We start from the raw sequence: 66,890 nt of genomic DNA, 5'->3' as shown, positions 1-66,890 counted from the left end.
GTTCAAGCCCAGGTGCCGGGCGCGGCTTCTCTCAATCAGGATCAGCCGTCACCGTACTTTCGGTGGATAACACCGGTTGTACCGTAATGCTGTTCGGCGCCAAAAGGCACGATGATGGTCGAGTAGCAGCACATTCCCAGGTGGCAATTTGCCTTCGACTGCTGCCGCTGCTGCTGCTACTACTACGGTTAACCATTGCGGCATTTTGGTTCGACGAGCCCCCAAAAAAGGAAGATTTTGATTCAATAACGATTTGGCGAATCGAAATGTTGGCTGTGAAATCACTGCGTTGACAATTGGTTCCCGGTTTGGCGGGCGCTCGTACAGACAGAATGACTGCACAAATGACGAGAGGATCACTTCGAGTCACCCGACGGGTTGGGCAGGAAAACTAAACACCCGGGAAAACTGGAAAATCGGCTGTTCGAACGGCAGCCGATTGGAGCTATTCGAAGGTTTCGGGATGTTTCGAGTGGGAAGCTCGAACGCTTCTTCTCCGACACCATCGAGTGGTTCAATTATTGCGGCCTGCGGAGGACTAGTTTCATGTTGTAGCCCGTCCGCCAAGCCGAGCTTAAGTGCCGTTTCAAGCGTTGCTTAAACCGGAAGTGGTATACCGTCTGAATTAAGGTCCAAACGGATGTTCCGTCCGGAGTGAGTGGCCGTGTGCTGTACGTGCAAATGGCGAAGGTGTCAGATTGGAAAAGCTGATCCTCTGTCCTGGCGCACAAGGCGTGCAGCTCACTGCGGATGACTTCACCATCGATAGCGTTGACGGTGAAGCTTTGACCAAATGGTGGCCGTTGTTTCATCCGGCTCGACGCCAGGCTGGGAAACATCCCAAAGGATGTGGTTCGAACGTGAAAAGTTTGATAAGTGCTGTTTGGGCGAGATTAGCCATAAAGCGGAGCAGCATGGCTGTGAGCGCTTTTATGGTAGTTTCACCACCACCAAGCTGCCGTCTGAGCGGTTTTCGTACATTATTTTATTTATCGTTTGCAGTTTAGCCAACTATCGGTGAGAGTCTGTTTGAAAACGATTTCCTGGAACGCTTACATACTCGCATTATTTACGATTATTGATTGGATTGAAATAATAATTTAGAATTAAAATTTAGCATTGAGTGTGTCTCCTAAAATTTCTTTCAGCCCACGTGGTCAGTTGCAGTTACTGTGAAATGGCAGCAATCATTAGCGACTAATCAAACGGCGATCCAGGGCACCACAACCGGACACGCTAATGAGACCCGCACCATCACCACAACTGGCGTATGCTGGTGAACGAATTTTCAAATTGTTTCATATTCAAATTACGTTCATTCCATTAACGTGCGCTAGACGTGTGATGTTTGATTTCGGAATCTAAGCTCCCGGGAAGCCCCGGCAGGCAAGGACCCCTAGCCCGAGGCCCCGGAAAGCGGTGATTGCAATTTTATGCGACACGATTGCAGCGTTACGCCATCGCCGGTTTCGAGGGCGACCGGCGACGGCAGTTGACAAACTCGATTTGCCCCATGAATGCATACGCAAATTTACCGAGCCTCACCGAGGATCTGTAGGAAACCAGCCCCGGACCCCAGATCATCCTGCCCGGGTGGGTTGGTTTCGCTTAGCCAAAATCAATATCAAATCCAAAATGCCAATCAGCAGACGGCACCAGGCGCCTCCATCGCCTGCCCCGGGCATCGAGAACCACACACAGGTGCCGGGCGTTTATCTGCCGGTCGATTTGCTGAAATTTGACGCTCTTGGAACTTGGACGCACCCCAAATGTTTGTTCACTACGTCGAACGGGCCACCACCAGGACCGGTGCACCGGTAGTCATAATGTGGGTTTCCGGCTCGAATGCCACCAACGGAACGCTTTTAATTAAACTGCCAAATTAAATATTAAAATCGAGCAACATAATTAACTTATGTCGGCAATTGCTGGGCCGATTGACAAGCACGTTCGAGGATGCGCATCTCGCTTGGCCGCATCCAGGACCAACCATCAAACCAATCTTCGACATGACACATCAGCTGCATCGGATGTTGGTTCACACGGATCGGTAGGGGCTTTGATGCTGCTGCTGTTGTTGCTTTATATGCGACACCTATTCTCTTCTCGGTCTCCCTATCTCTCTCTGGGGAGATTCGGTGGGCTATACCTCGGGGAGGTTGTAACGGATGACATTCGGGGCCCGATTCGAGCCAACTTTGCGATGAAGTTTTACGAGAGCTTTAAAATTTTATGAAACTTTAATCTTCATAAAAGCATCCCACCGCAAGGCGCCCGAAGTTGCACCGGGGAAGGTCGAGTGCCACGTTACTTGCCAACGAGGGCGAGCACGTGTGCCGATGTCAAGTTCCCACACTGCACGGAACCTGACACAGAAGGTACATCACACGCGGAGCCGAACTTTGGCCTAATCTTTGGCAAGACGAACTGAGCCGGTAATTGTTTTGAAACCGCAACTATTTCCAAGCGTGTGCCTACGGAACGAAAGAATGTGTGGTGCTCTGCGGCGATGAATATTTGAACGCTGTTCAATAATTTATACGCATCAATCGGCCGGCAGCATGGCGGGCGAGGGAATTTGGCTCCATCAGTTTGTGTCTGTGCTTTTAACGTAAAACTTTTAACGAATCCCATCACTTAATTTGGGATTGTGAAGAAGTCTCATTCATCTCCCTAGAGGTGAGTGCGACCGTGTTTTTTTCTTCTGTAAGGAGGATAAGGTAGATGAAATTTTAGTGAATTATATAGCTAAATTAATTAATGATCTCTCCTTTGTGAAGATGCCAAATAACAACGCATAACAACTTAACCTTTAAATTAAAAAACTGAATGCTTTTTAAAATCCCCTAAATATGAAAACAAATCTTTGATGCCACTAAGTCATAGATTATCGATTTACGTTTTGAAGTATAACGTGTTAGTTCTGAGGCCAGTTCACATCGCATCGATAAACATAACGTCTGACTTTAGCTGCGACGGTAAGCCGCTAGCCGGTATGTTTTTTATCACGAAATTCCCCATTCTCTTTCTCTGTTGGCCAATGATCACTTTTGAACCCTTTTCATTGGTTTAAATTGGGCTTCGTTTTGATGAATTTTTTTTCCCATTCGGCACCGTGTTTGCTATTTCAGATGCTGGATTCGAAGGTTCCGATGCGGAAGGTGATACGAGACTCAGTTTCATGCGGTTTCAGGGTTGGGAAAAAGCCGAGAACCAAAACCACAGCCGCGCGATTCCACAACTTACCGATGCAGATGCAGATCCTATCAGGCGAGCATTCGACCACACGGCCAATACTCATCGGAAGGAAGTTCTTTGTGTTCTATTTTAGGGCAAATCGACACAACGCAGAGCACAAACTTTCCTATTTCCCACTGCGCACCAGGAATACGGAGTATGGAGCAAGCACATGATGCGAACAATGTTTCTCTGCGGGGACCACAAGCCCCGGGTAGTGATATGCAAATAACCCACCGCGACACTGCTGATTCAGGATTATCTGGATCCGAGCTAAGCGAAACACTATGATCGAAAGCCAGAAATAGAATAACCCGAACGGATGCTACTTCCGGACGCTCCGACGAATAAGTTAACCCAATTCTGCAATGTTTCTCGTTGCACAAATTCCAAATTTGTTATGACAGCCGTGCTGTTCGCCGGCTGATTCCTGAAGGTGTTGCTCGCTTTTGCTCGACTCCATACCGAGAACTTGCTTACCGAGAGCATGCAAATGCACTCGTTTCGCGGGCCACTGAATTATTGACTTAATTATTCATCGGCAGCGCATTAAAACGTAATCGGAAGGGGGGACATTCCAGCCCCCGCAGGCCCGACGACGAAAAGCTACAAAAGCTCCTAAAAAGCTCCTACCGTCCCACCAATTGTCACGTTCCTTGCACTGATCCGCTGTGTGTCGCTTTTGAATCGCAATGAATAATGGAACCGTTGCGATACGGAGACAACGCCAGTTTCCCGGCCACCACGGGACACAATTGGGGCCATTTGCCGACCGAGCATTAAAAAGGTCCACCCCGGTCCGGCGGCACAAAATAGTATCGGCAACATTTCGATACGCGCACCGCGCCACATATCCTTGGAGCGACTAACGGGGTATGCGCAACGGAAGGGCCAATTTTGCGGTAAGCTGCATCGGCTGCGCTGCATCCGCATGTACATGGTTTCTAATTGAGTTAGCCCGTGGCCAGTGGCACGGGCTGCCGATGAGGACGAAAATGGAGTAATAAATAATTCAATATATTAATTGATTTTTTTGCCACGGACCGTTGTTGACCGCAAACGGCTTCGTTAGTGGGGCACAAAAAGCCGAAACACGGGATTAAGTATGCTTAACGAACCGTGGCTAAATCAATTTTACTTTTTGATTGAGAACCCACTTTGCGCTGAGTAATGAAAGGATGTTAAGTGAGGGTTTTTTATTTGGTTGCATTTTGGTTGAATTTTCTACATAAAAATAATGAAAAGCTTTTCAAGAAACAGTACAACAAATAAACATGCTTCAGTAATCTACATTGAAAGTCGCAATGTTTTTTTGTTATCAAAAAAGGCAAAACGAAGTGCGTAATTTTTCCCACAACCTTACTGAGGCTTACGGCGAAACGAAATTGTTCGATAATATCTTAACACTTCGTTTCCCACGTTGTGTGCGATTGTTCCGATCCCATTTTCCGGTGGGAAATTTTCGGCTCCACCGGGCCCTTTATTTTGCAACCTTCGTTTGGCATGTTTGTTGCTTCGAGAGCCCCGCCATAACCTTGGGCACCGAAATAAACACGTGTACTATCGTCATTACAACTTATTTCTAGTTTGCGCTCAGCAAACTCACCCCCAGCAGCAGCCAGTCCTTCTCGAGGGACACCTTTTTCTCACTGCGGCCGTGTGTTTATTCTGCTCGCACTCTCGGCGCATAAACAGGATAACGTATTGCCACATAGTGAAACGCGAGGTGATAAGGTTTTATGCGGCACAGGATTCTGTGTCTGCAGATTGGGTACAGAATCTTGTTGCCAACGGTACCTATCAGCACGGCTCGGAGGCGTGTGCTCCGTTAATGGAAGTGGAACTTCAATAAAAACAAAAACCCTCGGCACCCTCGGAGACGATGGCAGAGTGGGGTCGGCGTGGGAATAATGCTTGTTGTTACCGTTTCATTGCGACATAATTTTCACCCCTAGTGCCGTCACGACAGTTACGCGTGACGCTTCGTTGAGCCTCGGACGGGTGTGTTTGGACTAATTATTTTGATTGCTGTAGATTCTATTTACGCACGGGGTGTTCCAACGAATGTGGGGAGATCGTTGATGAAGATCTAGTTTATGAACTACGTGAGTGCAAGATAAAGAACGTTAATAAACACCAAGAGGTAGGTTCTCAAGAGTGCACACTTTGGTTTTGTTATATTTTTTACCAATTTGTTGTATTATTTTTCATGCAACATGCACACCAAGAACGCAATCCTTTGTATCTGTTGCATTCGAATCAACAGTCCACAAATATGGAATCTCTTGTTACTGATTGCGGCGGCAAAATTGCAACACAACCCTGAGAAGCGTCACGTTGGGCCACATCATTCGACTCCATTTCAGCATTGCGAGCACTGCAAAACATATCACCAGCACGTCGGTGGAACCCAGAACCGGATGGGGCCACAGTAAAGCAACAGTGAAGACGACGGCGACGATTCGTTTCATTGGATTTCCTCGTCCAACGATGAAGGAAGGCGGCAGGAATAAGATACAACTACATCCCCAAGGTTTGCTTCAGAATAAATTGCAAGCGGTTAGCCTCCAGCGGATTGCGAAAAGGTGGACGCTGGAAGCGAGAAGGATTTCTGGAAGGCATCCCATCATAAGCTCAATTGGGTGATTGCATCAGTTGCACTCCGGGAAAGCTCGTTCAAGACGCTACGTGATGCGATGTCGGCATCAGGTTCTATTCACCTCCGTGCGCTAGCGCAGGACCTTCCAGAAGCGGATGTAACTATAGCGTTGAGATTTTTCCCTGAATGAGCCGTATTTGTTGCTCAGCAATAAGGTTGATTGGCTCAACCGGACACACAAAATTCGATCACATTTGGAGCATTTGTCTACGATTCAATTATCGGTGAGTGAAGATGTTGCTGCAATCTCAACACTACGGTTGTAAATAGGCTCTTCAAACTGAAAACCTTCAACTATTCGCCAGTCGTGATAAATTAGCAATTAACTCCGCTTTTGGTGCGTTGTTTGCGCAGCATAATATGGCGCAACTGTTAATATGCTTTACCCGTGAGATGTTTGCTGTGCCATCAATCTGGGGCATGCTTATTAAACTGTTTGCCCCAGGTTTACTATACGCCAGAAAGAATGGAGAAAATAAATTATACACAATCGATACGCCTCGCAGCTTCGACTGCTCCTTGAAGCTCCCATGAAGAAACTGCTCATGGTTTGCGTGTGTGTGCTGCGTAAGTCCCCAGTGCCTTTGTCCGTTGGACGGAAATCTTGCCTTACGATGATTAAATTATCATACAGATGAGCCATCGCGTATCGCCCGAGATTATCGTCGGTAATCCGCAAAGGAATCCCGTAAACTCGAGACTCCGGTACCAACTGGGGCCCGCTACGCAACCCCACCACGCAGGATGTGACGATAGCGCGGAACGAGCCAGCCAAGCAAAAGCCCCGGCCACCACACAACGGACGGACGGACGGTCGGCCCGACGATATTGGCGAAGTTTTTCCCGTGAATGTCTGTGAAGTTTCCCCAACATGGGCTGGCCGCTGAAGGTTGATGTTGTGAAAACACGCCGGCGAACAGGGCCGGCCCGAGCCTTGCGGCGAACAGTGCCGGTTCCTTTAATTTTGTTTTAATTTTCTTCTGGCTTACCGCCAGCCCGGAAGCGAACCGGAAGAGCTTGCTGGACACACCACCCGGGTGTGCGGCAAAGAGATACGCCAGCGACAGCGGAAACCGAACAAAGAATTTGCACAAAGAAATCCCTACAAGACACTTCAGACGGCGTAAGAAAGAGCACTTTTTCTCGATCTAGGGGAGGCGACACGCAAGCCACCAGCTCCCGGATCGAAAGGTGGGCATAATTTTAATTTTCCAACCCCCGGAGCACCGTCTGGGAGCTTTATTTTTATTGAATTAATCAAAAAGCTCCCTACGGTTCGGATGCAACCTTCTTCGGGTGTTGCCTGGCTGCAAGTGCTTCGAGTGCCGGTCGGCATGCCAGTACGCCATCGCGTCATAAATCATGTTAGGCCAGGCTGAGCTTCGATGTGTCAAGTGTCAGACACGGAAATCCTGCAGACTTTAGTATTTAACAGATTTAATTAGTTCCAGCGCCCAGAAAGTGCTAATTGCATCTTGCAACATTTGGCGCCTTCTGTTCTCTACGGGTTTCTTATTACAAACAGTGGGAAAGCGTGAAGTAAAAGTTAATTGGGGCACCAGTACCATAACCTTGAAGCTGTGTAAACACAGTTTATATTTAAAGTAGATCAATGAAGAAAAAAAAATCTTGATGAAACTTAAAGTGATCATGTATTGAAAGTAATTCCTTTCACTGAATTTTCTATTTTAAGAAAAGTTCTACTTTGGAGAATTGCACCCAATCGAGAACGACCCACATTCCACCATTGATTTATTTGATTTGCCTCGATAAAATCCCTTTTCCCGCTTTTCTTTGATTTTCTCATTTTCAACTCGGCGATTTTGCACTCGATCCCTAGCACGGAACGAATAGAGGCAATTTTTTCTCACCCAGCATTACGCCTACAGAACACTGCCAGCCGACGGTGGCCGTGGCCAATGATAACACTAACATTGCTTCGTTACTTCCGTCCGATTGCCCCCCAACAATGGCGGCTGATTTCGGTTCGTTTCTGTTTACGTTTATCTCCCTCCGATCGCAAGCTGACCACCGGTCGACGGCCAAGCATAACGCCGCATCGCCGGGCGCATCATAAAACCGAGCGAAACAAAAAGGGAATCCTATAAAACCCAATCCAATTTACGGTTGATTTCCTTAACACACAGCCGCACACACGGGAAGAATGCACGGTTCCGGATCGGCAGTTTAACCGTGTGTCCCAGTCACAAAAAAGAACGCCGGAATCTGTCAAGATTCCGAGCGCCCAAAAGTGTCACCTGGGCTCGAACTGCAGAAATCAGGACTTGGAAGGTGGAGCTGGCACCAATCAGCGTGAGTTGAAACCATAAAGCCTTGGACTGGACGACTTTCGTGATCACCTGCGCCGGCGACCCTAAGCCATCGGTCGAGCAGCGTGAAGATTTTCCATTTTTTTGGAACATGTTGTCAGGGATGCTGCCGATTTGAAAAATGAGACCATTTGCGTCTGATGATTGTGTCCTGAACCTTTTCCGGACGTGGACTGTGACCGAAACGACAAGGCCGATATCTGCGCCGGCAATGAATCCGTTTAATCCTGTCGAACCTTATTCGCTGGCTGGTGTCGTTTCCCTCGCCTCGCATTTGTGGGCCCGCATATTTCGCAGAATCACTTGGGGTCGGATCTATTCCGATCTTTTGAAAAACACGGCCCAACTCGAAGGATGTTGGCGAAGAAAGTAGAACTTCCGTTTCAGTCCGAAGCATTTATCAAGCGGCCGTGGGGTTCTCTTTCTTCAAACTTTCGCGGGGAGGTTTCGTTCCGGTCGCGGATCATAACTTTTCACTTTTGCTTTCCGTTTGGGTCAACCCCTGTCGCGTCTTTCCACAGCACAGTCTGAGTTCTTTCGCTTGGCGTGGTTTGAGTTGTGCGGGAAACTTCCTCAACCTTCAACGCGAAGGAAAATAAGGAGAGGGACGGAAACGAAAGGTTTCCTTCGGTTAACAGCTGATGTTCCGGTAATTCTAGTTCACGCGGAACTGACAGCTTCCAGCGGCAAATGGCTTGTCATTGTCTTGATTTAACGCTTTGACCCGTAGGGCTACAGATGAAAAGGAAATAAAAGCCTAAGACGATGGCGTGTGGGTCAGACGCATAATTGGATCCGTTTTTCATAAAAGGTCAACACGGTCAACACGGTTTTTTTTGTAATGAAAGCTACTAACAGGCATGTCTACCACCTTAATGTCCTTGGTTATTTTTGGTCGCCCGTTCCGAAGGACAAACACAATTATCTGTCCGTTTCCGTCGGGCACATTAAATCTTTCAACAGAAATCTACTGTCCACCCGGCACGAGGCTTCCGGCACCAGTATTTATCACCGCCGGCGTTCCGGTGAAGTGTTGTCCTTCGGGCTGTGCCCGGCCAGCTGGAGGTGATGAAACAATTTAGCAAACACAAGGACCTCCTCGAGCAAGTGAAGTGCCCAAAGGCCTGCGGTATGGATTATGTTCTAGTGTAAGACTACTTTCATCGTACCTAATCGAGTGCGGGTCTGTCCGAATCGAGCATAGCCCGGGGCGGCTACTGGAGAGCTTTCGATCCCTTGAACGTTGGCTTCTCGGGGCCCCGCAGATACGAAAATATCACGCCGCCACTCGAGCTGCCGCACGAAAGCCGTGGTGCCGTTGACGAAAAAGAAGAATCTCATTCATTAGGGATGGCTTTCGGTACACGACACTACGACGGCATCGAAATACAGCGTTCGAGATTCGAGAAGCAAAGATATTCCGGTGACGACGGCGACGTGAAATGTCTGAGAATAAGATGGGTTTTCGCGAAACTTTTGAAGGGTTTCGGCTGGCACCAAGATTAGATTAGGAATAATTCATCGTTCTTCAAGTGAAGCTAGCTGGCAGATAGACGACTGCTCGAGAAAATGTACAATAAATTAGCATATTTTAATACTGTACAACTTATCCTGAGGGTACGTTACGATGAACAACCGTAAATATGATAACGAAGTTTCCAGAACCAGATATTCAAGTTTTAATCGTATTAATATAACGAACAGCAGAACAACGTGTAAATATTAGAAATAAAGGACAGGTCTTATCAAAGCTCACAGCGTCACTTTGTATACTTTATCAATGAGGTATTAAGTAAACACAAAGCGGACGCTTACATGGCAGCTCGTGGGCACTAACATAGGTCTAACGTCGTCACCCGAGCCCATGGGCCCAATCGTGCACGGCTTTGCCTCACTCGGTTTAATCCTTCCCTAAGCCAGCCAGTAGACCTCCGCAGCGAGGCACTGCTCCGGGTCATCCCAATCAGGCCGGGCCGGGATAACTTTAAATCAACTGGTATTTTATTTTACATATGTCGAACCGTTTGTTAACAAGCAGCACCCAGCGTACGGTCGCCCGGCGTAAATCCTGGCGGTAACGCACCCAAGAGGCCCCAACAGGCCAGAGGTTCGGATCGCAATTCCTCATTCCGGAAATCGCCCAACCCCGCACATCAGTAATGGCCAACGGCCAACGACTAGGCCACTGGGCAGAAGGCCGCTCTCACTCTACATTGCAGCTAGATTACCGTTGGCCAGGGTTGAGCGTCGACCGGATCGAAGTCCGGTGGCAGGCGAAACGCAATCATTACAACGAAGTGCCGGTGGAAAGCCAGGAAAATTCCTTCTATCCGCCCTCTACCGAGTTGATTTTGAAGGGAAAACACCCGGACAAAAAGAGACAGAAGAATGGAAAATCGTCTGAATTTTCGCCGTACGTCGCCAACAAAGGAACAAACTCCAGAAGCTCCCGCTTTCGCCCGATGCCGTCCACTAATCTGATACGGTAAATTATGCTCCCCAGCCCACGGGGGCCCAGGCGATGGGATCGATTTTCCTCGATCAGCGTTCGGCATCGAGTGTCCGTTGGACGTTTATTTTGCCATTTTTTTCTGCTCATCCTTTTCACCATTTTGTTTTATTCGAAGTATTTTCCATACTCGACTCGGGCGCACTGGACGGTGGATGCTAAATCTTTCCGAATTCTGCATCCGGGGAGTAGAGTGCTTCGGATGGGTGAAGGACCGCTTCAAAGGCCTCTGTCTCTTTCTCTCTTGGGCGGGCTCCGGGGGCCCCGTATCTTTCGTGTCGATGCCTGATGGGTTGTACTTTTTCGTTTCGCTCATCAGGACCTCGTGCATCAGGGAAGTGGGATGAAAATGTGGAAAAAAGGACGAAGAACCTGGAAAGTGGTCTTGAGGACTTTTCTTTTTTTGCTCTCTCTCGTTTTCTCTCTATCTCTCTTCTTCTACCTCTAGTTCGTCCACTTACCTCGGCGGTAGCGGTCCGTTCGAGGAAGCATTCGCCCAGCGGACGGGCAAAGGCCCGTTGTCCGGTGGGTCCGTGCTTCGACAGTTAAATGAACAGATTTTAATCTTGATATTTGCTGCCATTACGACTTCCCAGTGCTATACATCCATCTCTCGCTCTCGGTGTTATTTTTGTGTTCCTTTTTGGAGGAAAGTTTGCTCATTTGGGTACCGTGCCGTGCAAGGAACTAGTTTTTGTAACCGTTTATTTTTTATCCTAGCAATCCGAAACATAAATGGCGAAAGGTTGAAAAATGGACCCAAAAATGGGCACAAAAAACGCGGATGGCGAAGTTTTTGCAAATCCGTCGCCAAACCCGAATGACGGGGCACTAGAGATAGCGAAAGGGGGCCCGCGGAGCGTAGGCCTCTGCGCTGGCACGGCCGTCGGTCAGTTGGATGGGAAAGGATTTAATGGAAAACTCTCGTTCCGCGTTTGCGAGTAATTTATTTTACCTCGGCGAGCCTCGCTCCAGCCAGGATTTAGGTTGTGAAGATCTCGGTTTGTGCCGAGCTCCATTTGTTCAATTAATGGTCAATGGAATGGAGCCTTTTGGGGGAGGCGCCTGAACCCTCCCAGAACTGGTCCCCGTGCCGGATTACGCCTGATGTGGATCGTTGAGAAAATTTCTCACTCAACTTCACACCCATTTAATGGGCGAGTTGAAGATTTTCAGTTACTAATTCATTCTGCTCCCTGTTGGCCAGGTTATGTTGCAGCTTCTTTTTTGGAAACACTAGAAAAAGCACGAAGAGTGGACGTTACAGTGATATCCAAAAATAAACACTTTTCCTTCGCCATTAGGACAGCAATAATTGATGCCACTTGCACTAAGCCGGATGCCAGCCGGTCACGGTATCCGAATTCCATCATGCACAACCCTCCAGAAAGAACCGCGGACACGGGCTCCGGTGCGCAGTTCCGTACCGTGAGCGATAAATTATTAACTGAAAGTGTTATTACGTGAGGATAGCAAAACACAGCCCAGCCAGGAGGGCAACGAATAAAAATTCGATCGGTCACAGCGAAAGTGCCGCCGGAAAGTAATCCGGCAAAAAGGGGTTGGCAACAGTCATCCCTGTTAACGCGGAAAAAAATATCCGCTCGGAAAGTGTTATGGTGGAAATCTTTTGCACGAAAGAAAGCAATCACCGCGGAGTGAGAATCGTGAACTGAAGTAAGACTTGTGACGGAAAGTGCCAGCGTTGCGTGGCGACCGGTCATAAGTAGGACCGGCCAGGGCCCTTCAAGTCGGGCATAACTCATGACGCTACAGGTTTTTGTATCGCTTGGCCAATTATCAAGCCACTTGCAAACGACGTCCTCGTCCGGGTGGCCTCCTCGGTGAGAAAAGATGGCTCCCGCTGTTGAGAAGTGTAAAAAGCCCCCTTCATCTCAATAACCCGCTTGGCCACAAATGAAAATCTCGTTTGTGCAGCGCGGGCTTTTTGTGTTGGCCAAATGCGGGATTGTTTGCCCTGCGGTACGGGTTTTCTTTTACCCTTTCCCATAGCTTCACTTCGGCGCTTTGCGCTCCTTGGAGGATTCGAAAAGAGAGAGAGAGAGAGCGCAAAAAATCCCAACGAGATCATGCAACCGGAAGTGCACTGAACAAAGCCGCACAAGAGGACGTGAAACACGGAGCGGTGCAATAACACACGAAAAAAAAAAAAACCTCCAGAGTGCAATCAAAGCACGGCCACACAGTGGCCGAACGCGAGATGGACAGGGCAAAAAAGAGGATCCCGAAATGCTATACGTGTCAGTGTTGCCAGATTTGAGCGGGCGCCTTTTCTGGGGTGGGCACAGCACCGCACCGGATGCGACTGAGCGTGAGGATTTCCGGGGTTGCCAGAAGTTGTGTTGTGTCTGGTGTTTTCCTGTTTTTCTCTGAAATCCTAGCCGCCCGCGAGGGTTGTTTCGTGACCCAGGATGGGGCGCATCATTTTTGAACCCGTTTCACATGGCGGACCCAACGGACAACCCAAGGTCGATGGCGCTATTGAAAGCTCAGCCACGTGCTTTGCGTGTGCGAACATTTCACGATACCAATTGTTTCCGCACGTACTAATTGCCATTTATCACACTCACGTTCAGCTGGGTCTCTGGTGCCGTTCGCCGCTGGTACCATCCCGAGTCCGAAGGCAACGATGCGAGAAGAATCCATTTACTAGACGGACTTTATGGACACTATTGATTGAATTTGTTCTCCTACACAAAGGATCATCAATTTTGGGCGCTACATTGGTACTCCTTAATCTTTGCATCGGATCGGGATCGTTCCAATACGACTCAATCTTAAGCTACCCTTAAAACAGTGTTTCAGTATTATATCTGGAGTTACTGAAAAATTCCTAATAGATATTACACCCAAAGTTTACTGGCGAAAACGACATAGTTCCAACACTTCTACATTGTAACCAGCACGACCCTTGCAATGGCCAACCGCGTGTTAACATGCGCGGGCGAAGAAGAAAGGATCGGAGAAGGTGCGAGGGCAGAAAACCCATCTAAAAGGGCCCGGAGCTAAACGATCAACATAATGGTGCAGGTGAAAGGGAAATAATATTCCGTGTAAATATTATGAATAATAAATGGATTGTTTGCTTACCTGTTTGAATGGGCCAGCGCGCCAAGCGGATGTGGACTTACCGCCGTAAGGTGATGGGGTGATGGGATTGTCTCACGTGCTGTTCCGCTGGATGGGTCGATATACTAGCGTCGGAAGATTTACATCGACACCCTGCTGGGCCGGGTCCGCCGTAGCTCATTCTGGGTGGGATGTGCTTCTCTGGTGGCCGTGGTGCTGGACTATCAACAGTCCATTAAGGCAGATAATTCCGTAGTGTCTTAGTATCGTTCACTTCCCTTAGTCTTCTTTGTTAATGTATCTGGTTTTTGTTTAGCAGACGTTTTGACTGCTGCATATTTTTACAAAAATGTTGAGAATGGTATCCAATAAATCTGGTAAACTAAAAGTACTATTTGATCATCTTTTACTTTTCACTCAATTCATTCGCTACTTGGTTCTTGATTTTAGCGATCTTCCAATTTGTTCCACAACGTTTATTAGTTAGAAAAATATACGTATTCTTTTCGAAAATGTGTGGCAAAGTGTCACAACGATCTTTAAGCACACTTCTAACAAACGAATCATCCACTTTTCAATCGTTTTTCTATCATTGATATTGTTGTTCGTTCAAATCATTGATATTCATCTCCGAAGAATTTAATTTAAATCGTTACCGTTTTATCGGAGACACAAACCTAAAACCATGACGTCTGCCACTCGTTTATGCCCCACGCTTCGGTGCTGCGGTTCGGCATAGTTGTCAAAACATTGCCCTCGCGAAACCCGCACACAACTTCACGCTCCCAGAGGCCGCAGGAGAGAACAACAATCATGCGAACGTATCAATCGCACTCGTCCGCTGCTCTGTTTACTAACGGGTTAATTCATGTAATCTCGTAGTTTGCATCGAAAATTCACGAATCCGCAAGTGTGTCACGAACCGGTCGGACCTAACTGTGCTAGTGAACGGCCGCCAGAATGTGGATTCCGCCGAGAGAATGTTCGATGCCGTTCGCACTGTGGTAAGTAGACAGCTCACAAAGTGCCGTTATGTCGCAGTTCGTCTTGCCCGTTGCGGCAACCGGCACCGGCCGAAACAAGGCGAGCGAAGCAAACTGTGACTAATAGCTGCCCGTGTCCGATAGGGCGTTTATCATCGGCCCCGCGTAGCTTCATTGCGTCTCATTTCGCTTGTTTCCTCTCGGGTCACGTTTTCGCAGGGTTAACGAAACGACGAAGCTTACCTCGCGCTACTTCCTGCTGCAGCACCGAAAGGGCCACGGCAGCCTGCGCGGCTTCTCGTCGATGCTCGTCGGCACGCTGGACAACGTTCTGGACACTCGGCCGTCACCGTACCGCATCTTGCATTACCAACCCTCGACGGGTCTATGCTACGGTAGGGTGCCAAGCTTATCGCACGAAGATGCGCCGACCAGCGGTCCGGGTGGTGGAACAGGGCGATAAGAGACGATCGCCGTCGTCAATCGCGACCGCCCATCATCGGGGTGATACTACTGAATGGGGCTTTATATTGTTCTCTTTCTTCCGCCTCATGTCGCAGAAATTGCCGCTGACATCACACTGGAAGCCATCATGATCGACTGGGAGTGGCTGGCGAAGAATCTGTTTCGCGTCATCAATGAGATGGAAACGGAGGAGGAAATCACCAACTTTACGATCTGCAAAATACAGTCCCTGCTCGCACACACCGGCCGGCCATCGGAGGAACAGAACGATCCGACCAGCTTCCAGGTGGCGGTGTGCAAGTTTCGCGAAAAGTTTCGCATGCCTGAGGACGAGAAGCTGGTCAACTACTACTACTGCAGCTACTTCCGCAAGATACCGCGCCAGGGACAGCTCTACTTGTCGCTCAACCACATCTGCTTCTACTCCTACATACTGGGGTCGGAGAGCAAGCTGTGCTTTCGCTACAACGAGCTGACCGAAATCAAAAAGTCGGGCAACACGATCACGCTGCGGGCGGGCCAGGCCAAGGAGTACACGTTCGTGTTTCTCTACTCGCCCGGCGAAGCGTACCAGCTGATCGAGCAGCTGAGCAAGCTGACGATGCAAAAGATGATACAGGATCCGAACCAGCCGCTCGTCGACCACGATCCGGTGGTGCTGAAGAAGTCGGAAAAGAATGTGGCCCAGAAGACGCAGCTACTGCGCGACCTGACGGCCCGCCAACAGTCGGATGAGTACCGGATACACTTTCGCGTGCCAAAAACCGAAATACTTGACGGTATGATCAAGGCATCGCTATGGGCACCGTATGCCAAGAAGCACATCAACGGCGTACTGTATTTGTCGCAGAACTACCTGTGCTTCAAAAGCGAGATCGCGTCAGTGGTGGCGCTCGTCATTCCGCTCAGTAAGATAGTAGTAAGTAACCGATCAGCTGACGAGAAACACAATTCGTTTCAGGGCTTACCGGGTGCTGTGCTTGCCTTTTTGTTCTAGAGCGTTGAAAAGAATGAAGATCCCCACAATCGGTTCATCAACCGGATTATCATCACCACGTCCGATGGAAGCATTTTCGTACTGCAGCACATTCTGGACCGTGAGTTCCTGATAAACAAAATTTCGGAATTGCTCTCCAAAACGGTTCCGTAAGTGTCCAGAAAGTGCTCCCGCGCCTTACGTAAGACTGCGCATAATTCTAGGCTCGATTCTTTTCCGTTAGACCGGCGCGAACCCACGATGATTTGGATTGGGTGAAGCAGGAACCTCTAATGCACCTCTACAAGGATCCCAACAACCGCGCGTTCGATGACATGCAAGCGGAGAAGGTAAGCGTAGCGGATCTCATGACGACGCGTTGCATTCTGCAATTTTGCCCATTTTCGTGCTTCAGATGAAACGCTGGGAGGAACACTTCTCACTGTACGGGCGTAACATTTCGATGTTCCGCACCACGGACACGATCAATCTCGTCATCGAGGGCATCCCGGACCAATTGCGGCGCGAAATTTGGATGATCTTTTCCGGTGCGATCCACATGAAAATGATGAACCCGGGCCTGTATCAGGAATTGGTGACGCGGGCAAAAGATCAAAGCCCGGTGTCGTTCGAGGAGATCGAGCGCGATCTACATCGATCGCTACCGGAGCATCCGGCTTTCCAGACAAACATAGGCATTACGGCGCTGAGAAGGGTGCTGCAGGCGTACGCTCTGCGCAACCCGGAGATTGGCTACTGCCAAGCGATGAACATTGTCACGTCCGTGTTTCTCATCTATTGCGACGAGGAGGACGCGTTCTGGATACTGTGCTGCCTGTGCGAGTCGTTGCTGCCGGATTACTACAACGATCGTGTCGTCGGGGCACAGATTGATCAGGGGCTGCTGGACGAACTGATCGCGGGTCAGCTGCCCAGCTTACACGTCAAACTGTCCGAGCTGGGCATGATACGCATGATATCGCTGTCCTGGTTCCTTACGATCTTTCTCAGCGTGATGCCGTACGAAAGTGCGCTTCACATCATCGACTGCTTTCTTTGTGATGGCGCAAAAGTGATTTTCATTGTACGTTGTACCTTCTGAAACGCCGCTCGATGTCCGTCCGTGTGTTAATCGGTTTTCGAAACCTTGCAGATAGCTTTAAAAATTCTCGAATGGAACCAGGAAAAGTTGCTCGAGTGCACCGATGATGGCGAGGCGATGCAACTGCTCTCCACCTTCCTGATGGGCATTTTTAACGACGAGGTACAACGGATCAGGATCATCGATAAGGAGAAACAGCAGGTTAAAGTGCGTACCAGGGTGCCGGACCGAGTGAACACGATTTTAAGCCCTCTTTGCTTCCCCTTTGTAGAGCCAATCCGTGCAGACGCTCATCTACGAAGCCTATATGAAATTCGGCAAAGCAATAACATCACAAAAGATTGAAGAGCTGCGTAACAAACACCGACGCATAACCGTCCACCAGCTCGAAAAGGATTTGGAAAATAGTGTGATAAAAAACTACAAAGACAATGGGTAAGCAAGTACCGGCCCTTTCTAGCCTTTCGCAGACAATCATGGTTAACCTTCTGTTGCAGGTACTTCGATGGTGAAGAGCTGCGAATGTTGCTGTGCTACACAAAGGATGAGAAGATAAGCGTCAAGAATCGAGCCCGGCCGTCCTCGGTCAACAGCAGTGAGCCGGTTTTCGATATGGCCGTGCTGAACGATGCCAAGAAACGGTTTCGCGATAACCGCTATGACTGCTTCCGGGTGGACTACGAAACCTTTCGCAAACTGTTCGTCGATCTAACACCGTGGGGCCACTGTCAGAATATCGACGTGGCTGAGAAGCTGTTTCGTGTAAGCTACGATCGCCAATGACAGTTTCGGTCCCTTTTTTTGACACCTTTTTCCGATCTTCATGCTAGCTAATGGACAAACAATCGGCCGGTTATCTCGAGTTTAAACAGCTGATTTTCGCGATCGGCATCATTTGCTCAAAGCGTGCAACGGAGAAGCTGAAACTGCTGTACATTCTACACCTGCCGCCGCTCCTCAGTGCTCAAGAACTGGAAACGAGCAGCGTGTGTGAATCTCGCGACTCGGACACCGAGGTCGCCACGGAAGCGGAAAGCTTCTTCAGTGACAATCCGATGGAAACGATCAAATCGCTCCCGTCACCGATCGACATCAGTCTCGAGGCGACTGATGTTGAAAGTCTGTCGTTGTCGCACTTCAACGCAACGCCCAACCTGTCGATAGATGAAACATCGACGAATGCGGAAACGTCGTCAATATTCTACGTCGATCTACCGACCACGAGCAGCAGCATGATCGGCGGAACGGCAGGTGGCAGCGCCAGCGGTGGTGCGGTGGCTGGCACATCCGGTCACAACAATGCCAATCTCGGTGAAACGGAATCGTTCGGTTCGCGGTCAGACATAAGCGACCTTGGCTTTAACCGATACAGTCTCGATGAAAGCGTCAGCCGACGCGGGCTTAGTGGGGCCACGGCGGCCACGACCGAAGCACGCAGCATTAGCGGTTTGCGCATTTTTCTCGACGAACCGGACTCGAACTTTACGTACAAAACCATTCCAAACATGGGACAGAAAAATTTCATCTCCCTCTGGACCACGTTGCTAGAGATTTTGAACAAAGAGCAGAGAGTTACCGACCAACAGGTGCAAACGTCTTGTAAGTTTCAGCGAGGGGGCCCCCATCGATGCCCCGTATATATTTTAACCATTATTTTCTGCTTTGCAAAACAGATAAAACACTGATTTCACTCGGGGAGGATGTTGCCTTCAGTGGACGGGACGATAGCAACGATAGTTTCACCCAACTTGCCTTTCCTGCAGTGGAAGGTGGTGAAATGGTAAGTGTGACACAATGTGGGACAAACTTTTGCCTTCTACTTTGAATTTATCGCATTCCAGTTTCAGTTCGACCCGAACGGTAATCCGTCATCGTCCAGCTCGGAACGTACACCTAAGCGGCGGGGCTCCAAGACAACCGCAGGCCATAACTCGGAAACGCTGTGGGAAATATCCCTCAATCAGTTCGTAGCGACCGCCATGTCCGTCGGTGTTATCGAGGAACAGTTTTCGCTCCCGTTTTCGATTAAGTCACGTGTCGAAACGCTGCAAAAAAATCGCCGAAAGTGTAAAAGCTAAAAGAGAAAGAGAATTTGAAACGCGCCCAGCGCTGCGTATTGTTTGGCGCGTTGTTAATACAGCAATCGTTGCTGGTGCTATTGTTAATTATCTGGGCGAATGTTAACTATCGCTCGATCACATTCACACATTTGCTGCACGTTTTGAGTTCGTTATGTTGGTCTCCGACACGGGGCAGCATGGGGGGGGGGGGGGCTAATCGTTGCCGGCCCTTTCTCCAGTTCCATTCGATTATGATCGATTCACATGATTCCTCGAAAAAGGGCAGCCGAGCCGCGCGGAACCGCCGATGGGAATGTTTATACAAATTCGGAAATTCCTTTTGCTAGCACTGGCTGTGGAGCAGACTCTCTCTCTCTATGTTTCGAATCGAATCGAACTCGTGTGTGGCAAAAACTAGGCGGTCCACGGTACGAGTTTCAGTTGGTGGCTTTTACTGTACCCAGCAGCACACTGTTAAGTTACGCTTCAACATAAACATTCTATAGAGCGCTATTTTACGAGAGAAAAAAATGGTATTCCTCATGGATAAGTTGTGTTTCATTGTGTTCCCTTCGCTTGATCAATTGAAAGAAAGACGGCAGCTATCGGATCGCTGGTTGAAACTGTGTTAAGACGATTTTTCTTTCAAAAAGTTGTAAAAAATGCAAACACACAATTTATTGATTTTATATGCAGTTTTTAATTACCTTCTTAAACTATGATAACAATAGATGTGTGTTGCAAGTACTCTACAAACTACGAAAGATACTTTACGTAAGAGTGTATAAATAGCACAGAATACGTTGCTTATTGTTTGTTTCCGATTTGTCCGTTTAGGGGTTTGTGAATGTATTTGCTTTTGCGAAGTACTACTTAAAACATCCACTAACTTGCGACGAGTACATTAATAAGCATAGTATGACGGTATTGCTCTGTCCATTTTGATGCCGTGCTGTCATTCAAAACACGTTTTCGTTTTCCTTACAACGCGGTGCACATAAACAACATAAATCGACGGAAACCATCAGTAATACAAGTTGTGTTTCGAAACGGCTTAGATTCTTCACTCCCGATCTTTGTTTTTCCGCAGTGACGGTACCTATAAATCCTTACAAGCTCAAATTAAATCGATAAAATTTTTGGTAGTAATAGAATCATAAATAAACGTTTTCCGCTCTCCAGTGGAAAAACTAATTACTTATACAAGATGAATATTGGACTGTTTAACGATCTACTTTTGATCGAGACATGGGCTCCATTTCCATGTTACCCGCACGGAAAGTCGAAATATAATAAATTTTGTGTAACGAATTTAGTATTACAAAAAGCTTACGAGTAAATAAAATACCAACGTACCTAAGTTCGATCTTGGCGTGTGAATTCATCCATGAATGATGAACTTTCTCCTGCTACTTCTATAGCACATTAATTGATAGTGAAAAGAACAAAACACTTTGAAGCTCGTTCGTGAGAATAATGTGATCTAGAATGATTGGACACTAACAAAAGTCCATTGCCTCCATCATTTTTTACTTTGAACGCATTTTAATGCTGTTACAATTGAAAGTTGTACTTAATGATCATCTGTGTTCTCGTATTTACGAGCTACTGAAGTTATTGTGTACGCAATGGAGATGTAAAGACAATATAAACTAATACTAACTAATGCTATACACCCAATGATCCTGTCTCAACACAGTGGAAACAGTAGTGGATGCGAATTGAATGAAAATCGAGCAGAATATTAAGAACAGTGCAAAGTCAAAACTCTGGTTCGATTCAACTGTGGTAAAAGTAAGCAAATAATGCATTATACGTTTAAAAGCAATTCCTATTACGAATTTCAATCAATCAATTGAGTGATTGGTAATTCCGAACCGTCCTTCACACGCTGTTTTAAAACTCATTACAGAAGTATTGCTGGAAAAAGCTTAAAATCTCTCTCCCGACCATTTAGGAGTTGTGGCACCAATCGGAGATGATCATCACAAGATCAGGTTTACCAACCCACAAAACTGATGGCGCGCAATAAATGACACAATAGATGCCACTTTGTTCATACACACTCCCCAAAGTTACTCGCAAACACACGCACACAAACACACATCATTATCCTAGCAGGATGTCGGATTTCCGTGTTCAGTTTAACCTCCCTCTAGTATCGATTTCTTGCAGTCTCGACGGAAAACTTGGTGTCGTATAAGACCCTTGTGCAGTTTCCATCTCGGTATGTACATTTCATGTTGCATGACTCTGTCTCTCTCTCTCTCTCATCACATCATTCTCTCTTTTTTCTCGTGTTCTCTCTTTCTTTCGATAATAATTTCGAAAATTAGGGCTTTAATCCCACCTACCGTCTGCTGCGTTTAGCCTGTGACACATGTTCGGAGTATTCCCTCTACTATTTACAGTTTGATTTTGGCGTCACTTCCCTTCCGAGTCCTTATTCGGGAGATACGATCGTCACATTCGATGGTAATCCTAATTCTTCTTGATAGTGGTATTTTGGTAGTAAAGTGGGGAGCTAACAGTCAACATGACAGCAACACTTGCAACGGATCTCTTCTATTCAGTTCCTCACAGGTACACACGATCATCAGACTCCATTTTCCGTTTTGTTTCCTGTTGCCACTTCGCTCCCGATACAGCATTAGTGCAGTAGGTCGTTACCTCCTTCTTGTTGCATTTCGCGAGTCTTAAAGAAACCTCGCTCCGTTTTGCATTCGCGTATGGTGACCGTCTCCAAGTTAACGGTAACATCCGTTATAAACACCTGATTGGTCGTTTGTGTTTTCGGTAGCCAAAGTTTCGGCGGTGCCGAACGGGGCGATAGCGCCAGTGTGACATGCTTCTCTAGATTGTTGTTGTTATTGATGTTGGCACCTCCATTTCCATTGGTCAGCTCATTGTTGGGCGCATCGGCCCGCTGCGGCTGCTGTTGTTCATCTCCCGCTTCTGCAGCCAGCCCGACTACGGCCGCGGCAGGTAGCGCTGGCTGATTACCGCCATCGGCCGGAGGAATGTTCGATTCCGGGCGTGATGCGGGTGTGTCCGGAGAAAGTGGTGCAGCGGGCTTTAGATCGAGTTTGGCTGATGCACTGATCGGTGTGACGGTTGACGAGCACGCGAGGGGCGTCGCTTCAAGCCGGTGGACCTTCGACAGGTGACCTCCACTTGTTTCGTCGGGAGAGGAAGTTTTTATCGTAACACCTACCTTGCCACCCTTCGATAGTACCTCGGCCTTTCGCTTAGTGCCTGCCAGATCCTTGTGGCTGAGCGGTTGATCGTCACTCGAATTGGAGTTGGTGTCATGATCGTTCGGCTCGTCCGCACACACTGCACTGATCGAAATTTTCAAACAGGGAAGCTGACCCCCAGTCATAGCTCCACCTAGCGCTCCGTGGCTTCCGGTAGTAACCGCCGCTTGCGCCTCCTGTTTGGTGTTGATACTGGAACCTTCAACCGGCAAAGATTTATCCTTCGGTGGAATGCTTGGACTGCTGCTACTACTAGAACTGTTGCCAGCCCTTTGCTTCAGGCCATCCGTGGGACTGGACGAACTGTTCTTTTCCTTTTCCTTCTTGCCGCTTCCACCTCCTCCTTCACTCTGATGGTGGTGGTGATGATGGTGATGCGAATGATGATGATGGTGTTTTTCATCTTTTTCCTTCTTGGTCGAAGTCACTGGATCCTTCTTTTCTGGCTTCGGTTCCGGTTCCGGAGTGGACAAAACCGGAGGCGGTCCCGGCTCTTCGTCATCATCCGAATCTTCGATCACGGCTTTCTTCTTACGCTTGAGCGTGGAGTTGCCGCGTAAGGACTTCTCGAAGATATCGATGAGCCGCGGATCGAGAATATTTTCTTCCGGTTCCCAAGTGTTGTGCCGCTGGCTCCAGCCTTTCCACTTTACCCAATATTCTGCCTTTCCCTGGTGAGCAGAAATGTATTTAGAAAATCAATCAGAATGAACAAATCAATTCGGTCCGTCATACATTTAGTTGGTGCTGATATTTTCTTAATCATTGACAAATTGTTAAGAAATTAAGCAGGAAACAATGCCAACATTGGTCTGATTCCTTCATGCTTTTCCGATTTAGAGTTGAACAAATTTAAAGTTTATTGAATGAAAAAAATACCCCCAAATTTGCCGATGGCTTCAAAATTTACATTTAGAAAATTAAAACATTCCGCTTCAGCATACGGATGCAAAATAATGGACCAGTTGTGGGATGGCGAAGCTTCTAATAAATTTAAAACGCAATATTCAGATACGATCTTCGGCAGAAAATTGAAGAACACATAAAAAATAACAACATGAAGTACAGCCGATCCAAAACAAACCGGTTACCGGTTCCGCTTTTCGCTCATTCGCTCACGTCCGCAGCAACGCCGGCAAACAAACGCACGCGACGCAGCAGGCGGCGTGCGAAACGGAGTCGCAAAAAATGATAGTTTCGCAACGCGAGGCGGAAAATCGAGCCATTCAAGGTCAGCTGCCTTCGCAGAAAAACGCTTCGCGGTTCCCGCACATGCAACGCCAACTTTTCGCGTTGGCGTTCCTAATGTGTGATCGGGGACGGGTTGTTTCTGGTGTGTGCGGGCTTTGCGTTGTGCAGTTTGCCTTAAGGAAAACATCAATTGAAAAATCTCCCAGTTCGTGCATTATTTTGTTTTCCATTATTTATGGGTCTGGCGCAATGTGTAAACACTTCCTTGCATTGGCCAGCATCTTCCAAAATACACTTACCGCTCGCACACGTTTTTTCATGATCTTTTCGGCGGCATAAACACGATCGTCTGTAATTTCCATTTTGTTGTCGTAGTGGTTCGCTCTGAACGATGTGCAGCCGGCTTTCTGTTGTCCTGTGGGTCGCTGTTCAATAGCCAATCGCTGGTCTGATACGCTCGTTCTCAAATGTTGTATGCTTCGAGCGAATTACCACAGCAAACCGAATTTCTATTCGGGAATTTCAATTTCTATGCACTCGTAGCCTCTGAGTTTTCCGCAAATTCGAAAGAATGATCGCAGTAGTTTGAACCGCGCGCTTGCTCATACAAACACACGCGCACACAGGCACACTCAGAGGCGCAGCGTCGTGCGTTCACTTTTTATTTTCACACAAAGCACGAGTTATGGAGTTAATGTCCTTATATGGTTTAAGCTGTTTACTTCTTTTGGTAGCGCGTCACAATAATTATCGTTCGTGCCACGGCGAACCGTACGGCTCTAAAATTCAATTTCCCCACCGCGTTTGCAAGGTCTAACGCTGGCGGAGCGGCCGACTTCTTTCACCGTAAAAATCAAAACAAAGCTTTAAAAAAGACACACGAGATGTTTCACTGTCGGTTCACATTTTCGGTACACTCACGCACATATCGCGTGCCACATTTTTATCAAGCACAACACGAGCGTGCACTTACAATACTGTAATTCAGGACTTATTTCCAAACGCGTTTTCCATCCTGTCGCGACATTTGCAGGAATCAAACAATGCGTCACGCACGCACTCCACAGTCTCGTGCTTCACAGAGTGGGCCTATTTCACGCACCTGGACATCTCGGCGCTCTCCGTTGCTCGAGTCAACAGTCGCGTGGCTGACAAATTGTACAGCCGGGTTTTGTGTTCATAACGATTTTACTTTGCCCGACGGTTACTTTGAACAGTGGATTTATAAATCGAAAAGTATTTATTATTAATCAAAATTTGTGAATTCAAACCATAACTTCATTGTTGGACTGATTGTTCACACTGAAATACTGACACTTTGGAGCGAGAAACCATGCCTAGTTTGTTTACAAACCGATCCGAAGCGCATCGAACGAACGAAATAATGTTCGAGCGAATAATTGGCGAAACGGATGTGCAGAAGAATTATGGCGACAATTTCTGGCAAGCCGTGGACATTTACCTCTTCAAAGCACATGTGATTAACAAAAAACTCTTCGGCGTAAAGGTCATATCGGTATCATCTTATCGCAATCAATCGCACGCATCAATTGACGAGTGTTTCTGTGACGAAACCCGAATCGAAGAAAATCTCTCCCAACGGGGGTTTGAAATCTTCTCGGAAACAACGGAACACGTTTCCGTGGACCGCTTATCGGGAAGCGGAAACGACGGTTTAATTATCGTGAATCGCCTGCTGCCAAAGAACATTAACGTTTTCCAACCGATAGATGTGATCTGCGTGATCGGTAAGATTGATAAACGTTTTGTTGAATTATTGCGGATGGTATTATGAACATCTTTCGTTGCAGATTTCGCTTCCCGTGCAGTGTATTTAAGGGGGCAGCAGAACGATGGCACGAGTACTTTATTTCCCTCGTTTCCTTTCGTTGTGCAAGCTAAAGAAGCAAAACTTTCCATCCGGTGCCGGTCGTGTGATGTTGCCGAAGAGCGATCGACACTGTGGCTACGAGACGTTCTGATGGTCCGGTTGGTCAAATGGATGGTGGCCAGCACCCCAAGGCATGGTGACAGTGCTCCGGACACTGCTGTACGTTCGCTTTCATTGATCGACGATATGGAACAATACAATCATGTTTTCCACGAGCTAAAACAAAAGTATGGCTCTTCGATGGTGAAAATTTGGCCCGAGTGTACCGATCCACAGAAGTTTGTGTTTGAGGATATCGCCATCGCCGCTTATCTGATCATGCTATGGCGCAAAGAAAGACTGGGCACAAATTCACCTTCGCTACAATCTTTCGTGGATATCGGTTGCGGCAATGGATTGCTGGTTTATATTCTTTCTTGCGAGGGCCACCGCGGTTACGGGATTGACCTAAGGAAACGGAAGCTGTGGGATCTCTACCCATCAGGAACGGTGGATTTACGCGTGCAAACACTTGTACCGTCCAGTGCGTCACTGTTCCCGGATATCGACTGGATCATCGGTAATCACTCGGATGAACTGTCCCCCTGGATACCGGTGATAGCGGCGCGAAGCTCTTACACTGGTCGTTTTTTTCTGCTCCCGTGCTGCGCATACGAGTTCGATGGTAGCAAATATCAACGCCAAAACAGCAACCTCAGCCAATATGGAGATTTCCTTAGGTATGCGAATGAAATTGCGCAGGTTTGCGGGTTCGATGTAGACACGGACCGTTTGCGAATACCGAGCACCAAACGGACATGCATAGTCGGGCGCACCAGAAACTACCCGATTGAGGAGTACGATGTTATCGATGGCAATATTCAAACTTTTATCAACGAGCGAACGATGCAGGCGACCGCAATGCAGAAGATCGCGGATGAGTGGACGGCCAATTTCAAACCTCGTGACAGCACCGAAAAAGTACGCAATTGTACGAAAATCGACCGCTCGATTGTGGACAAGATTGTGGCGATCGTGTTTGAAGCATTGCTCGCCAAGCAGGGTTTGGTGCCGGAGCTTAGCAATTGGAACTCGGGAGGTACACTTATGGTGGGCGATCTAGTGAAAACGATTCCATCCGAGCATTTGACTGCGCTAAAGGCCGAATGTGGGGGGTTGCAAACGTTGTTGAAAAACAATCATCAAATTTTTCAAGTCCACAACGGAGCGGTCCAGTTACGGATACCGAGCAAAGTATCCGAGATCGCCGGACTAAGTGTCCCAAGGAGAACGAAAAAAGTAAAAAATTTCCAGCCAATCAATCTGAAGCAGAAAACGTGTTGGTTTTTCAAGAACCATCCCAATGGCTGCCCGTTGGATGAACGTGATTGTAAATTCAACCATTTAAGCTGAGATAATATCAAAAAACCATATCTATGTTATTTACGAAACAAATGTTCTTTTTTGCCAATACCAATAGTAATAAATATGTACTATATCAAACACAGATTCGTAGACAACGAAAAAGTCAAGAGTTTCTGGATTTTTCATGGGATAACATGAAAAATGGCCGTGAGGGTATCGGATTATTTCACGAGCCGCTCTTAACGATAAGATAAGCGGCATTGAACGTCCAAGCGCAGTGGCATCAGCAAAGCAAACGAAGTTCAAACTGAGATTAATGAACATTGCAATTATATATTGGTCTCGCAATCATTCGATTTTAAAACAAAACCAAAAAGGGCCACCAAATTATTAAGATTTTTCTGCCAAAGGATACGGAGTCGCACCGCGCTAGCTGCTGGGTACGAGAAACACATCAAACCGTCATAAATGAAGCGTCACCAAAAAAAGGTAAACAAAGCGAGTACGTGTAGAAGCGGATGAATTTTACCGTTTATTTAAAAAATCGCAATCCTCACAACTGTGTTTGAAGAACTATGGTGGCGTCGCAAACCTGTGCGGAACAGGGATGACTAACGTTAAAACGTTTGTCTTCTTGGACCTCGAAACGACCGGCCTTCCATGGAATGAGTTCAACAGAACCACAATAACCGAATTGTCCATGGTTGCGTGTGGCAAACAGCATCTTCTGGACACGATCAGCTGCCTTCCACGGGTACTGCACAAGCTATCGCTCTGCTTCAATCCATCTCGAAGGATTTCACATGGGTCATCGCTTAAAACGGGTAAAACTTCTCAGACATGGCATTCATGGCCAATTCTGCTCCTCCTTAATGATTAAAGTTATCGGTTTGGTTTTCATGCAGGTTTGTACAACGATTTGCTTCAGTATGAGGGGAAGTTCGATTCGGGTGCCGGTGAAATGGTGAAACTATTCCTGGAGCGCTTGCAAAAACCGATATGCTTTGTGGCACACAACGGATACAGGTTTGACTTTATTCTACTCAAGAAGCAGCTAGCGAGCCTCGATGTGCAGTTGGACGGGCCATTCGTTTGCATCGACACACTTCCTGCCTTCCGAGCGATAGAGGCGGACTTCGAACGGTCATTCATTGACAATAACGAAGGTTTGGACAGTGAGCTTATGGAGCTTGAGTATGAAACGATTTGCGTCATGGAAAAACTTGAGCGTGAGTCAAGCGAGGAGTCTTCTTCGCCCACTCAATTGACAGTTTTAGATGAGCAAATTGAAAAGAACTACAAACAAGCGCTACATTCCTATTTAAATTTGACTCCCGAAGAGTTGCCTAACAGCAGTTTGGTTGAAGCCAACTGTCCTGCTTCACAGCTGGGCAGCACGGCCATCAAACAGGAAGATAATGCTTTCAGTGCTTTGGAATGCCTGGTTGGAGAGGATGGTTCGACCGATTACCAAAAGCGGAACGAAACTACCCCTAGTAATAGACACACAAAATCAAGAAACGCTCCTGCGAAAGAACAATCTTTCAATGAATCGGAAAAGCAATCTTCGCTGTCAACTGCAAAAGTACGGGCGGCACGTAAGCGGCTGTTCAATGGACCGAATCAAAATTCACAAAACGGATCTGTAATCTGCGGTACTTGGCTGAATAGTGGCAAACCGACTCGAAGGGGGTACTCTTTGTCGGAAATATACAAGCGCACCATGGGTAAGGAGTTAATATCGGCACATCAAGCAGAGAGTGATGTTTTGGCCATGATCGAGTGTGTGATCGTTCACGCCGATCGATTCGTGCAGTACGCGGAAGCGAACTGTGTTCCGTACGAAAACATCAAGGAAAATTTTTGATTGTAAGCGACTGCATAAGGCGACAATTTTAATTGTGTACAGTATCCGAAGAACATCGCAAAAGTCCATCATATGTCCAGCGCATATACTATTCGTTTATAATGCAGAACACATCAGCTCGTTCCATAGTTTCCCAATATCAAGCCACGCGATGACTTTACATCATGAAATGTAAAACTATTTGCATCGGAGGTCACGAATGTGTATTAAATAATAAAAAATAATTCATTTTATGAAGAAATAAAAAATTAAATCGTTTTTATGAACAGCATAAAGCCAACCTTATTCCTCTCCAGAAACAGTTGATGAAGTGTTGATTAAGTGGCAGTTTGGTTAACACGGACTGGCTTTTTCTAATGATGACCAGCTATAGCTATCAAAGAAGAGGTCCTTTGAGTGATTCAGAATGCCTAAAGGATCGTCGATAACCGAAAGCAGAACCAACCGGTTGTTCAAAACGTACAAACAAAATCCATCAAGGCCCGGCAAATGAAGAACCTTCAAGCGCTTCTCGCCTGTCGCCGATTTCAACGGTTCACAGAGGTTCACGCAATACATCGTAAAGGAACATTAATAATATTTATTTTTCACTCAAGCTTTAATTGGAACAAAGATGTAGAAGATTCTTCCTCAAGTACTATCGGGCTCCTCTGTACTTATTTTAAGCACGTCGACAATCTTTTTCATAATAGCTTCACAGTGATCAAGCTGCGCCACTAAAGTAGCTCTTTTGTGATCCTTTTCCGATATTGCCCTCTGGCAACTCATCAGTGCGTTCTGCATCAGCTGCTGTTTGTGGCGGCCCAGCTTTTCGATGGCGTTCTCGTTGCGCGCCAGATTGGCCTTAATTTGTTCGATGCGGAGAGCCAAATCCTCTTCCTTCTTACGGCTTACTTTCGTTTCAGCGATTCTTGTTGCGAGAGAGCCGAATTCGACCATGATCGCGTCTCGTTGCTTGTGCAGCTTCGCTAAACGCTCGCTCTGCTCAGCGACCGCCATCTCCAGCGGGGCCAGCATCAGTTGTGCATCGTTCACCTGACGCTCGTAGAGACATTTCTCGGCGCTCAACTTAAGGAACAACTGACGCTGCTGGTTGAACACATCGTTCAGCTGCTGGTCAAGGTCCGATAGTGCTGCTGCCAGTTCCTCCGGCCGGCTTTCCATCAGCCGGTTCAGTTCCATTGGCGTAAAGGTAATGTCCGACTCCAGAGCGTTGGCAAAATTGTGCAGCTGGGTGTTTAGCATGGTCAGCCCGTCGATCTTTTGCTGGATCATGTGCGACAGTTTGATCTGATGGTCGGACGATGCTTCCTCTAGGCAGTGCAACGCGTTGTGCTTGGCAGCGATCAACCGTTCTTTGAGTGCGATCGTGCAGCACATCTCGTCGCGCTGCCGGATCGTCATCTGTTGCTGGGCAAGCTCTTCCTTCAGTTTGTGAATGGCACTTTCACAATCGTAATACTCGTCCTGCCGCCGGTACTGCTGTTGCTCTTGTTTGCTAACCTGCTTCGACAGTCGTTTTACTTCCTCCACCAACCGACTCTCTTCGCGCATTCGTTCGGCAATCTCGCGCTGTACGCCATCTAAGCTTTGTTCACGGGTCGGCCCCATACCGGACTCTTTACCGATTGCTTCCAGCTGGCGCACTATCTGCTCGGTACGCTGCTGCACTTCTGCCTGCGTGAGACCGCCCGTTTTGCACGCCACCAAACGATCGACCACAGTTTCCACTTTTGCCTCGAATTCTTCCTCCCTTTTCATGTTCCACAGGTGAAAGCATTCAATGGACGATTGGTAGAAAAAGCGCGTAAAGTCCGTGGATGGAAATTCTTCAGCCTTCACTAAGGTCGGGGCCCACTCCGCTTCGCTGCGGGGTTGCGGTGCCAGTTGAATGAGCCACGTTAGCAGGCTCACGATCGGGCCCATCGAGTACGGCGCCGTCGGTGTTTTCAGCATCGACTTGTTGATGGTAAACGGACACTGAAGTTCCGTAATGGCACGCACGATATCCTCGACAAAGTTGGCACCGATCTTGTACCGACTACCCCCAATCTGACGCAGCAAGTGCGCCACGATGATAAGAAACTGTTTCATCGACATGGACTTCATGTTGCCTCGTTCCACAAACTCCCTGGGCAGATCGGCAATGTTAGCCACGGCAAGATAATCGAACACGAGCGCCGCGTCAACAGTGCACCTTTCTCGTTCCGCTGTAGACGGCGGCACAGCGTCTGCGGGGTGCAGGCCACCAGAGCGCATAGGAGTTCTTAGTTGTGGTGTGGCGCTGCTGCTGCGTGGGTTGAGCGACTTTTTGGTTGCGGTCGTCGGTAGAGGCAGCACGTTCAAGCCACGGTCCATCGACCTTGAGCGTCTTATTTCACTCAAGCCCGTCGGCTTGGCGGATTTCCGTACCGGCTGAGCTATTCGACTGGCGCGGCTAGAAACAATGGGACGCGCATTCGGGTGATGGCTTTCTTGTGCAAGCATTTAATGTCTACTCACTTTTGTGGCTTTTTAATCGACGATTGCGGTGCGGGCAGATCCAGTTCTTGCGTACGGCGGGGAAGCTTGTTAGAAGACATTTTGAGCTTCTCTTTAGTTTTCAGGAGATGAAAATTGTGCCGTTGCGAGTAGCATCGAATACCGTTGAAGTTGAAGATTGGAAGTATTTCGAAACGGTGCTGTCAAACGATGTGTTCCCATCAGCTAGCTACATATCGTACAGCGGAGCTATGGCGGAAACAAAATACGTTTTCGTTTGGAAAATACTTAAACAAAATACCGAATAAATGTAAGCAAATGGATTAGAAGTAGAGATGACAGCCGATTCAGAGGGCAAAGCGTTAAATTTTCTCGTTTTTATCCGTGTTGTCCGTGTTTTAACGTGTTGAGAAGCCGGCGAAAGAAACGGCGAGAAACAAACACCGAGTACGAAAGAGAGGGCACGAAGATGCGCGGGAGCGCGAGGAAGCGGCTTCATCTGCTGACAGAGTGGGCATGGTGAAAATGTCAAATTTATAAAGTTCGCGATCCAAGCAGCGCGGTATACAAATAGTGGCGTACTGAATCGTGAATTGGAGAGAAAAAAGTTATTACCGATCGCTTACGACGTTCCCCGTGGCTTCGTTCTTCAAGCACGCGTAAAATATGTTGCAACGGAAGGCGCAGCAAGTGTCCTTCGATCCGATGATTATACCGCGTGTGAAGCAGGTATGTGTTTCCGTCTATTGGCACACGAGGGTCGCTTGTGCTTGCTGGCGGCTGGCGGTTGGTGGTGGTAACAAGTGGCTAAATCGATTTGTTTTTCCCTGTTTTGGCGCACCACAGTACTTGGAGGAGAATGTCCATCAGACGTACGTGGACGTAGGAGTGATGGCGCGGGAACTACAGCAGCGTTACCGTGAGTACAACCGGCGCAAAGCGGTGCCGTTTCGTTTGCTGGTGGAACATGCGTACCGTACGGTGCTGCATAGCTACGGGCTTGACAGCAATCCGTCGAGTGAAAACGACGAGGAAGCCCTGTCGGACGTGGAGGTGATGGACGAGACCGGTGCGGGCCGCAATCAGATGAGCAGCACGCTGACAAACATGTACATGGGCAGGGGTAATCGATCGCCGGCCACATCGACGGTCGCCGGAGGTGGACCCGTGAACCAGTCCGGTGCCGCCGTCGGTGAAGCCATAGATATCAGCAGCGACGATGAGGAGCAGCAAGCGACGGCCGAGGGCGATGAGCAGGCCAACTTTATCTCAAGTAAGCAAGCAATATCCATTGTGTTGTAGAATGAGGCACATCTTCCTTCCAGTCTGAATGATACCATCTTCTTTCACACCGCTTCCGTTATTAGCTCACGTGGCTTCAAACAAACACGTAACGGTCACGAAGGTGACACGGGCCAACAAGGTGCGTGAAGATGAAACGAGCAACGAGAGCATCGAGAGCAGTAACGGTAAGAATATCGCACCGGAAACGAAGCGCCGGCGAATGGACAACGGAGCCCCGATCACGATGCAGCTGCTGTCGAACATCCGCAACGATTCGCACGCTAACATTAATCCGAGTTCTCTTGCGGCTGCTCCTACCAACAAGAAGCCAAGCACAGCAAACTATCAACCGACGGTTGGGGGAAAAGCGAAACGGTATCGCAAGGAGGTAGTGGCTCGTACGGTCAGCACCACGTTCGCGGACGTTGGTGGCATGGATCGATTGCTAAAGGAGTTGTGTGAACTGCTGCTGCACGTGAAGCATCCGGAAATCTACCGGCAGATTGGGCTACCACCGCCAAGGGGCTTTCTGCTCCACGGTCCACCCGGTTCCGGTAAAACGTTGCTCGCGCAAGCTATCGCTGGGGTAAGAAGTGACTTCCGCCGGGAGATAGTGGTCGGTTTTGGATAGGTCGTAACGTTATTCTCTTCCCGGCAGCAACTGAAAGTCGATCTGATCGAGATTCCTGCCACGGAGCTGATTGCTGGCGTTTCCGGGGAATCGGAGGAGAGAATACGGGACGTGTTCGAGCAGGCGGCCGCAATGTCTCCCTGTGTGCTGTTTATCGATGAAATCGATGCAATTTCATCAAATCGGATCAACGCACAGAAGGACATGGAACGGCGTATCGTCGCGCAGCTGCTCAGCAGTCTCGATACCCTCGGGACACTCGAGGGAGGTGAAGGTGTAATCGTTATAGGGGCCACCAACCGGGCCGATGCTCTCGATCCGGCACTGCGTCGTGTGGGTCGTTTCGACCAGGAGATATCGCTCGGCATTCCGGACCGTGAAGCTCGGCAGCAGATACTGAAAATTATTTGCCGCAAATTGAAAATGGCCAACAATCTCGATTATGGTGAGCTGGCTAAGTTGACCCCCGGGTATGTGGGGGCCGATTTGCTGGCACTGGCCACGAGGGCAGCTAACACGGCCATCAAACGGTAGGTAGTGCGGTATGGTGAAGCGGTTTTAATAGAATTGCTCCCGAAAACGGTGTCCCATTTTTCTTTTTCACAGTCTCTTCACCGAACAGGAGAAAAGGATTCTATCTAACACATCAAAGCCGGTGAGCAACGATACGGACGACGTGGTTGCCATCGAGGACGAGCCTGACGAGGTGGTTAATCTTGACGATGAGAAGGACGATGTCGCCAACGATGCGGACGAAAACGCCAGCAATGAGGCCGGCGTTTCATCGACCGGACAAAAGGCGGATGACGATAAGAAAGATGAGGCCGAACCAGCGGTCACTACTTCGTCGGAAACCGAAACACCCGCCGTTGCGTCGGAGCCGGTGGCAAAGGAGGGCGAAACGGCTGCCGCAGAACAGACCCGTCAGATGGAGGTGGATGCAGAAACGGCAGTGCCCGAGCCGTCCACACCTTTCTCCGGGACTGGTGAACCTGCGGTGGGGGTCGAAAAAGCTCCCTCCATGGAGGTGGACGCAGCGGAAGGAAAGATCGAGCAACTCAACGTGCCCGAGCAAGCGCAACCCGAGGCCAGTGAGAATCATGTGAATGGTGAAGCTACCGACGTGGTCGTTTCGTCGGTATCGCCGGAGGAAGAAGCGACCGACGTGACACCGTCGATACCGCTCCTGCAAGCCACCATGGAGATGACGTTGGAGAAAATGTTGGATCTCTTGCTGAACCACCAGAATGAGCTGTCGAAAGAAGAACTCGACGGATTGTGCATTCAACGGGACGACTTCATGGAGTCACTCAAAACCTTGCAACCGTCGGCGAAGCGCGAAGGATTTATCACCGTACCGGACGTGACATGGAACGACATTGGTTCGCTGGGCGATATACGCGAGGAGTTGAAGCTGGCCATTCTGGCACCAGTAAAGTACCCGCGGCGCTTGAAGCTACTCGGGTTGAATGCACCCTCCGGTGTGCTGCTTTGCGGACCGCCAGGTTGCGGCAAGACACTGCTTGCCAAAGCGGTCGCCAACGAAGCGGGCATCAATTTCATATCTGTCAAAGGGCCCGAATTGTTGAACATGGTAAGGTTGCGGACTTTGTTTTTGGTACTTTCGAACATGGTTTAGAACTTTGTGTTCTTTTTCGCAGTACGTCGGTGAATCGGAACGCGCTGTCCGGCAGTGCTTTCAGCGGGCACGCAACTCGGCTCCGTGCGTGATCTTTTTCGATGAGTTCGACTCCCTGTGCCCAAAGCGGTCGGACACGAAAGAGGGCAGTGCGGGGACGCGTGTCGTCAACCAGTTGCTCACGGAGATGGATGGTATCGAAGAGCGCAAGGGAGTATTCCTGATGGCGGCCACCAATCGGCCCGACATCGTCGACCCGGCCATTCTGCGTCCTGGGCGTTTGGATAAGATTTTATACGTCGGATTGCCAGGAACAACCGATCGGGTTGATATTCTGCGAGCGTTGACCAAAAATCGGACCCAACCGCCGCTGGACGAAGATGTGCAGTTTGAAAGGGTGGCCGCACTAACGGAGGGTTACACGGGAGCCGATTTGGCCGGTCTCGTGCGCCAAGCTTCGCTGCAAACACTAAAAGATTCCATTGTCGGTGAGGGCGAGCAGGAGGACAGAGACGGAAGCACCGGAGAGAAGGATGCAACGGAGGCGATGCTGCAGGTACATATGGCGCACTTCCTGGAGGCGATACGAACAATGAAACCATCCGTAAACCAAGAGGTACGTTGCGACGGATTACCATTTAGTGTCAGTCGGAAATTTATTTTATCCCACTCTTGGTTCATTTCAGGACAAAAAGCATTACGAAAAACTGCGCCTCAAGTACGGTGCTTCTAACGCTGTGTGCTAGAGGAGGACATGGGCCGTGGATACTCAATTGTCCTCCGTTCAACTTTTCACCGATGTGGCTCTCGTCCGTAGACGAGCCGACCTGTACCGACCGATTTATCGGTTCCAATGCGAAGAGCATTAGTCCGAGCCCTGGCATCAGCTGGTGTGTAAAATTAACAGTTGGTGCCAATACGTCTCTGACCATTCTAATAGATAAAAAGAAAACTTTTCACCGATGGAAAGGAGTAGCATTGAGCAGGGTTTTTCGCTACTGTAGGAAAGAGGCCCTTCGAGGCGAGTTTGGGCAACAATCGAACGAAACTCGAAGCATTTTTCTTTGCCCGTTGGTTGTTTCATTATCACGCATGCCTGAAGCCATGTTTTCTTTCCTGATTTTTTGAAGGAGCACCCAAAAAGGATACATTTTATTTGTTTATACGTCGAAAAGACAAAACAAACTTTAAAATTAAGTGAGGATAAGGATACAAGTGTCTTGTCAGTTCCCCGGTAGGTTGAGTTTAATTATCCTAAGCTGATTGTACTGACCCGAAAGCTAACATCAAACAAATAAAATGTAACATATTCTCGTACAAAAGAAGAGTGTTTCGCACATCAGCGCAGGTGTAGCGTGCCGCTTCCCTTCAACACGCTGCGAAAATTTCCGGCCAAACAGTTAACCATGGCCCCGATACCTATCCAGCTTTCCTCGCAGATGCGCTGTATGTGGGCTTCGGGCGGATGGAATCCCTTGGAGGCAACCTCCATCACCAGCGCCACCGGGACTTTCTCGATGTCATGTGCGTAGTCGATGCTCGATCCTCCGACCGGATGGTGCAGGAGCGCCGAAGCACTTCCGCAACGATACCGAACGCCGGTCGCTTTTAGCATTGCCGTCGCACCGGCCTCGGCCACCGTTTGCTGCATCTGCCAGTTGCGTGGCAGTGTCCTGCGGAGACGTTCGCTTAGTCGGCAAGATGCGATTGAGACCGTTGGTTGGAATCGTCCAACAACCTGCGACGTACCTGGTGTAGGCCCTCGGATAAAGGATCGCTTTGGCGTACGAATGGAGCGAAAGATAAAACTTGCACGCAGGTCGCAGTTTCCGGAACAGATCGCGCACGTTTTTGGTTTCCCGTTCGGAAAACGGCCGCTCACCGCGGTACAGCAGCGAGCAGAAGCGCGTGGTTCCTATCGTCCAGGCGACGTTAAAATTTCGATTGCAGTCGACGCCGACGCAGGTACGATGGTTCTTCATTCCCAACGGTCGCCGCGTCTTGCGCCACATTTTGTTCTGCAATTAGAAAACTGTTAAGCCACTTTTAAGATCCCCTCCGGTTTTACCATTGTGGAGCAATAGTTAAGCACGAGTCCGGTGGCGAAATTGTGTAGAGGATTTAATTTTTGTGCAAATGCCACCGTGTGTTTTGAGTGCTCCAATACAGCGAACCCGTGGTGGGAAGGTTTCCAATCGCGCCTTACATGCTCACGACTGTACTCGTAACCGTCCGGATTCAGCAGGGGCAGTATGATCCACTCGAAGCGACGAAAGTTTTTCGTGCTGATCGCATCCTCTTCGAGCAGTTGCTTCACGATGAAGAGTGCCACCGAAACCGTTATCCACTCGCGGGCATGGATTCCGGCGTCGATCAGGATGCACCACCGGCTGGCCGGCGATCGAGTTTGTTGCTTAACGTCTGTGCAGATACGAACCGTGCGTATCTCGCGTCCTTCGTACGATTCGGCACACGAGAAGATTTCAATTTTGCTCGAGTACCGCTTCAGCAGATCGTCCAGATATTGCTTGATCGCTTCGTGACTTTGGTAGCATTGAAAGAGCTTCGTCGAATCGAACGGCTTTGTGTCGTTTTCCTTTACAGCCTTTACCTCAACGAGGACTTGTGAGGTACATACTGAAGGTTGTGAGGACATGCTGAATTTGGGAACTCGAAATATTAGAGCGAATAGTACAGTGTATTATGCTTCTATTGTTCCATTGTTGCAATCTAGCTTTGATCACAATTTTGCCTTGGACTCACTACACTACTTTGAGTTTGAAAAAATCATGGTTTGCTACGATTTACTGGGTGTTGGTTAACTTTTTCGAGCTGAACACATTGGCTGGGGAGTGGTAAGTTGAACACCGAGGGCATTGGTAGACTACTTGGATTGCTTAGAACTTTGACGAGTTTGGTAGATGGCCTCAGTAGCTATTCCCATTCACTCCGATACGGAACACCAGTTCCGTTTGAAAGGGTTCACTTCACTAGCGCTACAGTACATCTTCCGTTCCTGTGGGTTTCTCTGAAAGTCCTGGTCATCCTGCGTCCTTCTTCATCGGAAAATAAACAAGCACTAAAGAAGGCAGTGCCCTCGCAAATCGTGTCCTTTTCGGGACCTACAAATATTCGGTGGCTAGATTGGTCTGTAACGGGGACGACGACAATCCGACAGTTGCTGTAGTCCGCATTTGGGCACGAGTCACACGCACGGGGCCACGTCAGAAGGGTTACAAGGGACACAGAAGGAAGGTCCCCGTCCGCGAAAAAATAGAACGCACGAAGTCGGCCGTTACGATTGTCAAGCAGATATGGACGGCAAACAAGCGATGGAGGAAGGTGTAACCGTTTCCTCGGCCTGCAGCAGACTGCAGACGAACGGTCGCGCCGAACGGTGTGGGTTTCGGGCTTTACTTATCAATGAAAGCGAAAAACAACCTACAAAAAGCAACACGGAACACGACACCCAATCGATGTAACGGGCCCGTTCAACCACTCCTAACCGGAACGAATGGAGCGGGTTAGCTCCAGCGAATTAGGAACCACTCATGCACCATTCCATCACTGTGACCCGGTGGCGTTGTAACGCAAGTCGGAACCGCCACGGGTACGCCAGGGAACGAAAGGAAAAGTGGTGATGGCCCATTGACGCTACTAGCTTCGATTGACGGCGCGCTACGGCGCGCACGTGTTCCTTCCGCTACGCGAAGGAGCTTCAATCGATTTCATCGATTAATCACAGCGGAACCGCATTTGCCGTCGCACCGAAGCTTTGGAACCCCACAAAACTTTTGCCATAACATTGCATTTCATGAAAGTTTCAAACCAGAACCGGACATTAAGGTCAACCTTCTACTGTGCCATCAAATGGTTGACATTGATTTAACAAAATGTAGCATTCCGTAGGAATGCTGGATACCGCTACCGGGCCAAAGCAAAACGCGCCTTAAACTGAAGAAACGGTACGTTTGTTGAAACTAGTTTAATTGTATAAAAAACATGTTCACATAAACCATTAAAAGACTATTTAAAGCGATGACTAGCCTTAACTTTATCGCTTCCGTCCGAAGGAACTACCGACAAATGTTTTAAACATACTATCAAGAAATGTCTATTGAAACACTTTCTGTATTTATTGTAATATTTTGTTTTGGTGTTTATTAACTACTTTTCCTAGCTTTTCCTTACTAACATCCTCGACCCGGCTACAGGGACCTTACGAGTATTTTTTGGAAACTTCCAGCGCCATCGCTCGTATACCGACGAACGATTCCTTTACGATTTCTTCGATTCGGCTCGGCGGGGGGTTAAATCCGGCGGGTCCTCCACCGGGCAGTTCCATGGTGATCGAGATAGGAACATCGGCCACAGCGAATGCATAGTCGTCGCTACCTCCGGCCGCGGCGTACAGCACGTTGGTCGAGCTGCCGACGCGGTAGTGCGTTCCGGTGGCATCTGCGATAGCTTTAGCGCCCGCTTGGGCTACTTCTTCGATTTCTTCCCAACCCTGGGGAAGATCCGATGTCCACCCCCACGGATACAGCAGGTACTCGCCGTACGTGTGCAGCGACAGGTAGAACTTGCAGCTACCCTTGAGCTGCAGCAGTTCGTCGCGGATAGCTTGCGTCTCTGGCTCCGAGAATGAATGTTCCCCGTGGAACGTGTCCGAGCACGGACTGTCGGAGGAACCGATCTCGGACCAGTGGAAATCAAAGTTTCGGTTACCATCGATGCCGAAGCATCGTGGACCGGACGGGCGTCGGGTCTTGCGCCAGAGCCGTTCCCGCTCGTGACTGTATTCGTAACCGTCCGGGTTCACTAGCGGAACGATGGTCCACGTGAGACCCTCTAGCAGATCCTTGTGCTGGGCGGCATTCTCAACCAGCTCGTGGACGATGTACATGGCGGTTGCAGGCGCTACCCATTCCCGTGCGTGAATGCCCGCGTCAAGGAAGACGACCGGTTGCGAAGCGTTACGGTGCCTGGACTTATCGGATGGCGAGCGAATAGTGATGGCCTTTATCGATCGACTCTCGAAGGATTTTCCAATCTCGGAAACGGTCACTCGGCCGGGATGCTGTTTCGCGAAGGACACGAGATAGTCGTTCATCTCTTTATGACGCAGGTACTTCGTAAGGATCGGGCTCTTGCCTGACGAGGATCGCGACGAACCGAAGCTAAAGTTGTTCTGGATCCTGCGGAAACGGAAAAAAAACAAATGGTTGTTGAAAGTAGGTGCTACTGAGACGCTGCATTGGCGAGCTTTCGAACCTTCCATAGTCGGGAATAATTTCGCGGAACTCAATCCGGTTCACTAGCAGATCTGCGACGAAAGCCTTCAGCTGAGACGGTGGAACGAGAACGTGCGCCTCGGAGCCGGCAATCCGATCGAGCTTCCAGAAGTCCAGTTCAGCATTCGAGCGTTGCAGCTGCCGGAGGTGATCCACCGACCACTGGTTCGCCTGGCGAACGGAGAAGAGCTTGTAACTGCAACGAAAACAAGAAACCAAAACCAATCAACAAAAACGTAATCAATAAACACGTTCACTTTCACATGCACAGCCCATGCTTATCGCCGAATGGATTCACTAACGGCGGTTACTCAATTTGGTACCAAACGGATTCTAGTTTTGTACGGCGCTGGGCGTCTTATCAGAAACCATCTCCCGATCCGAGAGAGTTGAACGACTTGGCAATGGTGCGGATCGATGAAGCGCATTCGCAGGGTCAATCAATCGATGACAAGGACAGTAAAGCGACATACAATATGCAAGAAACGGTCGTCCTTCAGCAAACGTGGTCAGCAAAACAAACTGCTTCATTGCACCATTCGTTATTCTTACAGCCAAATGGACAACTTACCCACGGTAGAGTTGGTTGCGGTTCGATTCAGCGGCCACGGCACAACCAATTAGGACGAAAACGGCGAGCAAGGTACTAATCTGGCCAAGCGAAGCCATGTTGGACTAGTTTGAATGACTGTCGTGCTGCTACTGGACCCGTTGCTCCGATGGCGAGCGTGTTTTATGTTCAAGCAAGAATTTGTTGCCACTTCAGAAAAGGATGGTCATCTTTGGAGAGTGGTTCAAGCTCGGTTTATGTGGATTCGATTGGTCCGTCGGGCCGATTTTCCGATGTTTTTTTGCGATAAGCCATATGCAATGTGCCCTCACTTTTCGATGCTGCTCCTCGTGATTATTGGGGAGCTGAACAAACCTGCTGAGTGGCCACACCGGCACGAGGCAGTGCGATTAATGGAGGCGGGAAACCCTTTCGAGAGTGACCAGTGGCATGTGGTTGTGATTTCAAATCGCCGGGAGTTCGCCATCGATCACCACTGTTTCAAGTGCACTGAAGTGGGTTGATAAACCTTTCGGTTTATGGCTTTGTGTGCCAATTAGAGCGCTACTTTCCTCACCGCGACATCAGGTCGATTTAAAGGGTTGTTTTCGATTCGTTCATTAAGTGCAGCTTGGGCTTTATCACGTTTTTCCCTCCGACTGTCTAGCCATGCGTGTAATGTGTTTATATTTTAAGTACATTCTGCACCGGAAAACTGGATGTCCGATTCGTCTGATGTCCGAACTCCTTCTGCAAACAGCACGTATTGCTGGAAGGACAATTGTTTTAGCGATAATGTCTAGTGCTTTATACCCCAATATGAAGGATCGTAGTGCATGTGTTTATCAGATAAAGCAGTGCAATGCCGACAATGACTTCCGACGTTATCCTTATCCCTACCTTATCAAGATAACTCCTATTCTGTCTGCTACCTAGGAAGCTCTCTTCGTTACAACTAACACTAAGAAAGTCATTCACAATAAATGCCTATTAATTGCATCTATACAGAGAACAATTAAACGATGTCACTTACATTGTCCGACAGTTGTAAGTTTGGATTTCAACATCCATCACCACAGCCGCAGCTGTTATCTATTGATAAGAGTTTTTTTTCCTACTTTACTACCGCAATGACACGAACGATCACAAGCAATCTTTTCTATCAATCTTATCCAATTTTGTGCTAGTAAATTGGTGGGATTTTCGACGGTTTGTCGAACGTCAGAGATTAGCAGATTTTCTCATCATGCCACAAACGAACGGGGCGATAGCGCGTAAGGTATAAATTCGCCCGATTTGCTTCCATTTCGCTTTACTGTTGGTTTCCTGACAGGCAAACGATGAAGTTCTGTGCTGTGTTTCTGGCCGCCCTGGTCCTGGCCGTGCTGAGCCACGGTGGCTCGGCCGAGCAGGTGTCCTACCGCGAGTGAGTTTGGCTCTTGGCGGACAAGTGGCGTGTGAGACTGAATGATCTTTTTTTCTAGCTACAAAGTGTACCAAATTCAGGTGGACAGCATTGAAAAGCATACCATTCTGAAGCGATGGGAACGCGTGAGGGGTGTAGATTTCTGGGACCGTGCCGGTTACCGTGTGATGATCCCCCCGAGGCTCCAGAAGGATTTCGAGCGGTTCCTGAGCGCGAACAAGTTCACCTACCAGCTCACCATCGAGGATGTTGAGGCGTAAGTAGCCGATCGTCACAGGATTGGCGTAATCTCTCAATGTTGAAATGTTGATAACAGGACGATTGAGGCGGAACGTGAGTACGATCGGGAGTACCGCCGGCAGAAGGCTGCATCCGGTCGGTCAACAGTAGATTTCGAGCACTTTTGGACGAGTAATGAGGTCAATGCTTACTTGGACGAGTTGGCACGAGACTATCCGAACTTGGTGCGTGTGGCTACGATTGGCAACACTCACCTGGGGCGTCCAATCAAATCGATTACAATCTCGACCAACAACGGTGTGGCCGGATCGAAGCCGTTGGTTTTCATCGATGGCGGTATTCATGCACGGTAGGTCTGATTTCAAGAAGCTGTCAAAATAGCTCTCCAACGATCCTTGTCGGTTACTTTTTGTGTAGAGAATGGGCTGCTGTGATGTCGGTGGTGTACTTGATTCACGAATTGGTGGAACACTCGAGCTCTTACGCGGACCTGCTGAACAAAGACTGGATCATCATTCCCGTCGCCAACCCAGATGGTTACGAGTTTTCGCACACCGATAACCGGATGTGGCGCAAGAACCGATTCCCGGCCACCATCCTGTGCACTGGTATCGATTTGAACCGTAACTGGGAGTACATGTGGGAATTCTCGAGCAATGTAAGGCAGAGTTACAAACGGTGATATCGCTACGAGAAGTCAGTCATTCATCTGATGTTTCATCTTCAACGCAGGCTTGTTCTGACTCGTACGCCGGTACGGCCGCCTTCTCGGAGTTGGAAACTCAAGCCCTGAGCCGGGTCATGCAGCAGTACGCATCGAGCATGGTTCTGTATCTCGCTGTTCACACGTACGGCGATATGATCCTGTACCCGTATGGATACGCCTGGCCTTTCATCCCGGTGACGAACCAAGCCGCTCACATTGCCCTTGGAGAGCAGGCCCGCAGCGCGGTCACTGCCGTCGGTGGGCCACTGTACCAGGTCGGCAATAGTGCCGAGATCCTGTACACCGCAAATGGTTGCAGCGATGACTACGCTGCGGGAGTGATTGGATCCCGATTCGCTTTCACGCTCGAGCTAACTGGAGGAGGATCTACCGGATTCGACCTTCCTGCTAGCCAGATCATGGCTGTTGCATCTCAAACATTCCAGATCTTCCGCACGATGGCCAACAACGCGTAACCATCGTGTTATTCTAAATTCAAATGATGATGATGTGAGGGCTAATAAATAAATGGCGATAAAATGTGAATACAATGGAGAATAAAATTAAACACTCTATCGCTCCGCACAAACAGCTGATTGCGTTGCTGATAACGCTGATTTCAATATGTGTCGTACAGTTTCTGTTGCTTCTGGTAGATCTCAGTATGTCTTGTAATAATATTGACCCACTGATACGTTGCTCAGATACGTTCATGATGTGATACGAATGATACGGCTATCGAGAAGGGAGACGTTTAACCAATCAGGACCATTTACAATCGATAATGATTTGGTTGTGATAAGTTTGCGGCAACGGCTTCGCCGGCATGCGAGTTATACTGTGCGCTAACGGCTTCGGATTTCCGCAGTTTAAGTTTGACCGTCGATGAGCACAGAATGAAGTTGCTTGCGGTGTTTGGTGGCTGCTTGGTGGCCTTGGCCTTTGCGAAAGCCGGTTCCTATCACGAGTATGCAAAAGTGTTGCCATAGGTTAATCATTTCCCACTCGGTGTGATTAAAATCGTTCTAATCCGCAGGTACGAGATATATACAGTCCATCCGGAAACGCAGGATCAGCTTTCGCAGCTGCTTCAGTGGCGTTTGAAGGAGGATGTAGACTTTTGGGACGCACCGAAACTCAATCGACAGGCTCGTGTGATGGTACCTCGGGCCGAACGCAAAGCCGTCACGGACTTTCTCGACCGACTTGACGTGGAGTACGATCTGGTGGTGGAAGATGTCCAAGAGTAAGACGTTTCTAGAAATTTCGATGCATCCATTGTATCCCTTGCATCGTTAGCATTGAGGGATTTAATTTATTTTCCAGACTATTGGACAAGGAGGACCGTCGGAATGAGAACCATCTGCGGCGCACCAGACGAGACTCTAACTCGATGGCAACGATCGATTTTGAGCACTATTGGACGTTGGAAGAAATCTACGATTATCTGGCGGAGCTAGAGCTGGCGTACAGTGACTTGGTGCGCGTATCAGATGTGGGCACCACGCACGAGGGAAATCTGATCAAGGCCATCACTATCTCGAGGAACGGAGACGTCGATCAAAGTCGCCCGATTGTCTTCATGGACGGAGGCATCCACGCTAGGTACGCGATATCTCCAATCCGTTTCGTCCGACAGATTGCGTAACGTGCAGGGATCTTTGTTTCTCGCCAGAGAATGGGCCGGTGTGATGTCGGTAATGTACATGATCCACGAGTTCGTCGAGCACTCGGACCAGTACGCGGCGGAGCTGGACAACACGGATTACGTTATCATACCGGTGCTGAACCCGGATGGCTACAGATACACGCACGAGACAAACCGGCTGTGGCGTAAAAACCGTGTCCCGAACAACGTGCTCTGCTACGGTGTCGACCTGAACCGCAACTTCCCCTTCCAGTGGGACTGGACGACCAACGCGTGCTCGAACACGTTCGCCGGGACCGTGCAATCCTCGCAAAAGGAGACCCAAGCCATGATGGCGCTGCTCGATCAGTACAAGAGTGCCGTCCGTGTTTATCTGGCGGTCCACACGTATGGCGAGATGATCCTGTGGCCTTGGGGCTACGACTTTCTGCACGCACCGAACGGGGAAGATTTACAGCGCCTCGGCGAGCAGGCACGCGATGCTCTCGTCGCCGCCGGTGGACCAGAGTACGAAGTGGGCAATTCGGCCGACGTGCTGTACACAGCTTCCGGGGCCTCGGATGACTACGTGTACAGCGAGGGCGTCCCGTATGCGTATACGGTCGAGCTGACCGGCGGTGGGTTGGACGGGTTCGATCTGCCGGTTACCGAGCTGTCGAAGGTGGCTGCCGATACGTTCGTGTTGTTTAAAGTTTTTGGTCAGTACGCTGGCACTCTGACGGTGTCTTGATACTCCTCAAGAACCGCCGATCGCTTATCAGTGCGTAATGCGCTACTTGCGGTGAATCGGTTATAAACTGCACAAGCAAATCCATTGAGTAATGCAATAAAAAGGTGCAATCGTTATCAGCATAAATCGTTATCATGCGGATCCTATACCGGCTCGTCGCGAGTGTGTCAACAGCGGTAAACACAGCCAATCTTCCTGGTGCTGATTCGTTCAAACACCAACGAATATTTTAACGCCGTTCAAAGTAGTTATTGAAAGGACCAATTTTACAGTTTATGGACCAAAAAGATTCATTATTATTTTATGCATGTATATACCTGCTCCTAGCTTCGAAGCTTCGGCCCGCGACGGGGGCTGCCTTATCTGCCGATCGGTTTCGCTTGGTGTTGTCCGATCGGAAAGGGCACGGACGACCGCACTTGTAACGAGCTAGTCCACTGGCCGGAAGTATAGGCGCTAAACACGGATCGTTAACGACTTTTTAATAGCCTGTCGTTGTCAAATGTGACCCTGCGGACACACAATTTACTTTCTCGCGGACGGACACCAATACTCGTGGTACACCAACGTAAAGTACTGCTAGGAGATTGTAGTGATAACGTACGTCCGTACGTAAGCAGATTTATCACCAGCTTCGGAGCAAACGACAAACCGTTAAAACAACGTGATCAGATGGAGAGCCACAATACTTTTATGCATTTAAATGGAGGAATTAACTAATTGCATACATTTAGGCGTTTACCTGCGGCACAAAGCGAATGCGCCGGTTACCGGGCCAGTTGTGGCTCATAAACAATATCGGTCGTTAGTTAAACACACCACACAATACACAATGGCCGGCTGTAAAATGGCTCACGAAAACTGGGGCCCTCGTCTGGAGATGATCGTATTTTTCGCTCTGCCGCTCGGCCCAAAGTTTGGCACGCAGCATAAAACCGTGATTTTGCTCGTTTTTGTGTTGCGGCCTTTTTTCACTCCATTCCGTTGTCTGTTCGCTCTGCACGGGACGGCTCCGGACAATGCGAGGTATAAATTTTTATTATCACGTAATTGTTTTCTATCCCGGTGCGTTTCTTGGCGCGCTGCCATATTTCCATCGCCGGCCCATCGTGCCATTGGCCGGTCGGCGGCCGGTTTCTAAGTTTCCCCCTTGCGGCCTGTGGCGAAAAGGTTGGAAAACTTTTCATTTCGCACGCCTTGTTGCGAAAAATGTGCCGCCCGCGAACGGTTCGGGGCGCGAAAAAAGGGCGGTTCCTTTCCGGACCGGCCGTCCTTGTCGTATTGTGCAGCCCGATGGTCTTTTGTGTTTATGGGCCGGGGCTGGCATTGGACTGTTGTCATTTCGAAAGCAACGAGAGTCGGAGATCTCGGGGTAAAAAAGCCGGTGGCAGAATAGTTGGAAAAGTCTGCTACCAACGTGGCGATGGCCGGAGGTCCCCACCCGTTGTAGGCTTAAAAAGTTGCTCCTTCTCGGACCGGAGGCCACGGAATCGGGTGGGACACTCGCTGCTGTTACAGCCTCCTGCCGCCGCCGCCGCCACCGCAGTGAGGTGAGAGCGAGTAAATCAAGCAATCTGTTCACCGGAAGTGCACAAAGTAATAGACTCGATAATGTTCGATATTGAATTTCACGATAAATTTTAATCAATTATTCAACCGCACCGTCAACCGGGGCCTCCTTCCGGTCTAGGAAGGGATGGTAAGTGAAAAGTTCTCACGAACGCCTCCGGCAGGACGTTTGCACCTCTGACGCTTCCATTAATATTTATGAGACAATCGAAAGTTAGGCATCGGGCAGGTTTTGTGGGGTTTTTCGGGGGTTTACGGCTTACCGTCGGATATTTGTAGCCCTCAACAGCGTTTCTCTGATTTTAGTGGTGCTAATATTTCGGATTCAGTTGCTGACGGGTTTTGTTTGTTTTACAGAGTTAACAACATTGCCTTGTAATGTAGTTTTATTTGCCTCGAATTACAGTAATTAAGGAAACACACTCATTAAGAAATTTAGTGTAATGAAAAGCTCATCATTATTTACTTTTTTATTTATTTCGTATACTATAAAACTACTTACTTAGTTTGCGACAGAAAAATAAACAATTGTACTAAATCCTTCACTTATGTGCCTCTGAAGGGATTTAGTTTGAAGGGGGTGAAAATGTTTCAAAATTTCGCAACATAAGTAGATCACACCAAAAATCATTTTTAATTCGCCTAAAATCGCGGCCGCAAACCTGGGACAGCAACTTGGGACTGCCGAACTGCCGCCCACTTGAAACCATTCAATTTGCATCAATTCAACCGACTGAAAGCATATTCCCCAAGCACCGTTTTTCCGCCCCGGGTCACCCTTCTTCGGGGATTAGCATAAACGTAACCCTCCGCGTCCCGAGTGGGTTGGCCGGTGGGATAAGTTGGAAAAGTTCCCGAGTTCCCATACATTGAGCCTTCGGCCGTCCCACGTCAGTTGGTGCCACGTTGCTAATATGTTTCCGCCTTCGCCGCTTGGGCTTCGGTTGTAACCACCTCACATATCATAAAACCCTACTTGGCTTATAAAGAGATAAATTCGGCCTGTGTGGTGTTTCTATCCTTTGCGGACGAAACGATGAAAGCCACTGGCGACCCCCCCGGGGAAAACGATGCCGAATGGGGATCACTCGGTCAGTGCTGCCAGTTTCACAGTGCTGATTAAAATGCATCAAAAGTTAAGACTTATAAGAAGTTGTAAAAACAATTAGATTTTACATAATTGATCATCGACTGGGATCTATCTCATTCCAAGAACGTCACGTCAAGGATAGCGGCTGACAAGAGCTGAAGTTTGGCAACACTGCCGGCCCGTGCAAGGAATCGGGGGTCGTATTCATCTTTGATCCCCTTTCGTTGGCTACGTTTTAAGGGAGGAAAAACCCATCCGACACATTCGACAGCGGAACAGGAAAAACTCTCGTCTGCCGGCGTCGATAGAAGCCGCACGGGTTGTCGACAAAAAAAGAAAGCCCAGACAGTCTACGTATGTTACGGTGCAGAAAGAGAAACATAAAAGACCCCCTAACCCCTCGGTCGGATCGGATAGCGTGGCGACGGCGATGGTGTGATGTTTTATGATGTTTTGCGGGCCCTCGACCGCGGGACTGGCCCTCATCTTGTTTACAGTATATTGTCGTAAGATGGCGTATCTTCCGATGGCGAAAGAAAAGGGCGACCGACCACAAACGAGCAGAGTGGCCCAATAATGGGGAAACATTCAAAAGGAGAAAGCCCGAAACGTGGCAAATAAAACTTCAATCTTGGGCGGAAGAAACTACCACCAAACCTCACTAGAAAGCACTTTAAAGTTCCAAGTTGGAACGGAAGTGGCCGGATCTGCCGGGTGGAAGTATGGGAACAGAACGCAAAAAAACGGCCCCGAAAGGGTCATGCCCTTGTTATCTCGGATTCCCTTGCCCGGGACCGCAACCTTTGAAGTATGCGTGCTGCTCTCCGGTGCTCGTGCCTTGGAGCGCCTCTCACCGATGGACAGCGTCGAGGATATGTATTGATAATTTATTTTTATTATGCTCGTGGGAAATTTGCACCCGAGAAGGATGGCCGATCGAATGGTCCTTTTTCTTGCACACTCACATTTCTTTGCCACTCCGATGGCGAAATAAAAGATAAACACAAATTGGAATAAACATTTCGGCCATCACTTATACCGCACTCAGGTGTCACTGGCCTGCCACGTACTCTGCCAGCGTCAGGAATCCGTGGGTCGTCTCGCTTAGCACTTCGGCCAGTTCCGCTTCCGGTATATCGTAACCGTAGTTACCACCGCTACGGGTCTTGATCGTAAACACCAAGTCCGTGTGGTTGGTTCCGGCCACATAATCGATACTGCTCCCGGAGGCAGGCGACTGCAGTAGTCCAGCACCGCCGGCCGTGAAGATCTTCCCGTTCTGATTCATCAGCGTACGGGCCACGTCGTTAGCGAGGCTTCGAAGTTGGACCACGTTGTCCGGATTAGTCATGGCACTGTGTCCGTAAGGGTACAGCACCATCTGTCCTGCCGCCTGAATGCTGAGGTACAAGGCTAGCCTGTTGCTGTTGCTCTGAAGCATGTTGCGCAGGGCGGTGGTCTCGGGTGCGGAGAAAGCACCCGTTCCGACGTACTCATCCGAGCAGGGCTGTAATCGAAAGGGACATGACTTAAACGGTCCCGGCGAAGGTACGGCAGTGTTCACCTACATCCGTGCTACCACCGACGGTGTTCCACCGGTATCCAAAGTTGCGGTTCAGGTCGGTTCCGAAGCATCCGTTTCCGTTGGGTGTGCGTGATTTGATCCACGCCCGGTTAGCCGTGCGCGAGTACTCGTACCCGTCCGGGTTGGCCAGGGGAATAATCAAAAAGTTTACACGATCCAGCAACTCCTCGAACTCGTAGTGATGCTCGACCAGCTCGTGCATGATGGAGCATGCCACCATCGGCGAAACCCACTCACGGGCACGCAATCCACTCTCGACGATGACCAGTGGCCGGCTGAGGTCGAAGTTTTCGTTGATATTGAGGCCCCAAATCTGTCGGTTCTCGCTGGTGATGCCGAACGAGCTGATGCTGACATAGGTCGGAAATTCGGCCGCCAGTTCATTCAGATAGATCCGAATCTGTGGTGGAAGAAAATCCGTTATGTTTGTGCGCGATGTTTTTCCCTAAGACGGCAAACCTCTTCGGCGCTCCAATAACGATCAAACTGCAGGGATGATCCTGCCGCCAGGGCTAGGAAAAGCGGTAGTGCGAGTAGCGAACGCATTTCGATTTTACGGCAACAACTATCACCGGAATCGATTCGCCACGGTTTATATACCTGGTTGTGCTCCCCTTTTTGAAGATTAAAACATCGCATCGCAACGAAAAACATCGAATTCGCTATCAACCGATTTATCAATCGGCGCTCTATTACTGCCGTCAACTGCGCCGTTATCGTTATCATGGGGAAACGATTTCGCAACGGCCCGTTCTGTTGCAGCTCACCGGGCAACGGATTATCGAAACGGCGTTTGAACGCTCGGTTCCGCTGTCGTTAACCGGCCGGATGGTGGTTTTGAAGCATAAAACGGGAGATTAAAATTTGACCATATTTCGATGGTATCTTATCCGGGATAGGGGACCGATCTAACGGCCATTTATTGCCACTAGCACTAAGGGTCGTTGGTGTCATAAAAACGGTTACAAATTATACGCTTGGCGTGCACGGTTCGCGATTTTGTGCATTTTGAAAATGCTGTGAATCCTGTAAAATGAGGCCCAGAATGCTCCAAAGTGCTCCATCGTGCCGCGGCCAAAACCCAAACCGAGGGACAATTCCGAATGCCACGTTGCAGTTTCAACACAATGCTTCATCATACGCATTAGCAGCGCTGGCATCTTGAAGTGGATCTTCATTGCACTGATTAGCTGGCCGGTGGCCACATGCACTGGCGTGCAGAGCCAGTGAGCTGGAGCCGCTCTTAGTAGTACGAGCATCCACTGCACACTTGGAGCTGTCCACCGAGTCAAGCCCAAACCTCAGCACGCATAACTCATCGACACATTGTCCCGTAATTATTCGTCATTGTTGGGCATGATTTATGGGGTGCAATTAATTAGAACTTTCCATTTCATTGTCCTCTTCGCGGCCCAGCGTGTCGTCGTGGTGGATTGCCACATAAAGTGCCACATTTGCGAATCGGACACATTGCGATGAAATTCCACTGCGGGGTGATCGGAACTTAGCGAGGCATCTGCTACACCCTCCGAAGGGACACAATTTCTCCTGACGTCTCCTGGTGCCTCAAATCCTATCGATCCATAAATTCATCATGATGCTTAAATGAGCTCCTTTTAGATCAGTGTACCGAGCGATTCATCGCCCAGATTGTTTCGCCCAGTACCGTCTGCTTTCCGGTATGAGTCACTCCAATCCGAAGTGTCTACCAACAGCTTAGCTGCTCGAGCAAGTGCACTCCCCGGTGGTTCACTCCTGTGTAAAGCCCCCTAGCACACCTAGCTGCCATCCATCATTCCGACGGTCAGCCGATGGGGATGGCGTATGGTGCTTCGCCCGACGCCACATGCATCTACAAAATGCGAACGTCGGCTTACGGGAGCGTGGAGTGTAAGATAAAATTTAATCCTTTATAAATCTCACCGAGAGCATCGAGCTTCGAACCGCTGGCCCGGGACGGTGGCCAGTTGGGGTTCGGGGGTTTTATTTGCTTTCTTATGGTTCCCATTCGACGCATAACTTATTCAATGGACCGAAACGGGGTAATCCAACGGAGTCGTAGTAGATGTTAAATAAGGCAAACTAGCAAGGGATCAAGCTGGTGGGAGCTCTATCATTGAGGAGTCCTTAACAGGAGACTACATTGTACTCATGAGTTCGTTACTTTTATTATACTTACCTTCAATAAGCCACGAACCATTGTTTCAAACTGTTTTAAATATTTTATTTAGCTTCTAATTTCCAGATCACACAATTAACCTACGCGATATTTACAAAACCGATCCCTAATGGGAGTCACCAGAGGTCGGCGCCCTACGCCTCCTCGGAAGTGCTCTGAGTGTGCTGGGTGCTGTGGCTGTCCATTTGTTCTCGGGCCGTCGGTCGGAAGCGACGCAAAAGAATCTTCTCCAGGCCGTGAATCGGAGACTCGAACATCAGGCAGAGCACGAGCGCCAGCAAGAATGTCAATATCACGTGCGATAACGTTTCACCCGTCTAAAACATCGGAGGCCCGTTAGAATCTCAGGGGGGGGTTACAGGTGAGTAGAGACTTACTAGCGTGGCGATGCTGGCGTACATAGGCGTTCGCCTTGAGGCCGACAGGTACAGTTCGACGAGTCCATTCATCAGATATGCACAGTACGTAAGCCGGCTGATCGGCACGAAGGCACGCCAGCAGAGCAGACGTTTCAGTGTGCGCCCATGGCCAGTGACGCACGCCAGCACGAGCCAACCATTCGACAGGCTCCAGCCGAACCGATGCAGTGCGGCGTAGACCGCATTGTGGAAGTAGTGGTCCGTGCCGAGCCCGTTGTAGAATGCAGTCAGGAAGAACATGGCCGAGCAGCCACACGCGCTGGACACGATCCAGCAGAACGCAAGTTTCTTCCGGCCGATACGAACGCTGAAACGAAGCGAATGGATGCAGATCAAACCGGCTTAGGAATACACTGTAGACACCTACTTCTGCAGATGCATCCAGTGGACCAGATAGCCCGTCAGTAGACCAAACAGATAGGCCGTTGCCCGCATGTGCGTGGTACCGTAAACGTTGACGAAGTAATGGTTGAACTGGAGATCAGAAACTTCACTGCGGAACAAAGAAGATAGCGATGTGAGTTGGGCGTGATAGGGACAGCATGCTGGGTGACCTACTCGGTGAAGATCATGAACGTCGGATCGAGCCGCTGGTAGTAGGTGACACAGAACGGGACAAGGATCGAGACGGCAATCAGGCTGCCGATGAGCGAAAGTGCGGCGCGACGTCCGAAACGCCACATCGGATACAGGATGAGAGGTGCCAGCACGAACAGCTGGGTGTCCGCTGCCAAGTACCACGACTGAAACATGCACATCCGGTCCGTGCCGACGTAGTTGTTTATGTACAGCAAATTGCGCCACCAACTGTCCTGGCAGCGACTCTGCTCGGCTGCCATTCGACCACTCCACAGCGGACCATCCCCTAGCGCCGGCAGCCACGTGGCGTAGATCGCGATAATGGCCAGATAGGCGGGCGTAAGACGAATGTACCGGAACACGTACAGCAGCCCAAAGTTGACGCTCCCCTTGCGCTTGTCCAGCTCGATCAGCAGCAACCGGGCGAACAGGAAGCCACTCAGCAGCAGAAACGTGTCCACGAGCAGTGGTGAGTTAAGGAACAGTGCATTCTGAATCTGACGCTGCTGCTCGAGGAAGAAGCCAGTGTTGAGCAGGGGCCCACCGGCCAGAAAGAGTAACGCGTGGCCGCTCAGGATGAACAGCATGGCGCTCGCCTTGATCCCATTGATACAACCCAGCCCGTGATCGTCCTTCGACACTTGCACCAGTTTTCGCAGGTTTTCGAACACCGAGAAAGCCCGCAGGATGCTCGTGCCGGTGGAAGGCTGCTTTTCGTCACTCTGGCCGCCCGCTTTCGAGGTGCCTGAGTAGAAGAACGTGCTGAAGGTCACGAGCGTCGCGAAGAGGAGCAACACGGACACGCAGGCGATCTGACCGGTACCGTAAGCCCGCGGTGTTGCGTTCGTTCGACTTTGGCAAGCGCTGGTGGGCAGCGTGGCCGTGTCGTACCCGGTGGTAGCCTTCAGTAGTTGCTGTACGTCGCGGCCAGTGCACGCTGCCGGTACGCATAGGCCCCAGTGGACGATGAGGCTCGAGGTTACGTTACTGTCAAGTGCCGGCGAATGACGCGTGGACAGTGAACGCACCCGGTACCCGGGAAGTGTCACTTGCGCCAAACAGTACTGTGTGGGGACCGGTGGCTTGTTGCTGCTGGTTGTGCGCCGATTTTCGAGACACTCATCGAAGTTCCCCAACTGATAGACCGAACCATGCTCTACCCCAACCGGGTACTTGGCGGATGCGTCAAACACTGTAACGATGGCGGAAAAATCAGGCCGTTATGTTCAGATCTCGAGAGCTTGATCTTTCACCTAGATATTGAATTGTTTTTGGGACTTCAACACTGCACGATCATCTTGTCTAATTATCGGCATTAAATATTGATGTAAAATCGAGCAATCGAGGGAGCTTTCCCCGAATTTTTGGCGAAGGTGCCGAGTTTCAGCCGTGACGTAATTGACACGTTCGTTAATGTGCGAAGTGTGTGAAACACTGTGGTAAGATGATAAATGGGGGTCTAAAAAAGATTAATGATGGTCTGTGAATATTTTTTCTCTCTTCTGTTGAGTGTGCTGCTTCGAAGCGCCTTTCGATCATGATGCATTTCGCACTTTTGCTTCGATTGGAACGCCGAGCTGTACAGAACCAATAATGGAGGGCAGGCAGGATTGATAGGAGCTTGCGTAAGCAATCGCTACTTTAAATGTGGCCCGACGGTGCGCTAAATTCACGTTTGCCTGTGAAATGTTAGGTTGTAAAAAAGGCATTCAAACGAAGCTAGAAGTTATTTGTCTACGACTCTTTCATGCTTTAATCATGTAAATACCTCACTTTAGTGCCATTTGGACAAACCGTTTCAGACGGTGCCATAACTCTCAATAGTAAAGACTAATAAATAATTTATGCGATCGATGCTCTTACGCATGCCGCATGCTTCGAAGAAAGTGAATGACCGAACAAACGGCCACAATTGTACGCAACTAGTTGCGTGAAATATTGCACGCAACGCAGTGAGGACCGCCGAGAGTTTACTTTTTTTTCAGCAGGTCAAGTTCGACCGGGTTACGGTAGGCGGAGATTGCACTGGTCGTGCTCCTGAAGTGGAGCCGTCCGATATGATTATTATCTAATTATAGAGCGCCACCGACGATCGCCACGACCTACTCTCACACTCGCCCTCGAACGATCGGGCCACCCTCCCCCAACCAGAGGGGGAGTGTTTACTTCCGTGGGGCCGTGTAACACGCTCAGTGACAGCTGAGAGCGGAAGGCCTCTCGAGTGGCCCAAGCCGGGAACATTCGGCGCCATGACGATCGGGCCCATAGGGTTTGATGTTTATTTAACATCTCCTTTTTTGTTGGGCTCTTCGGCGAACCGATCACGGCGATGTTGTTTCAGAGGCTGTCGTCAGAAGACGCTCCGCCAAGTAAATCCATCATTGCGGCCCCGTGAGAAATGACATTTGATGGTGAATGGAGCGTCACAGCCACGGGCAAAATACTTTCCCCGTTCGGTCAACGAGAGGATAGCCTTTGCTGGGTGTGCTATTAGATAACCTGCGTGCCTGATGCAGGCACGCGGTTCGTATGGGTGGCTAATCGCGACCGCAAAAGTCGTCAATCTCGGCGAAAGGTTCACACCCTTACGTAATTGGCATGAATTGAGCGCCGGCTGACCGGACTGGATACTAGAACGAGTTTTGCCTCCCGGCTGGACACTGTCGACCGTGGCCTGCATTGGGTCGTTCTAATCGATTGGCCTTTAATTATAAACTACAAACGCGAGTGGGCCGATTTTACATTCCAATCGATCGGCCACTGACTAGGGTAACCTTTGCAATCATTGGCGCTTTCGTTTTGCAAAACAAAGGTTTTGCCTTGTCTGCTGGAAGGACAGCTTATCCAAAGTCAAAAATCAGAAAGCAAACCCCGGTGGTAGTCCTGTATGTAGTTGGTCTCCTTGGTCGGAGCCTTTTGGGGTACCATCTCTCGGTTCGATGTCCCTGAATCTTTTATCTGACTTGTCAGCCGGATGGACGAAGACATTTTGATCGATTGCAGTACCATTAGAGAGCCATTCACTTGATTGAATCGAGGTCACGACTATGTCCCACGGTGTTGCACATTTATAATAAGCCGGCAAAGAAGACGTAAAACCGAAACTCACTTGCCACTGCCCAAGGCTCGCGGGTTTTTAGAGCACCCAAGGTGCGGTTCAGATGCCGCCGACAGGTATCATCGGGAAGCTCGGGAAGAACGGATGCGATCCGATCGAGGATCAGATCTTCGGCGGTTGGCACCGGTTGCTGGCCACAAGCCGGGTAGTACGACACTAGTATAAATACACCAACCAGCAACAGGCGCATCCGCCTGCCCAGCACACACGCGCCGCCACTCGTCGCCATTCCGTTTGTTTTACGATCGCTTTTTGCCGCCACAAGATGCTGGTCACTTTACACCCGGTCGGAAACGCTGTCCGTCAGCTGTCCGAATGTTCCGACCGACTCGCTCGGCGTCGAGATTTGAACTGAAGCCAACGGGCGGTCGGAGGGCCCGGGATCAGGCAGACTCGCGCGCGGAACTTGTGTTCCGCTGAGGAGGCTTTCTGAGGCTAGGCGGTTGTTGGTGGGTCGAGCAAAAACAACATACCGCCCGATCGTGATTTCTCGTGCATGCACGTACGGAGAGATCGCTTCTAATCCTAATTGCTTTGCCAGATGATCTTTACGCGGTTTGTATAATGTTTAGCATTTCGAGCTGAGAGAGAGAGAGAGCCATAGTAATTGGTTGCCGGCGGATAACTTGTTGCTGCCGCCGTGGCCGATTAGCAATTCTAAGCTCGTCCCGCCGATACCGGTCCCGGAACAGTTTCGCTCTCGTTTGTGCGATGTTCTCGTTGGCCCCGGCTTGTTGTGTAGCGTCGCCAGCATAGCTCGGCTTGGCACGGCTCTTCACACTCGTCAGTTGTACCTGATTACGGCGCCAGGTATTTCGTGTCAAAATAACGCGAATGATGTACATGTGCCTTGGTATGTTTTTAAAAATACAAAACCAACCCACTTCGGTACCGGGGGCAGTCTTCCGGAGACCACTCATCTGGATGGTCTTAAACCATTGGCTTGATTTTTTTCGATAGAAATGTTATTCCAAAACTGTTTCAATTGAAATGACGCAGTGTAGAGACATAGATGAAGGTTGTTCGAAAAATGTACCTTGATTTGATTGTAAATAGTGATTAAACTTTATATTTTTATTAACTTATTTTTAACCTGTGAATCGTCCCTAATCTGGGTCTCCGAAACATTAACCTGCAAATAGTCGAAAGTTTCTCAAGCATTGGGCAAACGGATGGCTGACTGTTTATGAATGTCCATTCCAGTAAAACGGGTTCGAAAGTCGCGACAAACGAGCTGTAGACGAGCGGTGAACATAAGGATCGGCTAGTTACACGGTTCACATACGACCGTGCTGGATAGTGCAGGCGATTACCCTAATTAACGACTAACGGTGTGAACTGGGCCGTTTATTATCGCACCGCTTGGTCACCGCCATAATAAAATCAAAATAAATCACGACTAAAGAGTCGACAATGGGTGCGGATCACTGTCTCGTAAATTGAATCATTAATTTTACTAATTCCACTCTCTAAGACACATCCAGCTGCCTTTTAAGTGATCCGGTGGTCCGCTGTGATCTATTTTACTTTTATGTAGCAACGTGTGACCTTCGCTTGATTGCTTGCTGTAGAAACTTTCTTCCGGTTCGCTTCTGCTCGAAATCGGGGCCTCTTGGCAGCTCTGGCTCTGGATGTCTTAAGTGCCGTTTGCGTGGCCCAAGGCAAAAAAGGCTCCAAAAGATATTCCCCACATTCGAGCATCGCGAATGCATAACGAAGGCTTCTGGTTTCAATATTCATGATCAACACGAGCGCTACTTATGCTGATTTCCTACCAATGGCTGCCAATGGTGTCCTTCCCTGGGGAGTGCTTGGATCGGTTGGGTTGCCACGAGCCTGTGACCAGATCCCTACCAGAAGTGCCGGAAACAAAAAGTAACATTTTTCATCTTCGATACATTCTGATAGGGGTTCCGGCCAATTGCTTTCGCTTCGTTTTTGCAGATAAGGCAGGATACGAGACAACTTGTCTCTCGTGTTCTCTCTCTCTCTTCGTGACAGACGGCTCCGCATGCCGAACCGTGGCGGCCGGTACAGTGGCGAGATGTAAATGAATATTTTTCAAAAGATTTACACCCGGTAACGTGAACCTCATTAGTTTGCTTGCGTAACTTGCGCCGCCGATGATGGCGCGGAAGCGTAGCGATAACGTAGGCCAATGCCAGGCGGATCAGGTCTCAAAGGTGGAAGCGATTTTTCATGTGCTCTACGTGGGTTAACCAGCCTGCCCGAGACCGCATCGAGTGACTGACTGATCGGTGAAACCTGTTTTCGGGCTGCCATCTAGGAAGAGGCATCGCTGTGCGAAACGAATATTTTTATTCCGCCAAGATACCAAGGCGGCCGCACGGAAAACCGAAACCGTTACGTGACAAATCTATCAGTTGATGAAGAAGGTTCTATTGATTGCGAATTAAGTATGAAAATTTGTTTGCTACAAATTAGGGAAGCCGCCACCAATTTGTTTGAAGTTTGAATTGCAAATCAGCCTGAGTGGCTGTTGTTTTCTCGGTTCTCGGTGAACTATGCTCTGATTCTGGTTGGTTCTTCGCCGTAAGATTGGAGGGTGTTCGTTCTATGAGTTCAACAGTGACGAATTCTCGCGTCCAATACTCTACCACGAGCGTAACTTACAGGATCCCACGAAGGGTGTTAAACGAATCCGTTGATTGGTGGCTCCCAGGATCACGTATCAGGCGCCAAAGAATAGAATCGAAGAACGATCGTCATCAAAGGTCATTAGTCAACCCACTGCAGAGAGTCATGTCGGGTGCCAACAAATCGATTGAAAAGAAATCTTGTGTTAAATGTAAAATATGACCATCATTTGGCTTGGCGAGGTGGATTAAAAAACAAGAAGAGAAACCCACCTCTTCCGGCTGTAGTTCCTTGTCCGTAATGAACGTTTTCTTAGCTCGCCCACCACCGAAGATGAACGGCGTAAGCCTACATTCACTGTGCAAGTCTAGAGGGACACAACTGAACCTGCGCGTTAGGTCGTGGCGCAAATAAATCACCCATTCCTCAACCGTCGGGTGGGGCGCGTTGCGAAAGGAACCAATTTATTTTCAAATGAGAAAATTTAAATCGATTTCCTTTTTTCCATTCTCCCTTCTCCGTCAAGCGTTGAAAGGATGTAGATTTCCAGTTCGGGTTTTCCCGCGTTCCGTTTTGTTTGTTTGCCTTTTCCCCGTTGTCGGAACGGTTTACGAACAATTAACCGGAAACCGGGCGACATCGGCGACGATAAATCTCAATTCGCGTCATTTACCATTAAATCAGTGCGTACCGTGCCGTGATCACCTTTTTCTGGCCGCGCACCGATTAAAGGTGCTTGAAGATGGCAGATAGGTCGGGATAGGGACGGGTTCCTATTTGGTAATCCTAAGATGTGTTTTCACGGGCCCGTCCAGCCGAAGGTGGTTTCGGGAATGGAAACGGGATCTGTCCACGAAACCGCTCATTTAACACTTCGAAAACGGCGTCATCCACCTATGGTTAGCTAATTCTGGTTCGCGGTTTGCCCGACAGCATCCAAACCCTAAACAGGGTGAGTGACCACTAGAGAAAAGTCTCGGCGATCGGTGGCATCCCTGTTCAACCGTGGAACCGGATGAGACAAACATTAGCGAATGGTTGCAGCCCGAGAGTTAATACCGACCGGGGTGCACTTGAAAGGAACCGGATTTGTGTGCGTTTTTAGTGGTGCTTTTCCACTTTTTTCCGGTCGCCGCAATGTGCGATAGTTTTCCCTTTGGCTCGGGGTTATAGAAATGAAAAAATATGGTCAACTTTTCCCATCATCACCTAGACACCGCAGACGTCGTCACCGGATCAGCGAATGCGCTCAGCGAGGGGAAAAAAATTGTCGACCGCACACCCACGGAAGTCTAGACCTGTGACCGTCGGGGGTAGCCGGCGGAAAAGTTACGGAAAATCCGACTACAATAACAGCGATGCACAGATGAAAACAAAACACACCGGCGGTGTCACCAGGGAGACTTTAATACTGCTTAATCCTTTTTCCAGTGCCAACTGCGATTCTCTGACGCCGCGCAGTGGTTTCCATGGAGATTCGGCGGTTTTGCGCTGGTTGCAGTAGTCACCGGTTCAGCTCGCGGTACAATCAACAGAGGTGGCCGGAAACGGATGCACCGGGTTCGGGTTTGCCTTCTGAGGGCAGACCGTTTTTGCTTACGCGCTTTCCCCGGCTATAATTGTCGTACGGCGTTATTGGAAGATGCATGGCCCATGGGAGAGTGGGTAGATCACCCCGGTATGCTAGGCCATTCAATTTTGAGTCCCTAGATGAAGCTGCAGATGCAATTGAAGCGAGAAAATATTTTTCAGGACCCAAACCAACAAGGATTTCCATTATTTAACAATTTGGAATCCTTTCTAAAGTAAGTTGCTCGCTCGCATGGAAACTTTATTTGACCAATTGAATTCCTCTTTGTTAATGAAGTATAGAATGAGATCATTCAAAGACTTTATTAATTATCTGCACACCCTAAATATACTCGCATCCCCGTTATACGAACCCAGCGTTCAAAACAAGTAACGTGTATGGGCAAACTTCACAATAACAATACGAATTCATGAGCCACTCGCAGTAAAAAAGTACTCTCAAACTCCGCACACTAAGAGCGCTTCGGTTCCGAGAGCAACATGTGTTTTCAACATCCCGTACGGGAGGTTTCCGCAACTCAAAAGTGGCAAACAGAAGTCAAACGAGTGAATAAATTTGTTTGTGAAACCATCGGTACGTGACCAGCATCTTTCACTCGAGATCCGATTGGCGGTCGTGAAGAAAAACTTATTCTACGCTGCCCGAGACTAGCCTGCTGGGTATCGGGGAGTCTGTTCGCGTTTTTTTCCCCATTCTTTCCATTCCACATATTTGTTCAAGAATAACAGATTCGAATAACCCAATTTTGGAAGTTGTGACGTTTAACCGTACTTCGGTATATTCTTTGATTCTGTTGGTTGGTTTTGTTGACCCCAGGAAGTCGATGGAATTTAAATATTGAAACAAACCTTAAAGCCCTTTCAATACTATGCATTAACGCGACAAAATCCACCGGTCCTTTAAAGGAGGCTATGCCTTGAGCACGAGCATCACAAGTTTCACGGAGCAACGCGGAAATTAGCCCTGTAAGTAAGATTAAAGTTACAGCAACTGGTAATGAAGACGGATGCAGAAAAGTTGGTCCAGCTCCGGGTGGTCACCGAGAATTGAGGAGCTGCGGAGCGACGCGTCACCGCGAGACAAACGCTGATAATCGAATTAGCTTCCACCAGGCATACTTGGACCATCATCAAGCCGGACACAAGAAAGAAGGACCTTCAGTGCTGAGTGCTGATGGAAGAACCGGCATTAGTTTTCCCTTTTTTTATATCTTACAGCAGCAGCGTGTTCCGCTCGTGTTGTTTCTGATTACTGTAATCCTGTCTCGTGAAGCCCTCGGGGAACCGTATACCTGCCCCGATGCCAAGGTTTGCAATCTGTGTGTGCCCCATATCGGAAGTGAACGATGCACGGTAAATCCACTGCTCCCCGAAGGTTAGAGCCAGCGTGTCGAAGCGCTTCCCAATAGCTGGTGGGCATCCTCCTGACCTGAAACCCCCGTCTCGTGCCCTTCTACGGTGGATACAAGACTGTGAATTGTTTGGCGTGTTCTCGAGATTTGTAGACCCGATCGGTACACAGAAAGCATTTTAAACGTTACGATGTGGCAGAGCCCGGAGCTTGGAGTGGAAATCGGACCGCAACGAGCTGTGGTGGAACTCGGAGAGTCTGCGGCACAAAGGTGTGCGGTGTGTTCAGTGTTGAAAGAATGCATCTCCGAACTGCGCACTTGCTACGCCCAAAGTGCAGCTAAAAGTTTGCGCATAATGCTAGTTCCTGCAATTGGAAGTCTTAAGGTTTGCCGGTCGGTTCGAAAGCATTTCGGAGATTTGCAATCCATTTCAAGGAAACGGTGGGGCCACAGATGTGGGCGGTACTGCTGAAGCCATCGTGGCCGGGATTAAAGAAGCTTATTTTGTACGAATTTTACCCGAGAGGATTTGTTCGGCAAACCGGGATGCGCAAATTTATTACCGATCCATATGCATGGCGTACCGATAGATGGCAACAACTGTGGAAGTAGTGCAAAGTTGGGTGCCATAAAAAATGGAAATTTATGACATTGTTTTCGCACTCTCTTGAAACACTTTTCAATGGTTCGTAAGTTCACGAATAATCTGTTTTTGATCGAGGTAATAAGTCGCAAACGGGTTCCAGCTTAAAACAATTCCTGCGAGAAGCGATTAAGCCTGGCAGATTGTTTTGATCAAAAGTACTTTAGGACTTAAAAAAATATGGTCATTTTCCATTCCTTGATTTTGGCCATCGTAACACAGCCCACCGTGTGCCAACCGGATGCAGAGAGGGACACGTTTGATTGCCCTGTGGTTACGAATGATTGCCAACTAATACTTTACATTATCGAACTCGGCAAAGCTCGGAAGTGAAGCTCCCGTACCGTACCGAGATCCGTCTGTCAACCGCTGTTAAGGTGTGTGCCGTGGAGCTATCAGAAGGCGAGCTCGCCTGCCTGGGCTTGACTCCGGCCACATCCTGGCGAATGTGGTTAAATTGCGTTCCGGGTGCACATTAATGAAATGTCTTTATGCGACCATGCTGCTGGCTGCATAGGCTCCGGATGAAGGTGCCAACCATCGCTCGTCAACTCACAGCGCGGCGTTGGAGCTGCCATCGATCGATCACGATTGATTTCACTCGAAGCTGGTCCTGCCCGGCCGGACCGGAAATGGGCTGTTCGTGTGTAGGTGTGTGGGTTTTAAGTACTTTACCAAACGAGGCCGGTGGCGAAGGTGTTGATAAACTGGGTGGTTAAGAGTGTGCGATACAGTGTGACCGTTTGCTCGAAGCCAGAGCACACCGGGGCTCACAGGAGACTCACAGGACGGCGATGATGAGCAGTTTAATTAAATGGTAAGTTTGTGTGCGCTTCCCGGTGGGGCCGGCCCGAAGAAGGATGTCAGCTATCAACGTGCATCCTTCCGGCTGCACGGTCCACACGGTCCGGCTGGAGTCCATCCTCGGTAGGCTCTCCGAAGTTGACTTCTCCGGCCGGTGCACACGGTTGATGCGCCGGTGCCGTTTTATCATTCCGGAACACTGACTTTAACTCTGCCGGAGGGCAGACTTTCGGTACGGAAATGTACAAATTAGATTCCTGTTGCGTTACGCCCCGGCATTCGGTGTCCTTGCGTGGGCACGCTAGGGACCGCACCGTTTATCTTGCGGATGATGAACTGACCGACTACGGCGTTAACCAGGTGCAGGTGTGCCGGTTGCATTTGTAAATCTCCAGAGAGTAATCATCAAATTATGGGAGCGTGTTGGAACCGACCGGGTTCGACCGGGGACCATGTTGGGGACCCCGGAGTGTTCACACTACGACGACTAGAGTACCGCATCAATCGATTCGCCATTTGTGTACGTGCCGGGGGCCCCCCGGTCTTTCTTGGGGTCCGTTTTATGTTTTAAAACTATCCCGCTCAGCCGTCCCGAGGAAAGCGAAAGCACGAGTCGCTCGGTTCCCGCCCGGTGGCACTTTGCCGGCCCATTTCCTTTTAATTTTCCATACAAGGGGTTTTTGTCGGTCAACCCCAGGAAATGGAAAGAAGCGAACGAACCAAACTAAAGATGTGGGACCCTTTTTTGTTTTCCATTTCCTACATGTTGCCGTATGCAAAAGGGCTTTCAGATGGAGTGAAAAAAAAGCGACGACGATGACAGCATAACCGAATGGTGGAAATGGAACCGAGATTGCGAACTGTGACCTGTGACCGTCCGAGCCGTGACGGTCTGCGGACTGACATTTGGTGTTTAATTAAAAAGTTATTTGGAAACGAAATTGGACGGAAATGGCAACCGGAGACCGACTCGGGCGGCTCGGACCTTCTCTCGGACTGGGGAGATGGCCGAACGGCGACCGGTGAGCATGCATAGGAAATTTGTGGAAAATTGCACTCCCGTGGCCACATAGCTCTTTTTTCGCCCGTCCGGTTGTCTTTCTTGGTGCGAGGTTTTTCACACCAGGTTGACCCCGGTGATTATTGTCTAGGGACGAATTTGCAACAAACAGCATGGGCGCAGCGTGCACTAAAGCCGAATTGCGATTGAATTGAGCTGTAAAATGGGGTTGAACGATGCCGGAAGGCCGGTGATTCTGTTTGACTTTGACGTTAAACTGACCATTAAAAGCAGTAAAGCCACAAACGTATCATTATCTAAGAGCTAGATAAATTGAAAAGAGAGGGTAATTGTGTTTGATTAATCATTAAATCAATAATCGTAATCATACATCATTCCATCTCTATCAATATGCATAGCTGAACCTCTCTAATGGATCGTTTAATCGCGGCCAATATCATTGGACTAGCGCTTCGAGAACTTTCCCTTATAAATGGGTTACACAAAGCACGTTTTATGAAAATGTGTCTTCCTCTGTCGAGAAAAACCAACTACGAACTAGGGAAACATGAACCGGGAACGATGCGGCCCTAAAAACTATGTTTGCGTTCATGCTACGCCTTCATTAGCCGAACGTAGCCGGTTCACAGCGTAAAGAGGTCGTAAAGTTTTTTCCCGTTCTGCCCCTACAATTAGGGAGGATGCCACCGAGTACTCGAGCCTGCCTGCCTGCCTGCCGAGTGCCACTTTCTTCCATCGATGTAATTCATTATGAATTGCGTCTTCCCGAGACAAACGCGGCGTACGGGCTTTCCGGAGCGACACTGACCAGGCACGCACCTGAATTATTCAGTCAACTCCGGAGCCAATTCTGGCTCCGGCTCGAACAGATCGTTGTTTCCCGCTTGGCCGACAAGTGACTCCATTTCCGGCGGCCGACAATTCCGGGAGCGGGCGGAGAGGCCAAGTTTTATCACCGTGGCATGTCGTTGTCAGGTCCTGTCCGATACCGGAGGCCAACTTAAGGACGTCGAGGATGGCACATGACAGGACAAGGGGCTTGCGTGCGTGATAATTAAACGAAAAAAAAAGAACCACAACGAAATGGCGTCCTGCGGGTCAGCAGCCAAGCAGCTTCGCAGCTTAATGGCTGGGACGTGCGGAACAACCGAAGACATTTCTGTAATTGTGCGACATCAACCGAATGGCGAGGATAGTGTACTCACATTAACACAAGCAAGTAAATGGCTCCGAACGGATTCGTGAGGATCACGCACACGCAAGGAGGGTAAGTAAAAGATGTGAGTAATCAAGTGTAGCTAAACAAAGAGATACCCAAAAGGTGAGTGTATTTTCAGTACGACGTGTCCTGGTTGTTAAAATTTTTCACTTTATTTTAATTAACCTACACATCGGGTTGGGCCTGTAAAAACGGCCGTCATAATCCGTGTTCGGCACAAACATTCCCGTTTTTTTATGAGGTGATAACTTATGGCCCCCTTTTTGCTGCACTTCCAGTGGCTCTTCATCAACACTGGCCGCTTTTTCATACACCGTCATAAGTTCGTTGTGATGATGTGTGACATTTTACACCCCCCACGATGAAACCCCCGTCGGGGGTCAAACGATCATTGTGGTAAGCGTTCGTTGGGGTTCCTGGTGGGTAAAATCGTTTCCATCCGGCTTTGCTGGTTTTTCGCGATTTTCCTTCATTCGTGGCCTTCGGTTCGTGGTGGTGCGGATGCGGTGATTGTGGGCTCTGAATTGTGGCACTAACAAAGTTTGAATGGATTTTTAAATTAACGTACAGAATTCGATTCATTATTCTATTAATCAAAACCGTACGCGCACGTGGCGAAGCTATCAAGGGGCTATACATTATTACGTTGTGAGTCCTTTTTGTTACAGTAAATGATTCATTAAGCGTTCCATTGATTGGTCTGCGGTTTACGTGCAATCCTCGTTAGTAGTGATCAATTTAAAAATCGAAAACTATACGCGAATTCTTTCGGCCGAGGTTTAGTGTGAAGTGTACAAATGGTTCCCATTTTGCATAATGACGTCGATGCGGGCATTGAACTCTTTTTGGAGCACATATTTTCGACTATTCCTCGGGAGCGTGTTCGAACAGCACCCAGGAGCTTATCCGCTTACTGAACAACCAATCTCCGTCGCATCAATAGACATTATCGGCGCGAGTGAGAGCGAGACGGAGCCGAAGGGAGCTGCCAAAACGTCTTAAAGCGCAACACATTCTGGGGAGCAAGGAGAATGTAACGAATTTCTCCTGGTCGGTCTTCTGGGTCTCCGTCCGATGCGGAGAAAACCTCGAGAGAAAATATATCTGTCTCACCCCGTCCCGTTCGCTGAGCGCCAATCGGGCTGGGAGGCCAATCTCACCCCCGGATACATCCTTCCGAGGGCGAGTGGGAGACTTCGACAGTTCGGCTTCGGTTGACGCGTAAATTGGCTTCCGTTCCGTCGGGCCTGCCCTCGAGTAACTGTTGCCGCAAATACCACGAGCATAAAAGTGAACCCCACCGGATGATGATGCTGGCCGGCTGGCCGGCCGGTGCATTAAAAGGCACATCGTGGGTTAAAAAGTGAGTTGGCGAGGATGAGTGCGCCGAGTCACCGGCTTCCGGTGGCAATAAAAGGTGATATTTATGCTTTATCTACTACTGCTGCAAACGTGCGTTGGATTCTTTTTAATCCTGCGATAGCTCCGGCGCACGCACTATCGAAAACGATAATCTCTTTCGATGGCTGTTCTG

The 66,890-nt window shown here is 49.1% G+C and overlaps 11 protein-coding genes across 12 annotated transcripts; 5 read left to right on the top strand and 6 right to left on the bottom strand.

Annotated features, from left to right (window-relative positions):
- The first annotated feature begins 14,743 nt into the window (after nt 1-14,743).
- LOC131205953 (TBC1 domain family member 9) lies at nt 14,744-19,927 on the top strand. Of its 2 annotated transcripts, none has more exons than XM_058198276.1 (12): nt 14,744-14,829; nt 15,028-15,203; nt 15,369-16,192; nt 16,271-16,419; nt 16,494-16,599; nt 16,665-17,333; nt 17,403-17,558; nt 17,623-17,786; nt 17,849-18,113; nt 18,182-18,950; nt 19,025-19,131; nt 19,199-19,927. In XM_058198276.1, the coding sequence occupies exons 1-12, from the start codon at nt 14,786-14,788 to the stop codon at nt 19,427-19,429; spliced, it is 3,660 nt and encodes a 1,219-aa protein (XP_058054259.1). In that variant the 5' UTR covers nt 14,744-14,785; the 3' UTR covers nt 19,430-19,927. The 2 variants fall into 2 exon arrangements, with proteins under 2 accessions (XP_058054259.1, XP_058054258.1); XM_058198275.1 differs by having other exon boundaries at nt 19,193-19,927.
- Nucleotides 19,928-20,147: 220 nt separating this feature from the next.
- LOC131205965 (polycomb group protein Pc) lies at nt 20,148-24,870 on the bottom strand. The gene is made up of 2 exons (XM_058198295.1): nt 24,159-24,870; nt 20,148-23,339 (listed from the first exon to the last, which is right to left on the bottom strand). Exons 1-2 carry the CDS (start codon nt 24,219-24,221, stop codon nt 22,062-22,064), a joined length of 1,341 nt encoding a protein of 446 aa, XP_058054278.1. The 5' UTR covers nt 24,222-24,870; the 3' UTR covers nt 20,148-22,061.
- Nucleotides 24,871-25,227: 357 nt separating this feature from the next.
- Nucleotides 25,228-27,193, top strand: LOC131205959 (probable tRNA (uracil-O(2)-)-methyltransferase). Its single transcript, XM_058198282.1, has 2 exons — nt 25,228-25,607; nt 25,671-27,193. Exons 1-2 carry the CDS (start codon nt 25,244-25,246, stop codon nt 27,140-27,142), a joined length of 1,836 nt encoding a protein of 611 aa, XP_058054265.1. The 5' UTR covers nt 25,228-25,243; the 3' UTR covers nt 27,143-27,193.
- Nucleotides 27,194-27,458: 265 nt separating this feature from the next.
- On the top strand, nt 27,459-29,152 carry LOC131205967 (uncharacterized). The gene is made up of 3 exons (XM_058198298.1): nt 27,459-27,583; nt 27,666-27,918; nt 28,000-29,152. Exons 1-3 carry the CDS (start codon nt 27,563-27,565, stop codon nt 28,959-28,961), a joined length of 1,236 nt encoding a protein of 411 aa, XP_058054281.1. The 5' UTR covers nt 27,459-27,562; the 3' UTR covers nt 28,962-29,152.
- A 439-nt stretch (nt 29,153-29,591) lies between these two features.
- LOC131215816 (WD repeat-containing protein 87) lies at nt 29,592-31,543 on the bottom strand. Its single transcript, XM_058210211.1, has 2 exons — nt 31,464-31,543; nt 29,592-31,398 (listed from the first exon to the last, which is right to left on the bottom strand). The coding sequence occupies exons 1-2, from the start codon at nt 31,541-31,543 to the stop codon at nt 29,592-29,594; spliced, it is 1,887 nt and encodes a 628-aa protein (XP_058066194.1).
- Nucleotides 31,544-32,042: 499 nt separating this feature from the next.
- LOC131205954 (nuclear valosin-containing protein-like) lies at nt 32,043-36,296 on the top strand. Its single transcript, XM_058198277.1, has 7 exons — nt 32,043-32,171; nt 32,289-32,715; nt 32,810-33,312; nt 33,385-33,887; nt 33,964-34,951; nt 35,019-35,612; nt 35,683-36,296. The coding sequence occupies exons 1-7, from the start codon at nt 32,109-32,111 to the stop codon at nt 35,740-35,742; spliced, it is 3,138 nt and encodes a 1,045-aa protein (XP_058054260.1). The 5' UTR covers nt 32,043-32,108; the 3' UTR covers nt 35,743-36,296.
- Nucleotides 36,297-36,335: 39 nt separating this feature from the next.
- LOC131215815 (carboxypeptidase B1-like) lies at nt 36,336-37,652 on the bottom strand. Its single transcript, XM_058210210.1, has 3 exons — nt 37,203-37,652; nt 36,746-37,014; nt 36,336-36,669 (listed from the first exon to the last, which is right to left on the bottom strand). Exons 1-3 carry the CDS (start codon nt 37,650-37,652, stop codon nt 36,336-36,338), a joined length of 1,053 nt encoding a protein of 350 aa, XP_058066193.1.
- Nucleotides 37,653-39,155: 1,503 nt separating this feature from the next.
- On the bottom strand, nt 39,156-40,988 carry LOC131205966 (carboxypeptidase B1-like). The gene is made up of 3 exons (XM_058198296.1): nt 40,862-40,988; nt 40,271-40,486; nt 39,156-40,194 (listed from the first exon to the last, which is right to left on the bottom strand). Exons 1-3 carry the CDS (start codon nt 40,957-40,959, stop codon nt 39,216-39,218), a joined length of 1,293 nt encoding a protein of 430 aa, XP_058054279.1. The 5' UTR covers nt 40,960-40,988; the 3' UTR covers nt 39,156-39,215.
- A 1,192-nt stretch (nt 40,989-42,180) lies between these two features.
- Nucleotides 42,181-45,706, top strand: LOC131215813 (uncharacterized). The gene is made up of 10 exons (XM_058210209.1): nt 42,181-42,266; nt 42,325-42,522; nt 42,583-42,855; nt 42,924-43,164; nt 43,239-43,684; nt 43,917-43,929; nt 44,016-44,179; nt 44,249-44,458; nt 44,539-44,817; nt 44,888-45,706. Exons 1-10 carry the CDS (start codon nt 42,181-42,183, stop codon nt 45,588-45,590), a joined length of 2,613 nt encoding a protein of 870 aa, XP_058066192.1. The 3' UTR covers nt 45,591-45,706.
- A 3,453-nt stretch (nt 45,707-49,159) lies between these two features.
- On the bottom strand, nt 49,160-50,385 carry LOC131205968 (zinc carboxypeptidase A 1-like). The gene is made up of 3 exons (XM_058198299.1): nt 50,294-50,385; nt 49,818-50,234; nt 49,160-49,756 (listed from the first exon to the last, which is right to left on the bottom strand). Exons 1-3 carry the CDS (start codon nt 50,378-50,380, stop codon nt 49,301-49,303), a joined length of 960 nt encoding a protein of 319 aa, XP_058054282.1. The 5' UTR covers nt 50,381-50,385; the 3' UTR covers nt 49,160-49,300.
- Nucleotides 50,386-52,090: 1,705 nt separating this feature from the next.
- LOC131205955 (nose resistant to fluoxetine protein 6-like) lies at nt 52,091-56,416 on the bottom strand. Its single transcript, XM_058198278.1, has 5 exons — nt 56,121-56,416; nt 52,991-54,203; nt 52,800-52,925; nt 52,391-52,739; nt 52,091-52,330 (listed from the first exon to the last, which is right to left on the bottom strand). The coding sequence occupies exons 1-5, from the start codon at nt 56,356-56,358 to the stop codon at nt 52,148-52,150; spliced, it is 2,109 nt and encodes a 702-aa protein (XP_058054261.1). The 5' UTR covers nt 56,359-56,416; the 3' UTR covers nt 52,091-52,147.
- Between the last annotated feature and the right edge of the window lie 10,474 nt (nt 56,417-66,890).

Source organism: Anopheles bellator, chromosome 1 (assembly GCF_943735745.2).
Source record: "Anopheles bellator chromosome 1, idAnoBellAS_SP24_06.2, whole genome shotgun sequence".
Taxonomy (NCBI): Eukaryota; Metazoa; Arthropoda; class Insecta; order Diptera; family Culicidae; genus Anopheles; species Anopheles bellator.
This window is presented reverse-complemented; position numbering and strand designations above follow the sequence as displayed.

Bases quoted from the DNA above. Each gene is read 5' to 3' on its own strand.
- LOC131205968 (XM_058198299.1), bottom strand. From the start codon at position 50,380: ATGCGTTCGCTACTCGCACTACCGCTTTTCCTAGCCCTGGCGGCAGGA. The intron at 50,235-50,293 runs GTTTGCCGTCTT...CTTCCACCACAG, and splicing joins GTTATTGGAGCGCCGAAGAG to ATTCGGATCTATCTGAATGA. The intron at 49,757-49,817 runs GTAGGTGAACAC...TTTCGATTACAG, and splicing joins CCGTCGGTGGTAGCACGGAT to CCCTGCTCGGATGAGTACGT.
- LOC131205959 (XM_058198282.1), top strand. From the start codon at position 25,244: ATGTTCGAGCGAATAATTGGCGAAACGGATGTGCAGAAGAATTATGGC. The intron at 25,608-25,670 runs GTAAGATTGATA...CTTTCGTTGCAG, and splicing joins AGATGTGATCTGCGTGATCG to ATTTCGCTTCCCGTGCAGTG.
- LOC131205953 (XM_058198275.1), top strand. From the start codon at position 14,786: ATGTGGATTCCGCCGAGAGAATGTTCGATGCCGTTCGCACTGTG. The intron at 14,830-15,027 runs GTAAGTAGACAG...ACGTTTTCGCAG, and splicing joins TCGATGCCGTTCGCACTGTG to GGTTAACGAAACGACGAAGC. The intron at 16,420-16,493 runs GTAAGTGTCCAG...CTTTTCCGTTAG, and splicing joins TTGCTCTCCAAAACGGTTCC to ACCGGCGCGAACCCACGATG.
- LOC131215815 (XM_058210210.1), bottom strand. From the start codon at position 37,652: ATGTCCTCACAACCTTCAGTATGTACCTCACAAGTCCTCGTTGAGGTA. The intron at 37,015-37,202 runs GTAAGGCGCGAT...TTCTAATTGCAG, and splicing joins ACGAGTACAGTCGTGAGCAT to AACAAAATGTGGCGCAAGAC. The intron at 36,670-36,745 runs GTACGTCGCAGG...ACGTCTCCGCAG, and splicing joins TATCCGAGGGCCTACACCAG to GACACTGCCACGCAACTGGC.
- LOC131205965 (XM_058198295.1), bottom strand. From the start codon at position 24,221: ATGGAAATTACAGACGATCGTGTTTATGCCGCCGAAAAGATCATGAAA. The intron at 23,340-24,158 runs GTAAGTGTATTT...TCTGCTCACCAG, and splicing joins TGAAAAAACGTGTGCGAGCG to GGAAAGGCAGAATATTGGGT.
- LOC131205955 (XM_058198278.1), bottom strand. From the start codon at position 56,358: ATGGCGACGAGTGGCGGCGCGTGTGTGCTGGGCAGGCGGATGCGCCTG. The intron at 54,204-56,120 runs GTGAGTTTCGGT...CCATCGTTACAG, and splicing joins CGAGCCTTGGGCAGTGGCAA to TGTTTGACGCATCCGCCAAG. The intron at 52,926-52,990 runs GTAGGTCACCCA...TTTGTTCCGCAG, and splicing joins ACGTTCATGATCTTCACCGA to TGAAGTTTCTGATCTCCAGT.
- LOC131205954 (XM_058198277.1), top strand. From the start codon at position 32,109: ATGTTGCAACGGAAGGCGCAGCAAGTGTCCTTCGATCCGATGATTATA. The intron at 32,172-32,288 runs GTATGTGTTTCC...GGCGCACCACAG, and splicing joins TTATACCGCGTGTGAAGCAG to TACTTGGAGGAGAATGTCCA. The intron at 32,716-32,809 runs GTAAGCAAGCAA...TTCCGTTATTAG, and splicing joins GCAGGCCAACTTTATCTCAA to CTCACGTGGCTTCAAACAAA.
- LOC131205966 (XM_058198296.1), bottom strand. From the start codon at position 40,959: ATGGCTTCGCTTGGCCAGATTAGTACCTTGCTCGCCGTTTTCGTCCTA. The intron at 40,487-40,861 runs GTAAGTTGTCCA...TTTTCGTTGCAG, and splicing joins CGCAACCAACTCTACCGTGG to TTACAAGCTCTTCTCCGTTC. The intron at 40,195-40,270 runs GTTCGAAAGCTC...CCGTTTCCGCAG, and splicing joins ATTATTCCCGACTATGGAAG to GATCCAGAACAACTTTAGCT.
- LOC131205967 (XM_058198298.1), top strand. From the start codon at position 27,563: ATGAAGCGTCACCAAAAAAAG. The intron at 27,584-27,665 runs GTAAACAAAGCG...CTGTGTTTGAAG, and splicing joins TGAAGCGTCACCAAAAAAAG to AACTATGGTGGCGTCGCAAA. The intron at 27,919-27,999 runs GTAAAACTTCTC...GTTTTCATGCAG, and splicing joins TGGGTCATCGCTTAAAACGG to GTTTGTACAACGATTTGCTT.
- LOC131215813 (XM_058210209.1), top strand. From the start codon at position 42,181: ATGAAGTTCTGTGCTGTGTTTCTGGCCGCCCTGGTCCTGGCCGTGCTG. The intron at 42,856-42,923 runs GTAGGTCTGATT...CTTTTTGTGTAG, and splicing joins GATGGCGGTATTCATGCACG to AGAATGGGCTGCTGTGATGT. The intron at 44,459-44,538 runs GTAAGACGTTTC...TTTATTTTCCAG, and splicing joins GTGGTGGAAGATGTCCAAGA to ACTATTGGACAAGGAGGACC.
- LOC131215816 (XM_058210211.1), bottom strand. From the start codon at position 31,543: ATGTCTTCTAACAAGCTTCCCCGCCGTACGCAAGAACTGGATCTGCCC. The intron at 31,399-31,463 runs GTGAGTAGACAT...CATTGTTTCTAG, and splicing joins TCGATTAAAAAGCCACAAAA to CCGCGCCAGTCGAATAGCTC.